The sequence below is a fragment of the Leptinotarsa decemlineata genome, unplaced genomic scaffold (assembly GCF_025532065.1).
Source record: "Leptinotarsa decemlineata unplaced genomic scaffold, Ldec_3_MD MMD2_tig00000576_RagTag_RagTag, whole genome shotgun sequence".
NCBI classification, from domain to species: Eukaryota; Metazoa; Arthropoda; class Insecta; order Coleoptera; family Chrysomelidae; genus Leptinotarsa; species Leptinotarsa decemlineata.
The window spans coordinates 395,443-467,531 of record NW_027412551.1 but is presented as its reverse complement, the minus strand read 5'-3'; the positions used below and the strand labels follow the sequence as shown (position 1 = coordinate 467,531).

The window sequence follows — 72,089 nt, the reverse complement described above, 5'->3', positions numbered from 1 at the left end:
GAACACAGTAACATCAATATCTCTACAAATATTTATTATTCTCTGCCGCATATCCAATATTGAAGCAGTTTCAGTTCCGTACACCTTTTGCTTCAAATAGCCCCATAAAAAAATCCAAAGGTATCAAATCTGGCGAGCGGGCTGGCCATTCTGTAGGACCTCGACCGGGAAAAGTGCTATTCAAATAGTTTCTCACTTGTCTGAAGTAATGTGGTGGTGCTCCATCTTGTACAATATCCATATCGAATTCATTAGGATTCGCTTCGACGATTTCAGTGATAAGAGGGTCAACAGTAGTTTCCAGCATATTTAAATACAGTTCCCCTGTTAAATTTTGATCAATAAATAAAGGTCCTACAATATGGTTTCCCAATATTCCTACCCAAAGGGTTAATTTTTTTCTGGATATTGGGTATGTGTTTCCCGGAAAACGTGAGGGTTGGTGTCACTCCAATAACGGCAATTTTGTCTGTGACCATTCGTCACTAAAACAAATATTGTGGAGATAGGTAGGATGCCTTGCGATGGTTTCCGTCATGATTTCGCAGAATTATGTTCTTCGATCAGGGTCAACTTCAGTTAATTCGTGTACCATTTTAATTTTGGTATGGATGATACATATTCCTCTTCAAAAGTATCCACAGAGTAGAAGGAGACACCTCACAAACATTCGCGACGGAATAAGTAGACTGTTCAGGATTTACTACCATCTCACTAATTATTTGCACTTGCTGTTCTTTCGGAATGGACGGATGACCTGAGGGCTTTTGTTATGTACGCTACCGGTCGTTGTGAATTTGGATACAAGTTCCCACAAATATTTTCTACAGACAGGACGATTCGGAAAACATTCATTGAAAATCCTTTTCGTCTCGTGAAAGTTACGCGTCGCACCGTAAATAAAAATCGCTTCAATTTTTTCTTCCAATGGATGAGAATTCTCCGTTTTAGAGATTGTTGACGTGGTACCTTTCTACTAGTAAAACCGAAAACTAAATGAGAATATTCTAACTGAACAATGATGTTCATTGTCGTACTGACATTTTTTGTCGTTTTTATAAACAAAAAATAACTTAACAAACCTTATCGGGTTGTTGGAAGATAAAGGAATATTTCTAGAAATATCGATATTAATGTGTTTGTCTTCAGGAAATTATTAAATGTTCCGCTATTTTGTGGTAAGTGAAGATATCGACTTCATATTCTAGGGTTGTGAAGTATTTGTCAGGAGCTTCAAAATGATGTGTCACAAGACCCCCTTTCCATTCGATTTTTTTCCCAGATGGCGCCCAGTCGCCATCTTGAAAGTTTCATCTGTCAATTTCACTTCAAAATAAAGTATTCATGCATTAATTTTATCATCCCAAATTTTAATTTTTTGAGTTGACCCATTCAAAATTTGATCATATCAGTGCACAGTGCGGCAAAGACAGGAGACATCAGTTTAGATAAAATACATACTTCACATCCATTGACAAATACTCTGGAAGTTTTATTGAAGAGAAAAACTAAATATTTGTATAACAGGCGGAAAAGTTTTTCTCAAGTAAATGAATTTCGCAGCCGAAATGTTCTAGTTATTCCTAAACACAATACATCAATTTTCATAAGACGCTTTTCAAATGATTTCACAAAACTATACATCGTGAATACAGACGATATACAATTATAATTTTCAAAAACCATTCAAAATTAGAAATAGCTGATGTTTTTGACAACATTACATTATGATTCTTTGTTTTCCGTGAGTTTTAGATACAGATAAACCTCTTGAGTATTTTCAAATGCATACATCTTCTTATTATACGAGAGTCGTCTAAAAAGTTTCCGACCTTGACATGCAAATAACAGCACTCGTAAATAAAACCTAGTGAACTTCGTTGTTCATCTGTTGACAGTTACTCACCAAAATGTCAGCCATTTTGAACGCGCAATTGTTATGTTATGGAACAGTCGTTTGAGTGAGTTGATGTAAGTTTTTTTATGAAAATGGAAGAAACCGAGTATCGTGCTCTCATTAAATATTCGTTTTTGAAAGGCAATACGCCTACACAAATCAAAGTTGAGTACCATAGCGGAATTTTTGTCAACTGAATTTGAACGTGACCGTAACAACTTGGGAGACGATGAACGTTGGGAACGTCCAGAAATTGCAACTTCCGACGAAAACATCACCAAATGGTGCTAGACGACCGCCGAATTAAAGTGAGAGGTATCAAAGGTTATAAGCATGACAAAAGAACATGTTTGTCTCATATTAAATCAACAGCTGTCCGCGCATTGGATGCCGCTTTTGCTCACGTTAGACCATAAACGTGTTGCAATGAACATTTCCAACGCTCTGTTAGCGCAGTTTAGGCGCAGTAATTCCGAGTGTTGGTGCCGATTAATTACTGTAGATGAAACTTGGATTCATCGTTATGCGTCAGAAACAAAAATTTTGTCCAAACAGTGGACTGCAAAGGAGGAACCAACTCCAAAAAAAGCAAAAACTGTTTTCTTTTGGCTGGGAAAGTGATGGCGACTATTTTTGGGATAGTCGTGGAGTTATTTCATTCGATTATCTTCACAAGGAGGATAGATACTACTCATCATTACTTGAAAAGCTGGAGGCAGAACTTGAGGATGAAACGGCTACATTTGCAAAAAAAGAAAATCCTGTTTCACCAAGACAACGCATCTTCTCATACCTCACCGGTTGACATGGCGAAAATCCACGAATTACGGTTTGAACTGCTTGACCATCCGCCTTACTCACCAGATCTAGCCCCAAGCGACTTAATTTTGTTTCCTGATCTCAAATGGCGCTGGGGGGGACAGAGATTTACGTCAAATAAAGAGGCAATCACCATCGTGATCAATTATTTTGTAGAATTCTATTTGGACGGTTTACAGAGATGGGACATCACTGGGAGAAGTGTGTAGAGTTAAAAGAAGGCTATGTTGAGAAATTAAAAAAATCTGAAATAATGTCTTGTATATTTGTAAAGTTCAGACCACCCAATTTGTTGTTGTTTTTCGAGGCTGATTTGTGAGACAGCTTCCACCTTTTCATAAAAATGTTCTCTCATATTCCATTTGATGAATGGAAATCATTCAATATTATCATTATTTCCTACCTATTGTCATGTTATATTTTTCAATGGTGTTTTCTGCGAAGTTCTTTGGGAGTAACTGTATAAAAACATCAAATTTGTTCTATGAATATTTATAGAAGTGTTCGGTTAAAGTCGCCAAAGTTGTGAAAAATTGTTTGAATTCATGAATATTTCATAAACCTGTACACATTTTGGATAATACATGAATTATGTGAAAATTCCTGAAATGTTAATATAACAAATATTGTTTGATAAAACAAATCATCTAAAAGAACAAATGTGTATTTGATAAAACGTAGTTTCTTTCACCACGCCCCTTCGTCGCTAAATAGAAAAACCATAAAATGTGTTTGAATCATACTTAGGTTATCTACGCTAAACCTGGGAGAAGCTGGCGACTTGTTTTTCCTGGCATATAAGAGCGGTGTCTACGTGAAACAAAAGATTTTTTCATCGGCACCTATGACTGAAAGAAAATTACCGTCAGATGCCATTTGGTTTATGAACCAATAATACCAATTCGCAATTCGCAAATGTAATAAATCACTTGATTCATAGAGTTCATCTAATTCAAAGTGCACGTGAAAAATTGCTCCCGTTAAAGTTAAAGTCCCTCTCAATCAGTAATGTCAAAATTGACTAGAGAAGTTTTAAGAAAATAACTGTTACAGTTACAAAATCAAATTTGAAATACACATCTCCCCAAACGCTCTAACACATTGAGATTTGGCAAATATATCTGTCATATTGATAACTGCGCTGCGATTCGACTATATAAAAAAACGATGGAGCAACGTTGAAGAAGAAACTCAGTAAGCCCATACAAACCTTTTATAAATTGAGCGAAATTAAAGACCGAAGAGATTTTCCAAAAAGAGGCGTTACTACAACTCCGCAAAACTGTTAGCCAGAAGGTAATGTTTCAAAGCTGACTCAACAACAGAGTTCAGTCCGATAGGCAGAGAATCTCCAGCTACAGTTCTTTATAAAGTGGTACTGTCACGATTCAGTACCGTACTGAACTCAGTGGAATTCCCTATGCCTTCACGATAACCATTTGAATTACCAGCGACCAGAGGAGAAACGTTGGAAGTCCGTTAACCCGGAATTCCAGAGATCTGGGTGTAAAATTTGATACAAAACTCACTTTCGACAATCACATCAATGAAATAACAACAAGAGCTTACAAAATGCCCACATTCATTACAATTGCTACATTCGAGAGATTGAATGTGTTCAAGAAAAGTTTTCAAGATGATGTCGTGCTTTCAAATTGGGTGTGACTGTGATTGATTATAATTAAATCCATATTGAAAAAAAACTTAATATACAATCTGAAAAAGGGGTTGGTTGGGTAACAGGATCAATTTTTTCTTTAAAAAAATTAATTGTATTATTGTCGACGTTTCGAATTTAATTAAATTTTTCTTCAGGGCTCTGTAACAATGAATTTTCATAAATATACCTTCCACAAAACTTATGCGATTATTATCGTTTCAATTTCACGAGAAATAATGAGTTCTTAATTACTCACAAAAAGTAGTTTTTTCGTGTTGATGATAATACTATTTTAAAAACCATCAGACATATTAGATACGTTTTTAAAAAATAAAAGTAAAAAACTTTGCAACAACTAATTTTCGAGACAACACCAACACAAAACGACATGAAACAAACGAATGGCTTTATCTGTGATTCTGATAAGGTGGTGTCTGTTTTTTAATTAATGGCAGAAAGAAAAATTATGAAAAAAGTGTAAATTATTCAGCTATTTTACGTATCAAATTGAAATATGCATTATTGAGGCCATCGACATACCTTCTAGTGTTAACACTAGCGCATTTGAGGATATGTATCATTTCGCTCAAAAGTCTTTTTGATAAATATGGTTGGACATCTAGAAAAGTTGGATGATCAAAATCAAAAATGTGCCCATATTCTTTTTCATGTTCAACGAGAGCTGTGGGGTTTTTTATATTCAGTTTCTTAGGGACTCTCATGTCTTCTGAAACTCGTGTTTTAAGATACCGACCGGTTTGACCAACACATCATTTGTGACAGCTTCCACAGTTCACTTTGTACACAATATTGGATTGTATTTCTTGTGGTGTTTTAGTTTTTTGTTTCGAGAAAAAATGCTTTCCAACTGTATTTTCATTAGAAAAAGCCACTTTTATTTTTTCGGTACTGAGTAGCATTCCAAGTTTATCAGATACATTTTCTACAAATGGAATTTTGTGTTAAATTATTTCTTCAATTATTTTTCTAGTAAGGTAATTCTCAATTAATTGGAGATTTTTATTATGGAATTCAGAATTGGAAATGGCAATTGCTCTTGATTTCAAATTCCTCATTATATTGATTTTACTTTGAAAATTATGTTTCGAAAAATAATCTCTCAGAAACAGTTGGTTTATGATACCAGTCTACCTTTAAAATTCGGTTTGCATTTAGTTAGTAAGGTTAGTATTTAAAAATGCTAACGAATTGTTCTGTTCCATTTCTAGAGTGAATTTTAGTTTTGGATGAAAACTATGAAAAGTGTCTAATTTTTCAGTTTGTTCATTTTTTGGCATGGAAGTAACAATATCGTCAACATATCTTTTGAAAAAAGGCAATGAAAATGACAACTTCTTAATGCATATATTTTGTAGTCCTGCCGTGACCAAGTCTGCACAAATGGGTGACATACAATTACCCATTTCCAACCCAAAGTTTGAAATGGTTTCCTATTTATTTCTAATTATACTAACCAATAGATCTATAGGAATGTTAGTAAAAAGAGATACCAGTCAAGATAAATTAAAATATAATTCTCAGGTATAATTTTATTTCTTATAAAATTAGAAAATTCGAAAGAATCTTTCATATAAAATTCATCTTTTTCGAAACCGTGTGTCAATATTTCGCTAATCCATTTCGAAAGCCTATAGACCGGAGAACCAACAAAACTAACGATAGGCCTAAAGGTATTCCATCCTCAAAAATACTTCTGAGCAAAATGATACATATCCTCAAATACGATAGAGTTAACACTAGAAGAGATGTCGATGGCCGCAATACTGTATATTTCAATTTGATACGTAAAATACCTGAATAATTTTCACTTTTTACACTCACTTTCGGTGAATAATTTAATTAAGAATTCATTATTTCTTGTGAAATTGAAACAATAATAATCGTATAAGTTTTGTGGAAGGTATATTTATGAAAATTCATTGTTACAGAGCCCTGAAGAAGAAATAAATATAAATATTACTGGATTTTTTTCCCAACACCAAATCGTTATTTTAACACCTCAACATGTGTTTCGATCACCAAGTGATCATCTTCAAAGAGGAAAATTAAAACTTTTGAACAACAGTTTGAAATTTGGCATCCCGCCTTCCGTGAAAGTTCTTGAGGATATCGTTGCTAGTGTTGAAAGTTCGATTCAAAATATGCCCGATTCCTCGAAGGGACTAGTTCGAGAAAAGGTCAAGAATCAAATCTCCAAGAACAAGATAACAGATAAACGGAAGCATTCAATAAACAACAATAAAAACCAAAAGAAACTTATCAAACGATTGAGAGAAAAGGACGTTTTTATTTGAAATCCGACAAAGGTAACAAAGTAGTGATTCTGGATAAATCGGACTACTACGAAAAGATCAATACTCTCATTACTAACGGACCGTATGCGAAATTGTCCAGGAACCCGTTACCAAAAATGATTGCCGAAGTAAAAGACGTCCTTAAGAAATGCGACAACATACTTTCAACTGAAAAGGAAATTACAAGTTTCCAACCCAACGGTATCGAAACTATATTGGCTCCCAAAAATCCACAAACCGGGAAAATCAATGCGCCCCATCGTGTCAGCTATTGAAGCTCCTACCTACCAAATAGCAAAGTGGCTCACTAAGGAATTTGAAACCTTGTCTATTGCGGAATCAAGTTTTAGTATAAAAAACTCTTTAGAGTTCATACAACATACAAAAAACGTGGTTCTGGAAGAAGGTGAGATTTTGGTTTCTTTTGATGTTAGTCCTAGCGTCCCAATTCCACAGACCTTGCAATACCTCAGGAAATTACTAGAGAAAAATAATTTCAATAATAACGAAATCGATGAATTCGTTTCTCTTACTAATTTGTGTAGGAAACAAAATCGGTTCCAGGTAGAAGGTTGCTTTTATGAACCCCTTGTCCCCCTGGCAGACCTGTTCATGAACAGATTCGGAATGGAAACCAAAGAAAAGTCGAAGTATTTTCCTAGGATTTGGCTAAGGAATCTGGATGATATTTTCGCGATATTCGATACCAAAAAATCGAATATTGACGACTTTGTTTCCATTTTAAATAATAGATGTCCGTCAATAAAATTCACGTATGAGTTAGAAAATAAGGGACAACTACCATTTCTTGACGTTTAGGTAATGAGGAGCCAATATGGAGGGTTAGAATACGATATATTTAGAAAAGAAACAAGCACGTACAGGTATATTCCTAACAGTTCACATCACTGTGGACAGCACAAACGTGCTGGGTTAAATTTTTTAGTGCATCGTCTTTTGACTTTTCCTCTAACACATATAGGTTCACAAAAGAAAGACGTACAATACAGGAAATAGCAGCCACTAACGGTCTCTCGAGCGGTATTGTAGATGACATAATAAGGAAAAAAAAGTTTAGGTTAAGAATGAATGAAATTTCTACTTTCAGAAAGGACAAAAACCAAGATAAATACATGTCAGTTCCATACCAGCAATATACGAGGAACTTTGGAAAGATTTTCAAGGAACTAGGTATGAAGGTGGTTTTTAAAACAAGTCATACACTACAGAGCCTTTTGGGAAGTCCAAAAGACAAAGTCGAGAATTCGGAAAAGTCTGGAATTTACGAAATTGAATGTAAGGACGGCGATGCAAAATATTATGGACAGACAAAAAGATCTATTAAAGTAAGATATAAGGAACACATAGCACACTTAAAATATGGAAGACCTGAAAAATCAGCAGTCGCCCACAATATTTTGCAACAAAACCATTCCATAGACTTCAGTTCATTAAGATTAGTTAGACAAGTTAACAACAACAGGCAACTAGATGCCTATGAGAGTGTAGAAATAAGTAAACACAATAATATTATGAATAACGATGACGGACCTATATCAAAGAGCATACTATATAGCTTGTTACCTGTATGGTTTACCTGTATGGGTCACTGCAAGGCAGTGAAACCCAGAGCGCAAGCATAACGTACATATGATTAACACCAGACAGCGCTGTTTCGATCCGTCACAAGTCGTTATCAGTGGTGCCAGGCTGTCCTTAAAAGAGAGCAACACAATCGTGGTTTACCTTAACACCACTGATGACACCTATCCCATTTCTAAACATGTTCAAAAAAGAACTGAAGAAATTTGTTTTCAATGTACAAATATGATATGTAGGTATTATGTGTTTGTTACCTGTAGCTAAAATTTTCTTTCTTGAGATATCATGTCTACCTTATTGATAAACTTTAAAATGTATTCATCTGTTTGTCGTATATTTTTAATCATTCCATTATGTAACAAATACCTTTCTATCGTACCTACTGTAATAGTCATAGAAACTCCAACTGTATGAGTATAATTATAGTTCATTTTCATTAATCATTTATTACTTTCAATCATAGATTCCACTATTTTATAGGTAGATAATTATATAATTTATCAATCTATATGTTATATTTAATATATAACAATGTTTTTGTAGAAATGTTTTTAGAAATATTTCATTGAACTTATATATTTCAAGTAATTTCTATATGTATCACATCCTTTTTTACTTTATACTTTCTAGCTTAATTGCAAAATAGGATATTCTATTTCAATAAAGATCTATTTATCTATCTACCTATGAGGCGGGTGGAAATAGCGCTGTCTGATGTTATTTCATACGTGTATTGTATTTGTACTATGGTTTTTATCTAGTTGCCTTGCAGTGAAAGACGGAGAACGAATCTCGTTAGCGGGCGATGTCAAAGCCTAGCTTTGCAACTGACAGCTTTAGGGAGCCTCATTTATTTTTTTTATCGACGATCGAGTTCTCTGTCGATCCCATAGATGGCGTCGCAAGAGGAGATGTCACCAACCTCACTTACTCAGGCAGTCGAGTCCAGCAAGGCATTTGTGGTTCAGCCTAGCATCACTGATGAGACCTATGACGTGTCGTTAGCTGGAAAGCGGAACCCTTACAGATATCAGACGATTTATTCATTATCTTATTATCAAATCACTTCCAGTAATAATAAAGAATATACGTTTTTGATGTGAAAGTCTAACATAAAACAGCTAGTGACAACCTATCTCGACCATTCATACCGAAAAAACTACTGGTGCCATATTCTAAGCATAAAGTGATTAATTGAAAGCAGTGATTTGATATTCAGGATGTTGAAATTTGGAGTTATTTTCTCTAGACGAGAGGTCAAGAATAGATTCCTACGTATGTCTTAAAAAGCTCCGCTTTCGAGCTATCAAGTATACGTCAATCATTAATTACATATTGTATTGTGTATGGCGATTTATTGACGATTGAATTTGCTAAAATTGCGTAGGTTTCGCAACTCTAGCATCTTGGAATGGTTTGTTAATAATAACATTTGATTGCTGACTTAACCACTTTTGCTTAAAATAAATAAGTTTACAGAAATAATATCTAGGAAATGAATTAAATAAAAACTGTTATATGGTATATTTATTTGAACCATCTAATGTATACTTATAACATGAAAAATATTGTTTTGCATGTGTTGTAATATTATCACCAGCATAAAATATTCTGGACAACTAATTTCCTGAAGTTAGAAAAAATATCAGTTATGATTACATTCTATTTCTAAGAGTGTGTGATTAATTTTACAAAATGTTACCAACTAGATTATGCAGCACACATTATAAATGAATTTCTTGTCATTATTACCTCTACCGTCTACTAAGAGCACTTTCAACGGACAGAATAAAACAGTGCATTATTTCTATTATCAACGAATGAGATACCAACCAAATAAATCGAAATATCATCATATATACGTCCATTAGTGAATTATAACATATATAATAACAAAAACAAATCATAATAATTCTTCACAAGACTATTTCCTAAGTATACTAACTTATTAAATCAATTTCCGCGAATTGACCAACATTTTCAGTAACATCTTCATGTTATATCAAAAAGCAAGAATGTTTGATTCTCTAATTTTATTTTTGATTTGCATTCTTTTCAGAACTCTGTAGAGAATGGCTCTCTAGTAATATCTTCAAGATAGTTTTATACATTACTTTTAGTAAATTACAAAAAATGATGTTTTGGAAACACTGAACATTTTATAGATATACTAGTACTATGTTGCTGTATCGCTGCTGTTCCAATGTTTTGACAGAATCAGAATCAACGAACTTAGGCGTGCGCAGCGTTATAGAACAGTGCTTTCAAAAAAGTGTTCTACAGCGCCATCTAGTGGCAAGTTACAGAAAAATTGATAGCCTAAAAAACCTTCTCTATGAAAAATTACTTATACATGTCAAGTTGATTGGTTGAGCGATGTAGAAGTTTGTCACTTACCAACCAACAAACATCCATTTTTATATATTAGATTCACTCTCACACAACATGGTTCTCAAAGATATCAATCAAATGAAATACCTAATATGGATGTTTTCCCGGGGTTTTGAAACTGATTCTGAACCCAATTAAAACAGATTCGCCCTCAATAGACATATTCACAAATTTGCTAGCAAACTATACTGTACCTCAAAATCCCTCTTCATTCTTTCTACATGTTTGATCTGACACAACTCAGTTCTTTGAAATGATTAATTTCGTTCAAATTGAATTGATGATTAAAGAACTGATAAAAACATCCAGATCTAGCAAATTTATAGGGATCTATTCAAATTCAAGCCTCTGCGTGGGGATCTATAAACAATAAGAGATGGGAGAGTCGGTAAAATAGTGAGAAAACTGCCTAATCACAAAATGTATATTTTTTGGAATCATAAACTTATATGAACACTCACATTTTATTTTCCATAAAGCCGGTGGAGAAAATTTTTGAGAAAAATCAAAATATCATGGAACATACTACTTCTTTCAGCCAAGTATAATAAATAATGCAATTCATTGAAGAGTTTTGATATTCTATATTTGTATTTACACGTTCCTGTTGAGTTTCCCACATTTTCTTTTCTGTTAGCCATTTTAAAAATTAATTCGTCAGTGTGAAGGAAAATAAAAATTAATACAAAAAACTAAAAAATAAAATTTATTCCCATAGTTGTACGCTTTTTAAAATATAATTTATATATCTAGATAGATGTGTTAAAACATTAAGTTGTAGTTTGATCCGATAGGGTTACTAATCGAGAATATCTGGTACCTTGAAGGCGAATCTGAAAAGCAATTTTCACTAATATTATAAATGGTTCATTTCTGCCATATTTGAGCATTACTGTGCAAACATTTGACATAGCCATACTTCCGGAAAAAAAACGGTGAACTGAAGGTGTTTTTGCAATATGTTATCTTTAACAGCAGCAACAAAAAATTAAAGGACCCCCAAAATTTAGAAGTCATCAAATAATAACTTTTCAGGAATTCCAAGAATATTCAAAAAAATTACAAATATTTTTAATATTTTGCGAAATAGAAGAGGCATTTTTTCATGTACTTGATTCATGAAATCATGTACCTCAAGTCCAGTTTGACAGCACATGGAAAAGAACAAAATAATAAATATCTTGTTTGATCTTAATTCATAAAATAAAATGAGCCATTATCTGATAAGTGGTAATTATTCATTAACAATTCATTCAATAATTTTTTTCAGATTTCATTTTCTGAAATGATGAATGAAGGATTATATTTTAGAAATATTGAAGAATCGTAAAAATATAGATTTCTGAAGATGAATATATAAAATTGATTAATTCAATTTTGATGGATCCTTAGCAAATTTTTTGAATTTTCTTTTCAGTTCACGTTCACTGAGCACCTCTCTCCAACAAATAATGACTTCAATTTCAACATCCATTAGACGAACAATTATTACGAATACAAAACGCTTTTTTATCTTAAAAAAATTTAATTATATTTATTGTAGCGATATTAAATTTAGTTTTTTTATCATATTTTTTGAGATGCATTTCAATGTATCCAAGGAAAAAAAATATCTTTCTAAACCTACCCTTTCATTAGTCTGCCAAATAAATCACACTACCAAATAGATTGAACATATATATGATAATTTTCAACTATACCAACTAAACTGTCTATTAAAATATTCTCTAACTAGCAATAAACCTCGGAAATATTTCTCTCAAAACCAGAAATGGCTAAAAAAAGATGAGTAATCAATCCTTTATCGGTTTAACAAATCCCAAGATATCTGTTTCAACCAACATTTATAATAAAATAATAAAAATCATTTGAAATATTGGAGTAATTCATGTACTTGATTAATCGATATCAATATCAATATCATGCCATCATGTGAGATTCCTTATATTCGAATGTGATATCATTATATATACAATATCCAAAGGACTATATTTTTAAAGTATCACTATCAAAAAACTATTTGAAAGAATCGTGATTTTAAAAGAAACAAAAGTACAATCTTTGGTAGCACTATCAACTATGATAGTTTACTTCTCAGTTAGCAATGCATCGAGAACTTGTTATAAAGAACGAAATGGTTGAACCATGTACAACAGCAAATTCAGATTTTTATACTTTCAAGAATTAGACTTGCATAGTTACCACTTTCGTCCAACAGACCAAATATAACAACTTCTCGAAGAATGTACAAACATTATATCACAAAAAACAAATAGGGCCTGAACAAAAGTGTTTACATATAACAAAAGATAGAAAACAATGTAATGTTTTATCAGCGCAAAAAATAAGCTTCTACAAAACACTTGAGCATCAACAAATTATCAAAACCACAAATAACCCTAATATCATTTTGCAGTGAAAAACATCAAGAAAAACCAACCACATTACATTAAAAACAACGCACAATAACTGTTCCACACATTTTAAATAAAAAAAAAACAATATGAAATATCGAAGATCACATTGAACAATTTTATCTTAAAAAACCTATACCCATATACTTTTCAAAGAAATTGTGATGTGTAATGTATGTTTGAAACTTCAGATGTGAATGAAAAAGCGTTAGGCGTCACACTTATTTTCAGCACTGATTATACACACTGCATTAATTTAGATATTTATGAGAAAAGCATCATGGCGTTAGAGAGTATGATAATTCAACTCAGTGCGTGCCTTGTAGAATTTGAAGGCCACAAATCCAATAGCTACCAATCCTAAGGCGAGAACTATTCCTCCTATGAAACTGGGGCCATCAAATCTGAAAATGGAAATAATTACATTATATACAACAGAACAAAGATAGCTCATCACTGAATATTTCTAAAAGATTGTTATTGAAATAAATACAAGAAATAATATGAGGTCTGTTCAAAAAATAAGGTGACTTTTTCTCAAAAAATATTTATCTATTCATCAATTTTTATTTTGTCCCATTCAAATTAGGCCCACTCAAATATAATACACTTGTGCCAGCGTTGTTCCAATCCTAGAAACAGTTCTGAAATGCACTTTCTGAGCTCTCTCATGGATTAGGTTTTTATCTCCTCAATTGTCATAAAACACAGTCCATTCATTGGTCTCTTCAAGAACAGGAAAAAGTCGCAGGGGACAAAATCTGGTGAATACGGTGGCTGAAGCATGATTACGGTGTTGTTCTTTACCAAAAAATTACGAACAAGCAATGACCAATGAGCAGGTGCATTATCGTGATGCAAAAGCCATCAATTGTTTTTCCACAATACCGGACGTTTTCCTCATATTACGTCTCGCAAGCAGCCGCATATCTTCAAGATAATACTTCTTATTGACCATGACAAAAACTCCTGATGCATTATGCCACGGTAATCGAAGCAAACAGTGAGCAAAACCTTGACATTTGATTGAACTTTTCGGTCTTGGCTCTCCTGGACTCTTCCATTGGGACTATTGAACTTTAGTTTCAATGTCATAAACATATACCCATGATTCGTCACCAGTTATGACCCTTTGCCCAACATTCTCAAGAAAATTGCATGGCATAAGCCAATCAATATGCGACATCTCCAGCAACTTCTTTAATAGTAATTCGATGATTCTTCATAATAATTTTCTCCACTCTCCCAACATTTTCAACCGTTGTTGACGTGCTGGAGCGTCCAGGGCGTGCAAAATCATTCAAATCTTCTCGACCTTCTTGAAAATCTTGTCCCACTTGTAAACATTTTTCTGACTCAAAGTACAATCACCGTATGCCAGATGCCATTTTCAACATTTCAAGTGTATTTGAGCACTTAATTCCATTTTTTACACAAATTCTGATGTAAATTCTTTGATCCATTTTTTTTCGATAGCAGAAATTCGCCGAACCCGCAAAACACTCCTAACTTTCATGCCTCTCACCAACAAACTTTATATACTAGTGTCTGGTGACATACTGACTCATTAGAAATTTTAAACTTTCAATCATGAATTAAATACATTTTTAGCATATCATCCATTTTATAATATACCGGATAACAACGAGTGGGAGTAAGTAAAGAAAGGCATTTGAAATTCTAAATGAAGTGGCAGATATTTCTAAGTATTGTTTCTTTCAAATCGATAACATGAAAAATTTCCATTTTTTTTTCATAAATCTCAGTACAGAGTAAATGTTGTAGCCGTCTAGAATTTTTCTTTTTGTAATGCATTTCTATTTATTTCTCCGAATAGACTTCATCCCAATAGGGAATATTTAAACTTGTTAGAATGGTTTCCTGCTCGCGATTTTTTTTATATTAGACTCATTTTGAATCTAATACAATATGAAAAAGTACTTTCAACTCTGAGAAACACAATTACAATTCAAAAGTCAGTGTGAGTCAGTTGTTGACTCAATTGCACCAGAAAGATCATACTTTTTGAAGTCAAATGGTATGACAACGAGGTTAAAATACATTGTGACAAAATATATTGTTTTTTACCACTTTTATTTGTAACTAACGTTACTGCAGTTTTGTCCTATATGGACATTCTCAAACTTATACAATAAACTGAGTTTATTTGTAACTTTCATGTAACTTTTATTTGTAACTAACGTTACTGCAGTTTCGTCCTATATGGACATTCTCAAACTTATACAATAAACTGAGTTTATTGTATAAGTTTGCATTGTAAGTTTGTATTGTATAAATTAACTGAGTTTATTGTATAAGTTTGAGAATGTCCATATAGGACGAAACCGCAGTAACGTTAGTTACAAATAAAAGTTGTAAAAAACATAGAAATTTTCATTTCTCTTTTCACTATGATCTCCTACCACGTAGTAACGGCTACATCCATCAATTTATTGAACTAAGAAATGTTTTCAAGTACACGAATCGCAATAAACTAAAACTCAAAACCTCCAAAACAAAATATATGATCAACTGGTTATAAGCTATCATTCATCAACAATCTCATCATAAGATTACAAATTGCAGGTGATGTAATAGAGTTCGTAAGTGAATTCAAATACTTAGGTTTCATGGTGGATAATCGTTTATCTCTTCATGCTCATATATAGAAAAATTACTAAAAATAATATATTTTTTCTCAAGAATTTCATCTCAGCTTTCGATGTACTCATAAATTACATTATATAATTGTATAATCCAACCCCATTTTGATTATTGTGCTAGTCTTTTACACTCATTTGACGAAAATAAGGTATCAGCTTTACAAAAGTTACGGAATCGTGGAATGAGAATTATTTTACAAGTGAATAGGTATTCTAGTATATCAAACATGTTAAGTACATTGCAGTGGCTGTCTGCTTCCCAGAGACTGTACTAGTTAGCAATGATATTCATTTTCAAACTAACACATAACTTGCTTCCAACTTATTTTGAAGAATTCTGTATATTTTAATCTCAAATCCATAACCACTTAACAAGAGGAAGTAGCTCCCAAAAATTCCACTTTCCTTGAACTAATTTGATTAGTACGATGAAGTCTTTATTTTATAAAGGTTTGAATGAGTATAACAAACTCCCACTTTCGTTGAAAGATTCAATAAATGTTTTCCAATTCAAAAAAAACTCATGAACTATATAAAATATCATCCTTGATTTTCTTTTTCTGTTTGGTAATATATTTATTATGTATATCCTCATGTTGAAACCATTTTGGAATCATTGAAAAATGGTTTTTTATTATTTTTTTTCTCTCTATCATATCATCATCTTTGTTATTTATGTCAATTATTTATATATTTTTAAAATAATGTATGTTTATTAGGATGTCCTAAAGAAATCAATAAATATTACATTATATTACAAACTAATCTATACAAACAATAGTTTGTATAGATTAGTTCCTAACTGAATATCAAAATGTTCACTTATACTTCCATTTATCTAGAAATAGTTAACTGATCTATTAATGTATATTCCTTCAAATGGGCCTTAACCTGTTGGATGTATTATAATAAATAAATAAATAAATGCATAGATGTATTATAATAAATGAATAAATAGCAGAACATAAAATTTTTTATACCAACGGTTACAAAAAAAAACATCCCATATTTCAGTTCTCTATGATGGTCTGAATTGATACAAACAACCCCCTGCTGATTAAAAGAATTCAGGAAGTTACTGAAAAGAATAGTATCTGGTTGGTAGGCTGTGGTCGAATGGAGCCTGAGTACCAAACATTGTGTCTGCTACTGCGGCAGAAATCATCAGAAGAATGTGCATTGACTGCAAGGACGAAGATTATATCTTGAAGCCTCAGAAACAACTGACTGGCGAACTACATGTTCACTCATATTTATAATTTCAGAGAGCGGTGGGGGGTGATGATAGGGATGGGTGGTGATGATAGGGGTGGGCGAGATGATAGGAGTGGGCGAGATGATAGGGGTGGTAGTGGGGCTAATGGTGGAGTGTCCATACAAATGCTCACTCCTGATTGGTCTGTACTTTTGCTGGATCGTTCTGATTGGACTGCACTGTTACTAAGTACTTCAGAAAGTCGCAATATAAATATATTAAAACAAAAGATATGCCTATTGGGTGACTGGGATTATTCGCAACAACTGAGGCATTACTGAGGCGGGAGACGCAGTCTGGATCATCTCAGGTAACCTGTAACTATCCAGACCGGAATGCCATAGTAGCATACTGAAGAGATTTCACTAAGTTGACTGATATTGAGATTATCGGATATTCGAAATTTCCATCTTAATGACCGCAGCAACCTTCCCATATAAGGGCATCTATAAGCTATACCTCTATTGAACGTCGGTAAATTGAAACCAGAATAATTCTATTCGATATCTGGGCTTGGTTCTTTGCCCGAGATTTTGATGTATGTTAAATCATTTATGTAAAGTAGGAATAGAATTGGTCCGAGGACGGAGCCCTGAGGAACCCCACAATTGACTTTTTCCATACCCGAGCATTCTGTAGTTTTGACCATTTGTTTTCTTTTTGATATGTATGATTGAATCCACTGGTAGGAAAGACCCCTGAAACCATAGTAGTGAAGTTTTTGCAGCAGAATTTTATGATCAACGCAATCAAATGCTTTAGACAGATCACAAAACACTGCCGCAACCCCTTCGCCACCATTGATTCCAGTGTAAATTTCAAAAAGTGTGTGAAAAATTGCATCAGTTGTATTTCTTTTATTTTGGAATCCAAATTGTGCAGTACTTATAACTTTGTGCTTTTCTAAAAAGTTAAGGAGTCTATTTTTCACTAATTTTTCTATTATTTTCGCAATAGTGGGAATGATGGCAATTGGACGGTAGTTGGCTGAAACTTCGGGGTCCCCTCCTTTAAATAATGGAATTATTACAGAGGTTTTAAGTTGGTGAGGAAATAGACCAATATGGAAAGATTTATTAATCAGGTGAATCAGAATTGATAATGTTTCATCAGGTAGACTTTCTATAATACGGATTGATATTTCATCAATACCGGATGTTTTCTTATTTTTAATATTTGAAATAGTTATTTTCAGTTCTTAGAGATCACTGTCATACAAAATGAAAGTTTCATTAATTTGATGATATTTTATATGAATAAAAGGATCTTCTATGGGATTTAGACTATTACTAAGCTGATTAGCAATTGTACAAAAGTAATTGTTTAAAATATCCGGGGAAATAGGTATTTCATTTATCTTGCACTGGTGACCCCTGAGGTCATTAATTATTTGCCAAGTTTCTTTACTTTTGTTTTCAGCTTGAATTATTTTATTTTTATAGTGGATTTCTTTAGCAAGTTTAATAGTGTGCCTGTAAATTGAACGATATTTCAAGAAATAATTGTGAAATTCATTGTCATTTGTAAATTTTCTCAAATAATGTAGACATCGTAAATTTATGGATGAAGTTTTTATGCCCTCAGTGAGCCATTTTTTTTTATGTTTCAACTTTTTCACGGGGAATGACTCATCAAAAGCGATTAAAAGATAATTATAGAACTCCGTAAATTGGTTTTGATCATCTAGAGATAGAATGTTGTTCCACTTTATATCAGAGCATAATAGATTGAACCTATTACAGTTTCTCTTGCTATATATTCTACCAAATTCAGTTCTTTTTTTATTATGACAAGAGTTTAATTTTAGTGAGCACAATATAGCCTCATGATCAGAGAGACCTGAGGGAATTACATTGCATGTTGCAGTGTCTGGGAAATTTGTACAAACATAGTCAATAGTGGTACAGGAATATTGTGAAACGCGTGTTGGTGAATTTAAGTGCATCATGAGATTAAATGAATTCAATAAATTGATTAAATGTTGTGTATGGGGTGCATTAGAATCAGCAAAGTTAATATTGAAATCTCCTGTTAAAATAATAAAGGATGAAATTGGCAATTTTTCAAGCATAAGCTCTAAATTATTGAAAAACAAATGCACATCTGAGGATGGTGCTCTATAAAGACATTCAAATATTTCAGTCTTACCTTCTTTCCGGTTCAGGCTTAACCGTGGTAGAAGCAGGTGGTTTAACAGTGGTAGTGGGTGAAGATGTTGGTGCTGTAGTTGATGCAGGCGTCGTGGGGGGAGTAATAGGACTGGTACTTGGAGCAACGGTGGTAGAGTTTGTAGGGATCGGTGTAGTTGCATTAGGTGTAGTGGGAGGTAGAGTACTTGTCGATGTGGGGATAGAAGAATGTGTTGTAGTCGGAGGGGATGGAGTAGTAATATTTGGTGGCAAGGTTGGTTCTGAAATGAAGCAAAAATACATTTAGTTCAAGTACTAGATGAATAATCAAATAGTTCAATCATATTATTCAGTTATTCATTTATTTAATCGCATCAAGCTCATTTCAAACTTTATTTGACAATACAGAATTTCAGACCTCTCTCTAATGAAAAATTAAATTGTAGATAGGTGGATTTTTAAATAAGTCACTAAATTTCAATGAACATGTAACATATTTCGAAAAAAATCCCTGAAAAATTATACGTTTATCAGGAATAGGAAAAACGACAAATGAAACAAAATTCAATATTTTTATATCCATCATAGAGCCTTATTTTAAATATTGTTCAACAATTTTGTTCTCAATAAATAAGATGCATATTTCTCACAGATTACAGTATAGTGCCCAGAGAGTTATTTAACAAAGATATTCATATATGAATTAATAATAATAACAATAATTGTCTTTATTCATAGACATAATATGAAAATGAAATACAAAAATTTAGAACAATAATTAAGGGTCAATGAAAAGGTGAAGTATCAGCCTAGGCTGCTTTTCAACTTAACCTAAGTATAAGTATATGCTTCCTGAATATCTCATAGATAAAATACAATTCTCAAGTAACAGCCACTCATATAATACGAGGTATTCAAGTGATATCTAATTAAAAAGATATAACACAAGTTTTGGGCAAACTTAATTATTCTCTGAAGTTCTGTAAGTAGCCAGTAGAAATAAAAAAGTGAAAATTTGGTAAAATTTAAAAAAAAGTGTAAACAATAACATTGGTTTTTAAGTTACACATTCATTAAAATATTTATTCTTGACATTTTTATCATATAGATTCAGGGTGGTATGTTATTTGATAGTTGTATTCAATAGCTTTAGAGCTGAATAAACTTATTATTATTATTTCAAGCCTTGAAGGTTGCGCTTTCGAGCCTCGTTTAACATCATCAAACAATAACCCCTCTCCCCACACTGTGAACTAAGTGATCATTGGGTCCAAGAATCATGTGACATCAGCAGATGCAATGCGTCAAAAATGACGCATTGCATCTGCACTGCAAGATTGAACGTAAGAGAGAAAATTGAAATTGTACGCCTTTCGGGAGATGACGTTAGAAGTGCTAGAGAGGTTTGTAGAGTATTTAATGAGATACATCCAGATCGTCCTCGTATTAGCTGCGGTACGGTAAATAAAATAAATAAAATATTCAATGAAACTGGTGCAGTATCAAAAATGATGTTAAAAAGTAATCCAGTACAAAGACGAAACAGTAATGACAGGAATGATCAAATCATTTTAGATTATTTCGGAAATAATCCTAATGCCAGTAACCACCAGGAATGCCACTTTAGATTTGAATATTCCACGAGAAACTATTCGGAGATGTCTTAAGGCGAAGAATATTAAACCTTTCAAGCCAAAATTTTTACACACACTTCAAGAAGGCGACGAAGCAAGACGCCTGGAATATTGTTTATGGGCCCAAGGGGAATATTTAAACAATAGAAATTTCCTAAAAAATATTTTATATACCGACGAAGCCACTTTCACTACAAATGGAGTAGTGTCATCACAGAATTGTCGCTATTGGTCAGCGGATAATCCTAACTGGGTAATAAACTGTAAAAGCCAGTATTCCCAAAAAATCGACGTCTGGCATGGGATATTGAACGAACGAATTATTGGTCCTTTCTTTTTTGAGGAAAACATTAATGCGCAGAGGTTTCTAGAATTTTTAAACACAGAGTTTTGGGATGCTATTCACGAGCTGCCAATCAATGAACGATCAAATTTAATTGTCCAGTTAGATGAGTGTTCAGTTTATTATGCCACAGCTGTGAGGCAATGGCTTAACGAACATTTTCCAAACCGATGGATAGGCCGTGGTAGTCCGTTTATAGAGTGGCCACCCAGATCTCCAGACCTCACAGTTTTGGACTTTTTTCTCTGGGGACTTCTCACACAAAAGGTTTACAAAAACCGCTCAAGAGATAGAAATGAACTTTGTGCAAGAATTCGACAGGTATGTGCAGATATTAGCCCTCAAGAACTAAGGAACGTAATCAGAAACATTCATAAGCGCTACGACACATGTATCGAAATACGTGGTGGATTAGTAGAGGCTACTAGAATATGAGTTAGAATTAATTGTTGCACTGAATCGAAACATTTCAATAATTAGTTATTAGTTACGTTTATTAAAATTTTTTGCTTCATTGTTAGTTGAATTGTGTGAATGTAATTCCGTTATTTTCATTAAAAATATTTACGCTATTTGTTTTTTTTTTTCATCTGGCGGCACTTTATTGTTGAAATCATAAAAAAAATGATATATTGTGACTATTAGCTGTGTGAGTTTTCGAATTTTTGAGTTCTCATAACTTCGTTAATAATGAATATTTTTTCATGAAATTTTGGTCACACCTATTTAGAGGCACTCTGAATTCAGTGGCGTAGTGATTTTTTCAATAAAAAAATCGCTAATAAAAAATCCCGATTTTCGACTAAGAAAAAATATGGTAGTATGCCCTGAAACTTTAATAAACATTTCAAATTTTGTCCCAAGGTAGACCTTTTAGTACTTGACATTTCAAAAAAAATTATTAAAATCGATTAACAACTTCAAAGTTTAGGGGGTTGTTTCCATTAAAAATGGGTCACACTGTATATTTAAGGTTATCAGTGAAAAGTACCTACATTGTTACTTTATGGATCCTTCGCAATTTCATAAAAAGTTGAAACATTTTTACCCTTATTATTGATGATCATGTTCATGGATTTGAAACGTTTTACTGAATACAACAAAATTCATTATGCATTCGCCGTTATAATTCTCATAATTTGTTGTAGTACATTGAATGATTTTACCCAATCAAATCTACATTCATAGTTTTTGTATTGATTTATATCAGAGCGATCAAACATATTTACTGCTATGTAATTATAATCTCTAGTTATTGGATCGATAGATAAGCCATCAATCTACAAAAAAAAATATAATATCTGAGATAATATCACATAAATTTGTGACAGAATTTTCGAGGTTAATTACAGAACACCAATTTCCTACTATTTCAATTCTGCTTCCCTTGGTTCTTACAACTTTATTTTATAATCTTGGCTTATTCAAATGTTTTTGTGATTATTTTAGAGTCTCTTGGTCTTCCTTACATAAATCATTCAAAATGGAAATATTTCTTCTCTCAAGTTTTTTTTTTAGTTTTGACAACTCAACAAAAAACTACTGAAAGATTACTTTAATAATTAGAAACGCACTAACGTTTCGAATTAACCAATAGTTTAAATCATGGGATCCGTCTATGGACTCATTAGTAAAATTGAGAACTCGTTTTCTTTTCTTTGTTTTTGACAAAAAAAGAATTTTACAATCACAGAGCTGTTTGTCAAGTTTTTTCAATTTGTGAATATTATTCACATCATTCACGGTGCATTCCGGTTAAAATGGGCCACCCTAAATAAGTCATTTGATATCAATACTGTAAAAAAATCGTGAAACACGTCCACTTCATTTTTCAGGGAACACATTTCTACGTAAAAATTATTCCTTGTCAGTCAAAACCCCCATAACACCCACATTTTTGACATTACAAAGATAAGCAATGTGACAAACATTTATAATTTTTAACGGTATATTACAACTACAAAAGTGAAACGAAACAGATAAATTTACTTTCTCATATGTTCAAAATGAGCACCTACAACACATACAATGTATGAACGCGCTCGTTTTCTGTCTTACATTTCGAAGAATATCAGGTGTTAGTAGCCTACACCTGGTAATTTCTTCCTATAAATTATCTACAGTAGTTGGTATCTACAGTAGTTGGCTGTGTACAGTTTATTTTTGACTTCAACCATCGCCACAGAAAAAAGTCTAGTCGAATCTAAAGTTCTAAATAGCTTCTTATTCCATTCCATCGACCCAATAGAGGATCTAATAGACCGAATGGAGGATCTAACTGGAAGGCATTGTTATTCTTCACCACTTAGGTTTGCTTAAAAAAAGAATGTATATGATGGATATAATAATGATTGAAAGAAATCATAGATATCTGTGATTTCGATTGATTTCAAGTATTCATCTTTTTTTCCAACCACATTCTTCAGGAGGTATAATTTGCATGTAAACTCTTCTTATATGTTATTGATCGTTGACATTTATATAATACTAGCTTTATCACGCGGCTTCGCTCACATTTATGCCATTAAATAAGTGTCCGTACAATAGAAATGAATCAATATGAGAACTATATTTTAATGCTTGGCTGGGTTTATCAATTTTTAAAAATTATTACATACCATGAAGTTTCGAAAATTTAAAATATGCTTTATTGAATTGCAACAACAAATGTTAAAATATATTTCACTGTAACAAAAATAAATATAAATATATATAAACAAATATAAATATACTTCACCACTTAGGTTTGCTTTAAAAAATAATGTATTTGATGGATATATTATATGTTTCTAAAACAGTTTTTAGAAATTTGCATCATTTCAATTGATTTCAAGATTCATCTTTTTTTCCAACCCCATTCTTCAGGAGATATAATTTGCATGTAAACTCTTCTTATATGTTATTGATCATTGACATTTATATAATACTAGCTTTATCACGCGGCTTCGCTCACATTTATGCCATTAAATAAGTGTCAATACAATAGAAATGAATCAATATGAGAACTATATTTTAATGCTTGGCTGGGTTTATCAATTTTTAAAAATTATTACATACGATGAAGTTTCGAAAATTTAAAATATGCTTTATTGAATTGCAACAACAAATGTCAAAATACATTTCACTGTAACAAAAATAAATATTTTTAACTTTTTTATCTTACATAAAAAATATTCATTTTGAATAAAAAGTAACTATCCTATGTTACTTCTAATACATCCAAGAACATGTGTACAAAATTTCATGATGATCGGTTGAGTAGTTTTCGCGTGAAACCCAAACAAACTTACATTCGCATTTATAATATTAGTAGGGATAGGAAGTTGAGAGTATTGCAATAAAAAATATTATTATTATTATTATTTTGCCTCATCATCTGTCGTATGTAACTAACTGATTTCTAGTGTCTTCAGAGATATACCAAATTGAAATTCAATCCTGTATGATAAATACAGCAGCTAGGAACTCGACAGCAGCTAGCAGACTTAGTAGGCATTTCAATAAGAGTGGTACATCATATATTACCTCAAAATTTGCACATGAGAAAGCTGTGTGCAAGATGGGTACCGCGTTTGCTCACACTCGAGCAAAAACAGTGTCGTGAAGATATTTCAATTGAATGTCTAGCGAGGAAGTTTCACAGCAACAAAGCAGAATTCTTGCGTCGTTTCATAACCATAGATGAAACATGAATCCATCACTTTACACTCGAGACAAAAGAACAATCAAAACAGTGGACTCAAAAAGGAGAACCGGCTTTAAAGAAGGCGAAGACCGTTTCATCTGCAGGCAAGGTCATGGCATTGGTTTTTGGGATGCGTGTGGGAAAATTTTCATTGACCATCTTAAAAAAGGTAAAACTGTCAACAGCAAGTATTATGCGATCTTATTGCAACGTTTGTGTAAAGAAATCAAGCAAAAACGACTGCAGCTGGCTAATAAAAAAGTGTTTTGTTTCATCGAGACAATGCACCAGCACACAAATCCATTATCGCAATGACCAAACTCAACGAATTAAAGTTTGAATTACTACCTCATGCACCCTATTCGCCAGATTTAGCCCCTCAAACTATTTTCTGTATCCAAACTTGAAAAAATGGCTAAGAATCAATGTCAGCAGTTAATGGCTATTTTGAGGAGCAAAAGGGTTCTTATTATAGAAACGGTATCAAACTTATTGAACGTCACTGGGAAAAGTGTATAGAGCTGCAAGGAAACTATATTGGAAAATGAATAAAAAATTTTCCAAAATTTTTGTTTTCTTTGTTAGGCCGGGTACTTCTAGAACCACCCTTATAGCTTGTGAGAATATGATTAGTACTTCTATCAAAAAGTACTTCTTCGTTTGGTTTTTCAACAATGAGTATCAACTGATCCACTTCCAAATAATTATTAAAAAATTTAATTTTTTCTTTTGTTGCAAAGAGCAAATGTAGTATCCCATCCGTGAGTGCATGAATGAAGAAGAGACTTTTTGTTGTAATAATAATAATATATTTCAGTAACATGGTTTTCGTCGAATAAACTCACAAGGCATTATTTTCAAGGGGTTTAAAAAATCATTTCTTTATCATCATCATCATAATATTAACCTTCTGTTAGAATTACATCATCTAGAGCCATAGTTGTTACGTAAAATCTAATGTATTGTTTTTAAACTAATCAATATTCAATGGTCAATATTAATAATGAAGATATTTTTCAAATGAGCCACACAAAAATGAATAGTCAGACACTACACTAACTGGTGTGGCATAGCGTGGTATTCCATGAACATGAAATGAATGAGTACTATTTTGATCATTTATAATTTGATTTCAAAACAAGATATATCAATAGACAGCTATTTCAGCTCGTTTGGGAATCATCAGTACCAGGCAGGCAGTCCTAGATTGAAGACAAATTGTGAAAAACCAAAACGAGTACTTGATAAAAATTGCTAAGTGAACTCAGAGAAGAACTAAATGAAACCACCTATTGGTGTGTCACCCAAGTTTGCTTCCCAAGTTGGTGGTTTAACCAATATTTAAAACCGACAACTGTGTTAGCTGAAATTTGGGAAGCTCTCGTAAAATACAATATATATACAACATTTTATCATGCATATTTTTCAAACAATATAAATAATTTTGTTCCTTAAGTTTTCTGATTTCAAATAATATAGAAAAACAAAAATTGGAAAAAACATCAAAATCGAAGCTACTTCTGAGGACTTCCAAAGAAAATAGTTCATTAATTTGACTGATAAGTGAAATCGACAGGCGCTACAAATACATTTTTGGGTATAACTATTGACGAAAAACTAAATTGGGAATGATTTTTTTATTTAGGTAATTATCAAGAAATTTTGTTGTGACCTGAACTTTGAGTTCATTATTTCACTAATTGTACTCGCTGTTTCTTTGCAGTGCTGTTGTAAATGAAATTCCATTTCTTTTCTCAACATTTAGAAACAAATTGTTCTTTGAAAACCAGTGACTTTCTTTGTCTAACAGATTACTTGTCTTTATAATTATAGTCTGGATTGCTGTAACTTGACACATTTGCATCATCAGTATAATCAGTGATTCGACAAAAATTACCGTCATTATTAGAATTTGTAAAATATCATTCATCAAAATAATGAGTAACATAGTAGCAGTCACTGTTCACCATGGAATGTGCTCTGTTTCTATTGTTTAAATACCATTTCTATATATCTTTTATTGGTTTGTCATGTATGTCTTACTCAGTTGTCAGTTGCCAAAGTATGAATACACTATCCATGATAATAATTATAGAATTTTCACAATAAATAAGACTGTTTTTACTTATCTTTCTCATATATAACTCCGTATTGAGAGAATCTGTGAAAGAAAATATTAAATGATTCGACTCTAGTTTACCTTTGATAATTATGGTTTGAGTTTTCTGTTGATATAACAGATAAATTTTCCCATCTAAGGAAAGTTTAATAAGAACAACCCTAAGTCACTTAGGGTTGTTCTCATTAAAAATAAAAGAGCTGAATCACTGCATTCATGATCAGCAAGATCTAGATATCCAAATGTCATTAATTTATCCATTGAGTTACTTATCTAAAAAAAAAGGGGCACAACAGTATAACTGATATTCAATTTCCAGAAGTCTCAAGGGATCTTGTAATAAATCTTTCAACAAAATGGATTAGTAAACTAGTCATCAAATGAAGTAGTTAATTTACCAGTGAACTATTAATTTTTAAAACTCATGGGATTAACCATACAGGATGTAACTGAATAAGTGTAAAACATTCAAGGAGGTGATTCCTCATCGAAAAAAATATAGTATCTTTCATATAAAGAAACTTCATTGGAGCATCCCTTGTTAAGATACAGTCCTTTAAAGGGGGCACATAAAATTTGTAGGTATAACAATTTTTTTCACAAGCACTGAAAAAGATACAATAATGAAATTAACCTGACGTTTTGTACTACCAAAAAGACACTTAGCCAGTAATTTATTAGGTTTACCCCATGGTTGTAAGGGGTGGAAAACGCAACCCTTAAAATTTATTTCCAGTGTAACTTTTTGTCTTATTATTTGTTTACCATTTGAAAATTTATTTCCGATAGACTGTTTCATTATAAACAAAAAATGTCTCTTGAGTTTTTTGCCCAAAATAAACCAGTTCGCAGCAAAAATTTATTTTACGAACAACTGCAGAGATACATTGTCATAAATGCGAACTGGATTTATTGTTATTTTGTAGTTAGTACCTGCATTAAACGATTAAAGGGTAATAAACAAAACTAATTTATTAATAACAAAACACACATGTAGAAATCATAGTAAATGTCTACCTTCAGACATTACGCATGCGTCTAGACGTCGGCGCATTGAGCCACATATTCGCTCAAATATTCCTGGAGTCTCTCTGATTGCCCTGCATGCATCGATGATGCGGTTTCTTAAGTCCTCTACATCGCGAACAGGAGTAAGATAAACCAAATGCTGTAAATGGCCCCAAATAGAGAAATCGAGATGATTGAGATCCGGGAATCTAGCGGGCCAGTTCTGTGGTCCTCCTCGACCTATCAATTGATTTCCATATGTTTCAGTTAAATGGTGACGTGCTAGTTGACTAAAATGGCCGGGAGCCCCATCATGCATAAAAAACATATCCCTTCTGACGCCCAAAGGAACTTCCTCCAGCAGTACTAAATGCACTTCTCTTAAAAATTGAACGTATGCCTCACCATTTAATCGAGGAGGTAGAAAATGAGGCCCCATTAAATCATCCCCAATAACTCCGAGCCACACGTTAAGAGAAAACCGTTCTTGATGGTTAGTTTCGACAATAGCGTGAGGGTTTTCATTAGCCCATATGTGGTAATTATGAAAATTGATAATCTTGTCCAGAGAAAAACTACATTCGTCTGTGAATTCTATCGTCTTAATAAAGTCACAATTTCTTCTAATCATTTCCAGCATCCAATTGCAAAATTCAAGACGGTTCGGAAAGTCTCGCGGTAACACTGCCTGTACTTGTTGCAGATGGCAAGGGTATAAGAGTTGTTCCTTTAAAATTCGAAATAAGATCAACATTTAGCTGGAAAGCAATCTTTTTAGTACTGGTAGTAGGTTGTTCTTCAATCAAATTAAGTACTGCTTTCTCAAGCTATGGTGTTCGTAATTTTTGATGGCGACCACAATCCTGCGTTCTTTTGTTGAATGAACCATATTCTCGTAATCGTTGATGAAGTCAAGCAAATATCCTATGTGAAAGATGCTGCCGTTGAGGATACATTTCATCAAATCTTCTAGAAGCTTCTAACCCATTCCCCTGTGACAGACCGTAAACGCAATGCATATCAGCCATTTCCTCATTTGTGTATGCCATTTTAAAAACAAGTGAATTATTAAAGTAACAAATTAAGAACAGAACAACAACACACAATTAGTCATAATTCAATTTCGAAAATTCACAAACTGACAGCGTCATATCAATTTAATTGTCACTATCGCTAATAGCGACCTACTAGATAGATTAGTTTCGTATTTTCGCATTTATGACGATGTATAAGTAGACGAGGTAGATATATTGAACATTTACTATGACTATGACATGTTGTGTGTTTTGTTATTAATAAATTAGTTTTGTTTATTACTCTTTAATCGTTTAATGCAGGTACTAACTACAAAATAACAATAAATCCAGTTCGCATTTATGACGATGTATCTCTGTAGTTGTTCGTAAAATAATTTTTTGCTGTGAACTGGTTTATTTTGGGCAAAAAATCCAAGAGACATTTTTTGTTTAGAATAAAACAGTCTATCGGAAATACATTTTTAAATGGTAAACAAATAATAATACAAAAAGTTACATTGGAAATACATTTTAGGGGTTAGGTTTTCCACCCCTTACAACCATGGGGTAAACCAAATAAATTTCTGGCTAAGTGTCTTTTTGGTAGTACAAAACGTCAGGTTAATTTCAATATTGTAACTTTTTTAGTGCTTGTGAAAAAAATTGTTATACAAATTTTATGTACCCCCTTCAAGGTGCTGTATCTTAACAAGGGATGCTCCAATCAAATTTCTTTATATGAAAGATCCTATCTTTTTTTCGATGAGAAATCACCTCCTCAAATGTTTTACACTTATTTAGTTACACCCTGTATAACTAATATTCTATTTCCAGAAATCCCAAGGAATTACTTGTGAATCATTATCTTTTTTATCACACTAACTTGTGAAGTAATTAATAAATAGGGGATTCCCACAATATTGGTCCATAGGTTATTCAGATTTTTTTCTACAAAATATTTCATTAGAGATCATCAAAGGAGGAAAATCCATTCTCCTTATTCATGTATAAAGGAGGTGACTGAAGTTATTCATTTCTATGAAAGACTAAAATGTATATTTCAACCAATCATGAGTAGATTCTTAAACTTGACTCCAACAAGGATATTTCCTGGTAGGCAAAAATGATTAAGTACAAGTTTTCATAAAAAATACTCACGTGGAGGAACTATTGTAACCACATCTATGACTGAAGGAATATCCGTATGGTTTTTGCCGTTGATATCAATATCATCTTGGATCTTTGACCCATCTAAAACACATACAAGAAATGATGTAAAATATATGATAAAATAACCTTAATAAAATATCTTTAAAAATACTCACTTTGTTGGGAGGAAAACGCACTAATTGAAACAATAAATGAAATTAACAGAGAGTACTTCATCTTAGCCTCTGGACTTTTTTGTTTGCCTCGGCAAAATATGACGCAGAAGAAAATAAACAGTCAGAACGTGTGAATGCTTGAATGAAAGCCCGACAGGGTCAAATCTAGATAGAAATAATATATTATTTCCCAAAAGTCTTAAAATCACAACTAGCAAAAATAGATCGAAAAAAAAAAGATAACTTCAATAGCAAAAGTTCAGGAACAGTTGAAAAAACAAGTAGAACAATGACAGTGACGCAGTTGACACAATCAGAGTTGCCAGCGGAATTACCTCAGAGGGAGTTCCGCTACTGTAGCGGAATTTACTCGATGGTAGCGGCGTAGCGGATTTAAACAGAAAGTAGCGAAATTTTCTACAAATAATCAATATTGAAATAAATATGGAAGGAGAAGAGGCAGTGAACAGCACTCGAAGCTGATAGCTGACAATTGAATTCACAGTAAATACGTTATAGTCTTAGTAGCTGAGGCCATATTTTTGGATATTTTCATAACTATCATGAACCATATACCCTCCAATATCTTGAAACTAAAAGTCTCGACTGTCTCAAGTATTATGAATTATATGGAACAAATTACACTGCAAATGGAAGATAGCTCATCTAATTGTAGCTCGAGCGAAAGAGCTATCGCAGTTGAAATTGACGGGAATGGGACATATTAAAAAAATACCAAAAGTTTCGAAAACAAACTTTTTCTCCACATAGGTTGTCTGATTCCAATTCGGAAGGATGGATTATATCTGTCGCGAATGATCGTTCAAGAGCTCAGTGTGACCATACGTACGTGAACAAATTGATATTTATTTTTACTTTTCAAAATCATCATTTTCAGCTAAGAAATATTTGGTCAAGACGACAGCTTTCAAAAATTACATGCTGCAATTTTAGAAAGTTAAGTAACATCTACTGAGTAGCGCAGTTGAAAATTAGCTTGATCCTGATTCCTGCCATTAGTTACAGTTTAGTTCTGTGGTATCAACGGTACACAAACTACAAACTGTATGTTCTGTGGTATTTAATTTTGGAGGGGGCGAATGCGCGAACTGATTTGTGTCAAATATACAAGCGTAACGGAATTTTGGTTCATGTGCAGCGTCTTTAAGTTCATCCATTTGGCAACACTAGACATAATACACGATGGGCTACTTCTTAATATAAGTTCCAAAAATAAACACTTCTTCACGGCTCTTACCAGAATTATTGAAAGCGGTAACATGAAAAATATATTATTGTTAGTTACTTTTGGAACAAGAAGATTGTATCACTCATCAGGTGAGTTGATGAGTTAGGGGCTGAACTATTTTCGACTGGAAAGCGTTTTCATGAGTCGTCGGAGTTTCGGTACTATCATAATAGTAATGGCGATTTTAGAACCATCAAACCACATGTTTGATTTACTTAATTACAGAATCGTGCCTCTCGTCATGTCAATTGTTACACTATTACTGTCAGCAGTGTCGGTATTTATGACACAATTGTGCAAAATAGGCACAATTCGGAAATGTGGACTCCAGTGTAAGCGTTTGATGAAATTATGCAAAAATTAGCACAATTTTGTTATTGAGGTTACATATGCTATGATTCATTCCAGGAAAAAATTAATGTGAAGGTTAAGGAGATGAAAACGAAAAATAATACTAAGGTCGTGTAGTTAATTGGATTTACGTAAATTTTTATGAGTTATTTTTTTTGTTCTGTGCTGAAAATTGAACTTCTGTTGACATTTCGAAATATTAAATCTTGACTTGAATGAAATGAATAAAAACACTTTTGTCTAAATTATTTAACGACTGGTTTCGGGTATGATCCCATTATCAAGTATAAATCTGAAATCTGAATTTGGAACATCGATTTTATAGAATTTCAGGTATGCTGCAAGGCCAAGTATTTGAGAGACAGGATGCCAACTTAAAATATCATCCTAAAAATTCTAGGGGTTGGTAAACTCATAAATTCAAGAGGGGAGACCTACATAAATCAAGTTGCTCGTTTAGGGGTATATGTTTCTGGTTTTTAATTGATTTGTTAATTTCCATGGCCTTCAACAGATTCATTTTTCTCCCTTTATTACATATTTGTAAGATTTTGAGGTTATCTTCATTTATCTTGTGGTTTGATTCTTGAAGATGTTCGTACATTGCCGATTTTCTGTCCAAACAGATGTGTTCACGCAGTCTTATTTCAAAATTTCTACCGGTTTGGCCTGTATATACTGCAGAGCATTCGCCAGAGCGAAGCTGGGACCAAAAATAATAATAATAAGAAGAAGAAATTTCCTAAATCAAAACACTGCTGTCAACTGTCAGTTAGCTGTGGGTTTGTCCTGAAGTTGAGTACGGAGGAAATTCCCTGAAATAAAAACAAAACTATTAATTTTTATTAACTTTTTTGGTTATTAGAAAAAATGTCATTATCTATGGATGAACAGGCAGTATTTGCAAAATTAGAAGCTCTCAAAGAGATAAGGTTAGTTATTTCAATGATAATCAGTTTTCAAATATAAAATAATCAATACTTTAAGATCAAAAACCATTCAACTTGAGAAACTCAAAACAAGATTAATTTTCGAAATAGAAGCTCAAGATCAAGAAGAAAAATGTTTGTCAGAATACAAACAAGAGATGGATCTGTTATTACAAGAGAAAATGTCCCATGTTGAAGAGCTTCGCCAGATTCACGCAGATATAAATGCGGTAATACTATTTTAATAAAAGGTTTGGTGTTTGATTTCCGTTGAAAGGTTTAGGTTTCGTTAACGTTTTAGGCTAGGTACTTCAGTTCCATCCTCAAGGTTCAAAATATCAGATTTTCAATCACTGTGTTGAGGACTTACATCTCCATGAGTATATAAACTATTATATTTAATTTGTTCAAATAGAAATACATTTCCATTCTCATTACTTTGAACTCCTATTGCCTAATATGATATAATATTATTTGAAATTTCTGAAAGAACAAATAAAATAGAAAATTTAAACAGAATAGCTGAAAATAAAAGTGAAGTAACTTGGCTTGAAATCTTTTAATTTTTATTTTATTTAATTTTAATTGTTCATTTTTTTTTTGCTTATTTTTATTTCATTGTATTTTTTTTCAGAGTTATAATTTTTATTTTTGATTTTCAGCTGTTCTATTTGAATTTTCAATTTCATTTGTGCTTTCAAAGATTTTAAATCATATTATATCAATATCTATCAATATATTAGACAATGGAAGTCCGAAGTAATGAAATTCATCATGAAACATTGTCAACCACCTTCAAACATTTCCATTGTCAATGTTCTCTGTGTAGAACGATAAAAGGGTGAACTACTCTGTTTTATGGAATATGGTTTGCCATGTGCCAAACGAAATAATTTCAATAAGAGTTTTGATGAGAGTTTATTTAAATTTAATTGTGTTTTATCGATTAATAAATAAAAATTTTTCATGAGAATTTGATATTGTTAAGTAGCACCATTCTCTATTGAATAATATTTATAGAATTTAGTTTGTTCTTTGCTTTACCTATATTGCAACTGCATCTAAGTATTATTCTATAATGAAAACATTTTCTTCATGGAAATATTTGTTTCTTCTGAGAACACTACTAAATATATTTTTTAGATGGAAGGAGTTATCAAGCAGGCAGATGAAAGCAGAACTAGATCTATGGGATCTGCAATTAGGCTTCATGAGGAATATCTACCTCTTAAGAATGAAATTGATCGCTTGAGAAGAGAGTGTTTAGGTCTTGATCGTCTACCTGAGTTACACGAAGAAGAAGGTTCTAGTGTTACCCCAGAGTATGTTATTAGCTTTGGGTTAGTTAGTAATAATATCCTCATTCCTAATTTATATATTAATAACTACCTGTTATTTACCTAATATTTACCTGGTTTCTACGTCTAATTATTATGTAAGAGAGTGAACAAGGGAAAGTTTGGAGTGGGACCTTCATCACTGTTTATAGATATCATTTAACATTGTTTCGTTTATAAATTTTCGAAAACACCAAGAAACATGTCATGTACCAGTCTCAAAAATTTTAAGCATTCACCACTTATTCTATGGCTGTTTTTGAGACATGTTGAGCACCACTAGACTTCTCTAGTGTATGAAACCAAATCTGTACAACATTTTTCGGCCAACATACTTTATATCGCAATCCTCACAGTTTATTTGGTAAATCCCAGACTTTTGCTTTTCCATTACCCTGACATTGTATTTCAGAAATATTCATTAAGACACTCTCTAAATTTTTGTTTTCTTATTAACTTATTGACTGTCGCCTATTTCCTTGATGACTACTTTTTGATGTCGCACCATTTTTTACTTGAGGAAATTGTGACCAGCCTATTGAACAAGAAAATGTAGCCGTGTTATGGTCACACTATGGACGTCTTCCTTGTTACTGTGTACCATTTTGTGAAAGAAATTTTTTACTTTTTAACGAGAGAAGTTAATAAATATTATTATTATTATTATTATTATTATTATTCTGATATACATCGTATTCTGAACCTGAAGGAAAGTCTGAGATTGATGAAATAAGCTGTGATGATTGTGATAAAAGGTATGTTTCTCAAACTAAGCGAACTTCGATAACGCAGTTTAAGGATCATGCTGCGTATGTTCAGTTTCGTATATCAGAGCAATGTAGTATCACTCAACTACCTTAGAGAACGGCCACAGAATAATAATAATAAAATAATATTTATTAGTCCCAAGAAGAACACAGTTTTTAGACACGTCAATACAATTTCTAAAATAGGTTTGAGTGAGTGAGGAATACTAGAAATTTTTGAGACTGGTTAATAATAGATTTATAGATGCCTTTGAAAGTTGAGAAATCGAAAAATGTGGAATGAAATTCATGAAAAGCGATAAAGGCCCCATTCCAAACAGTCTGTTGTTCACTCTCTTACATAATCTGCTGAAAAAAATCTGTTTTTTCGTTAACTAGCTGTCACACCCCTACGAACGACAACTCTTAAAAGTTGAAACTTGTGCGAGCTAAGGACTAACGAGGTCTTACCTTTCAATGTGCGATTCCTAACATGTTAATGAATAGAAATAGACACCAGGTAAGTATTAGTTTCATAAAGGGTAGTCTTTGAGATATAAATTAGAAATTAATAATAATATTTTTATCCCAAGTATACACCCAATAACAAAAAAAAAGGATAGTAACATAAGTTCACATGGAATAAAATACAAAATATTAAAAATAAATCCAAAGTAGAATTCTGATTCTGCTCACAAATAGTCGAAGTAGATTTCAGATTATCATTGTTTATATTTCAGAAGTACGGGCCACGGCTTACCAGACCAGAGTTTGTTATCTCTAATAGTACAATTTTCATTGAAAATCTTACATAAAGCTGATCACAGACCTGACTAATAAATTAGTTCAAGGAAATATGATATAAAACATAATTTTCTGTCATGAAACTAGCTTCGGTAGATAAAAATTAATTTGATGGTCATGGATAAGGACAATCTATTCTTCTGTTAATTATATTGTATACGATAGAGACAAGCAATCACGTCTCTGTTTCAGTGGATGGTAATCAAGAGTGTCTAAAAGATTGTTGATATATTTCCTGCTTAAGTCACTTGCGTTCTACACATCTATGCTGGCAATATTGTTTTGGTATTAAAGTGACTAAACTATTGTGGTGTACTCCAGTTTCCTCCTGATGAACATATTTTACAATATCCATGATAATAATTATATATTTTTCACAATAAAAGTTCTTTATGACGCGTTTCGCTACTCAGTAGCTCTATCAGTGGGACAGTCATTTTAATTTTCAGCAAACTCAACTTTTGATGTGACCACATCGAGAAATCTTTCGTTCTTTTCTGTGATATGGGCAAGGCTTCACTTCTTGAAGTATCAATTGTCAGTTAATACTAGGAGGATCAATTGTTATGTTATAAACCTATTGACTTTCTTTTCATCTTATATGGGTTAAAAAACTAAATCAAGGATGTACATTGTAACAGGAATAATTGATGGATGGTGTTAGTTGTAACACGGTCTTTAGTTTGTGCCAGTATATGAGGATAAATGTATTCCAGCTATGATATTTGAACTGGAGGTTGCAGTAACCTTGCATTTTCCTTGTGAAATATTTTTGAAAGGATTATGACCGATGCCGAAAATAGTGGTCCGTATATATTAAGGCTGACCAATGTATTAATATTCTTTATATTGTAGTGCCCTACAATTTCCTTCAAATGGAGTATGCTAAGTGTTGCTAGGAGATGTGTTTGTTTAGATGATTTTGTTTTAGAAAATATAATAAGGAATTAATAAAAACTTCAATCAAAAACGTATTTTAAAAGTAGACAAACTACAATTGGTAACCCCAAGAAGTGAATAGTTCTTACGCATTTGATAAAACCATGGTCAAGTTACTTCAAAACCTTTCGCGAGAGCAGATAGTTAACCTACTTCAATATTTCAATGTCAATCCTGGTGGAACTGTTCCTGACATGAAAATAATGCTGGAGGCTGAAATTCTCAAGGAGTATCCTGGAATAATAAATTCCCAAGACTTTGATTTCACAGAACTTCTTTGCAAAATTAGTAATCGGGAAAAATCTAAGGAATCTCAAGCAGAAGGTAGTGTTATTGAAAAGGTGAACAAGCTAGAGATTCTTTATAATAAGCTGATTGAAAATCTCGAAAATAATAATAGGAGAATGGAAGGCATAGAAAAACTTATTCAACAAATGAGTAGAGAGTCTACACCTATACTCAATCCAGCAGTTACTACGCCTTCAACTTCCACAGAAAAAGATCGTTGTTCTATCAGTCAAACTAGTCCAGACTACAGCATGGAGCCAGAAACTGAATTCAATCGTGCAAAATCTGTCACTTTACCATCCTTCTGGAAGATTGAACCCGAACTGTGGTTCAATACCGTAGAAACAATTTTTAACCTAAATAGCATACATTCCAATAAAATCAAATTTGGAAAGATACTGACAGTTTTAGATTGCAGTATTGTTAAAGAAAATTCAAATATTTTTTCAATACCGCACAAAAATTCCAAGATTCAAACTCTAACAATGAACTATGTTATTACCACAGACTCTTCAAAAATTCAGCTAGAAAATGTATCCAACCTTGTACTTTCGTCAAAATATCTTCGGAAAACCTATAGGCCAATCGTTAATGACGACTAGCGAAAATGGCCCGAATGAAAGTCATCTCATAATTTTCGATCCTGAGTCCAAGATAAAATATTTAATTGACACAGGTGCTGAAATATCATTAATACCAAAGTTAGATCACCATCTACCAGTCTTAAATAAAACACTATATGCTGCTAATGGATCTAAAATAAAAACTTATGGAGAAATACTACTGACATTAACGTTAGGATTGAAAAGACAATTCAACTGGAAGTTTATCATAGCAAATGTTGATAGAGCCATAATTGGAGCAGATTTTTTGAAGAATTTTGGATTAACAGTTAATTTATCAAATGGAAAATTGGTTGATACTAAAACAAATGTAATGAGCAATGGTGAAATATTACTTGTTGATGAATGTTTCAGTATTAAAACAATAAACACTAATTGCCCTTATCGCAGACTTTTAATTGATTTTCCTAATTTGACAAGTAAATGTCTAAATAAATCGAAAGAAAAAACAAATATTGTACATCAAATAATAACCAAAGGACAACCCACACACTTCAAAGTTCGCAGACCTAATCCCCAAAAACTGGATGCTGCTAAGAAAGAATTCAAATATTTGATGGAACAGGGAGTAGTTCGGCCTTCTAAAAGCCCATGGACCAGTCCTTTACACATGGTACGAAAATCAAATGGAGACTGGAGACCATGTGGGGATTACAGGTCATTGAATTCTAAAACTGTCCCAGATAGGTATCCCATACCAAATATCAAAGACTTCAACCTTTCATTTGGAGGACAAAAAGATATTTTCAAGAATTGACTTAGTCAAGGCCTTTCACCAAATTCCGATGGCTCCAGAGGATATCGAGAAAACTGCCATAATTACACCCTTTGGACTTTATGAATATCTCTTTATGCCGTTTGGGCTAAAAAATGCAGCGCAGATGTGCCAACGATATGTCCATCAAATAACACAAGTTTTTTATTTTTGCTTCTCCTATTTGGATGACTTCTCAATTGCTTCAGTGGATGAAAATGAGCACAAAACACATCTGAATCTTTTGTTTGAAAGATTACAAAATCATGGAATTACCATTAATGTGGATAAAAGTTAATTTGGCAAGGAAGCTATAGAGTTTTTAGGATACTTAGTCACAAAAGATGGAATAAAACCAACTGATAAAAAAATTCAAGGAATTATAGAATACAAAAAGCCAGAAGATATTAATGGACTGAGACGATTTCTAGGTATGGTCAATTTTTACCGAACATCTATACCCAAATCAGCTGAAATTCAAGCACCCCTTAATGAATTCCTGAAAGGAAATCCAAAGAAAAATGAAAAACTCTGTTGGACCATGTCACAAGAGAAAGCTTTCTTGAAAATGAAAGAGGCAGTAACTAACGCAGCTTTATTAGTTCACCCATCGATGACTAGTCCATTAGCCTAGATGTTTGATACTTCAAATGAATCCATTGGAGCAGCAGTTAATCAGTTCGAAGAAAATATTTGGAAACCTCTGGGATTCTTTTCTCAGAAACTCAAAAGTTCTCAGACCAAATACAGTACTTATGACCGGGAATTACTGGCTATTTACGAAGCTATCAAATATTTTCAATATATGTTAGAAGGTCGAGAATTTGTCATTTATACTGATCACAAACCAATCACTTTTGCTTTCGAAAAAGATAGCGAAACTTTCTCACCAAGACAAATTCGTTATTTAGATTATATAAGCCAGTTTTCAACAGATATTCGGTATATTTCTGGGAGTCAAAACATAGTAGCTGATGCCTTATCAAGGATTTCTACTATCAGTTTAGAGAACACAATCGATTATGGAATATGGGAAAAAGAACAAGCAAATGATGCCCAACTACAAGATTTGCTAGAAGGAAATACTTCATTAGTGCTGAAGAAAATGGAAATTCCTGGTACTAATTTCAACATAATTTGTGATATTTCAACCAATAATATCAGACCATATGTTCTTGAACCTTTCAGAAGAGAGATATTTGATAAAATTCACAATTTGTCACATCCAGGTATTAAAGCCTCACTGAGACTGATGAAGAATAAATTTGTTTGGCAAAATATGAACAAACAAATTAAAAAATGGGTTCAGTGTTGCATATCATGTCAGAAATCTAAGGTAACCAAACATATTGTGAGCCCAACCGGCTATTTTGCAATACCTGATGCCAGATTTGAACATGTAAATATTGATTTAGTTCGACCACTACCCCCATCTAATGGATTCTCTTACTGCCTCACCTGTATTGATAGATATTCAAGATGGGTTGAAGCTTTTCCAATTCGAGACATATTAGCAGATACAGTTGCCAAAGCATTTTATGACGGCTGGATCACTCGTTTTGGTATTCCTTCCAGAGTAACAACAGATCAAGGAAGACAATTTGAAAGTGCACTTTTCAAGGAGTTTTCGAAGATCATGGGTTTTCAACATATACATACTACACCTTACCATCCAAGTTCAAATGGAATGATAAAAAGTTTCACAGATCAATGAAATCTGCACTAAAATGCCACCGTATTGAAAAATGGTCCGAATATATCCCCACTGTGATATATGGTATTAGAGTTTCTCCAAAAGAAGTGTTACTTATTTTATTTGTATTTTTTTATATCAGTTAATTGTTCATCACTATGTATAAGTTGTTTGATAAATATCATAGGTTGTTTTGAGAATTAGACAGATGAGAAAAATAATAACTGTCAAGAAACGTCATTAAAGGAGAAATTGTTTGAATTCGTTTTTAATTTGATTAAGTATTTTACAAGAAGATTTAAATGGTTTAAGTAGTGCTGAAATATTGTATGGTTCTACGTTACGTGTTCCAGGAGATTTTGTGTTAACCAATGGAAAAGAAAAGAAATTATCGCATATAGAATTTTTGAAAACTTTACAAGAAACCATGAGAAACATAAAAATCAACAATCAGTCCAGTCATCATGAAGAGAAAAAAATGTTTGTACATAAGGAATTGCGAAACACCTCTCATGTTTTTCTAAGAACAGATTGTGTTAAAAAACCATTGCAAACTCCTTATTCTGGTCCATACAAGGTTTTAGAAAGAACCGAAAAATATTTTACACTTTCAGTGAATGGAAAAAGAAAGAGTATTTCGATAGATAGGTTGAAGCCAGCTTTTATAGAATCATCAAATGAAAATTTACCTGAAAATGCAAAATTTCCAAATACACCAAATGGAATTCTCAAGAAGAAATCAGAAAATCAAAATGAAAATCCAGAAAAATCAAATTATGTAACCCGCTTTGGAAGAAGAGTTCATTTTCGCGTTTAATATTTTTTTTAAGGGGGGTGTAATGTAGTGCCCTACAATTTCCTTCAAATGGAGTATGCTAGGTGTTGCTAGGAGATGTGTTTGTTTAGATGATTTTGTTTTAGAAAATATAATAAGGAATTAATAACAACTTCAATCAAAAACGTTTTTTAAAAGTAGTTTACAAACTACAATATTATTTTTTTGATGAATTCGAATCTTTTATAGTACCTTTCGGAGATAAAGACCTATATTATTATTATTATTAAAAATTAATTCCAAAAACTTATTAATTATGATGCTGTAACTCTTGAGAAAAACAATTCTAGCTTATATTGTGTTTATTTAAAAAACAATATGATAATGATTGCCAGTTTTTACTTATTCCATTTGATAATGATGAATGTTTAATTGTCATAAGCAAACACTTGAAAAAGCCTTTAGCTTGAACATTATACATAACTTGAAATTATAAAAAAGAATCGTTGAAATGGATCTGTCAGCTGGTTTTCTGAATTGCTTGTCGATCACATTAGTAGATGTCAACTTCATTGGTTAGTAGCTGAAAATTTACCATCTTCATGGAAGATAGGTTTCTTAACTAAAGTACAGGTGGGGATGGGTAATTTTAGGGTGAAGGTTCTATTTCTAATGGTAGTAGTAGTATGTACTAAGCAATCTCAAGAATAGTTGCATACTTTTATTAGGATCTAGAATTGATTTCGAATTGGGGTGAAAGTAACCAGGTTAAAAAATTAATGTCTCTGAACTAAATATAAAAATGTCAGTACAGACAACTCCGCTTTCTGCTTGAATAAGTTTGTTGGGGGTTAAATTGGACACCAATATGTCTTGGCACAATCATGTCGCTGGAATTGCGAAGGCTGCTTCTCAAAAGCTTGGAACACTGTTCTAAACCAGAAAACTGTACACACCTCAGCAAATTTTGATGCTTTGTAAAGCTCAGATCAGACCTTTTTTGGAGAATTGTTCTCATGCGCCCCTAAGCATACCCTCAAGATGCTGGATTCCATCCAGAAGAGCCATCCGCCTGATCGGAGACGCAAACATCACTTGCAACCTTGATAGTCTGGAACATCAAAGAAAGGTTAGTGAGTTGTCTGTCTTCTATAGATACTTTCACGGGAAGTGTTCAAGTGACTTAGCACATTTGATTCCACCAAGAACGTTACATATAAATATGCGACGCACTGTGACTGCTCATCGTTTTGAGGTTCAACTCAGTACACCTTGAACTCTTTCATTTGGAGAACTCCGGTTATGTGGAATAAACTTCCTGAGAACGTTTTTCCAAATGGATTTAATTTCCAGAGATTCAAATCCAATGTGAATTGCTACATTCGCACAGGCACCGCTCTTAGAGCGCCTTAGGAGTTTTCCTGTAGTGCGTGTGTTTTGTCCTTGAAAAAAATCAAACAAGCATTTGATATTGTTTTTTTGAAACATTCACCGATAATAAATTAGCATTACAACAATTTTTCAAGTCAGTTGATATCATTTCATAATTATCAGTAGTTATTTATGTAGCTCAACTGAGATTTTTGTGTTTTCCTTTTTTTAGTTCCAATTCATGCTAATTTTCAGGAAATTCTCACAACTTTATAATTCAACCAAGTCTCAAACTTCATCATTTAACAAATCAGCAGACTGGAATAGGCCAATTGCTCCAAATGACAACACAATAAGCTCCCTGGCTCCGCCGCTGCCTCCAACATTTCTACCACCACCAAATCCATTGAGGCTAGTGACAAACAAACAAGATTCGAGTCGGCCAGGTTCATTGTCATCCTCTCCCCACGGTGGACCACCAACACCTACTTTCAGGTCGGATCTTAGTCTAAGGTGCCCCGATTTTTAACCTATTATTTTGTGATAGTTTTCATAAGAATACGAATAATTTGAAAGTATGTGCCTTTTCAACAGAGTATTCTAGTTTCATGCATGCCGATAAATGAAAACAAAATATCATGATTGTTGTTTGTAAAAAACATATTTGATAGAAAAATTATTTTTATTATTCAATTAAAACTATTTAACTGTTCGATTTCAATTATTACTAGAATAAAAGAGTACATTTCTCTTTTAGGAATGAATACAACAAAATAATTTTTTCGCTCCTCTCAATGAGTATATGAAAAATGAAATGAAAAAATAATAATTCTAAGTTCTTCTCTCTAAGAAATTCATAAGACAGTCAAATTCAAGACAAAAGTGCAACAGGAAGCAGTTTCGTCACAGATTAGGCCATCTCATCAATATGCTTAAAATAAGAATGACCATTTTAGATTCAATTTACATTGAAAAATCACTTTTTCATTCACCAGAGCTGCAACATTATTCTTGACGTGAACTTAACCAACCCCCTTGACGTTGTCAAAAGATGTTAGATCTCTTCTTAGTTCTCATGCCTTAATTTCTCATTTTCAGACTTTTTTTTATGAAAAATTTACATCAACCTTCACAGTTAGGGGAATACAATGTCATTTTACATTTTCATTAATATTTAGAAATGAAAATCATTTTTCTGATATTTTCCAGTATAAGGATAGTCGTAAGGTTCCTGGACATATTAGTGGAATCCCTTTTATGTTAGTATAACGAGACAGTCAATCTATTATTTCGTCATATTCATACAAGAACTGTATGAAAAAAATAATATAATTATTCTTAAAAATAATAGCACAAAATAATATACATAGAGAAAGCTCATGTGTGATGTAAAAACATAAAATGACAATTAAGTTCAAGCTATTCATAAATATATTAAGAACAACACAACAACAACAAATAAGTACTGAAGACTAAATACATACTTTGATAATGAATTCTTCAAAGAATATGAGAAATCTAGTAAAAAGTTTAATCCATAATCATTTGTTCTCTTTATATTCTTGAAATTGATCTAAAAATTCATAATTTGTGTGGTATGAAATTTCTTGGAAGATAGTTATATCCTCTCTTGTTTGTGTATAACTGAATTTATGTTGCTCTGAATTTATGGACAGCAAACTATTATAACACACAGTAGTTTGTGGAGGAATGTTGAATTATTCTGAATATATCTGCTTTCAAGTGAGCTTATGTGAAAAAATGTAATTATTTTTTTTTATTTCTCTATAGACAATAAATACAAAGAAAAGTAAACAAAATAAAAAGTATACAAAAACTTCAAGTGGTTAAAAATTAATCGAGACAATACAAACCTCTATCCACAAAGAATTGTTTTAGTTTGAACTTAAAGGTGCTACCGAGATTCAACTTTTGAGAAAGTCAGGCAATTCTAGATGGAACTTTATACAAAATAATAATTCTGTAGGCTGGTAAGTGTGATTCTCTACTGAGACAAGTATTATAATAATCAACAGCATTGTTCGAGATGAAAAGATTTTTGTTTCTGAATACAAAGACACACATTTTGAAAATATGTAAGCTTCACTTTTTCGTTGATAACGTATGATTTTCCTTTGAGCTACAAAAACTTCACAATATCTCTTGGCACAATCATGTCGCTGGAATTGCAAAGGCTGCTTCTCAAAAGCTTGGAACACTGTTCCGAACTAGAAAACTGTACAGACCTCGTCAACTTTTGATGCTTTATAAAGCTCAGATTGGACGTTCTTTGGAGTATTGTTCTCATGTATGGAGCTTGGCCCCTAAGCATACCCTGAGCACACCCAAATGGCCTAAGCCGAAAAACAGAGGTTGCATCTTTTGATAAAACCAGCTTATCTTCAGCCTTTCCCGTTTCAGTAAATGTTCACACATATTTTTTGTATCATTCTAGGAATAAAGACCTATTATTATTATTATTAGAAAAGAGCCATCCGCCTGATTGGAGACACGAACATCACTTGCAACCTTGAGACTCTGTAACAACGAAAAGGTTGGAGATTTATCTCTCTTTTAAAGATACTTTCACGGGAGGTGTTCAAGCTTGACACATTTGATTCCAGCAAAAGCGGTACATATCAGAAATACGCGACGAACTGTGGCTGCTCATTATTTTTAGGTTCAACTCAGTATACCTCCAACTTTCACTATTATAATCGTCTTTACTTTTTTTAACAGAATTTTGCAGTTTTCTCTATCAAAAATTCCAAATATTCCTGTGAATATCTGATTCAATTTCATTAGGGATGTTTTAGAGTACTAACTGAATAAAAAAAAGTAATTTCCATGTTATTCAGGGTTAATTTCCTTGAAAGTAGTTGTTTCTCTGGGACCTTTTCAACCAGCTTGCATCTGAAAGATACTTTTGTTCGCGATCTATGTATATCGAAGTGGGATTTAAGTGTGGATTGGTATATCTAACGTCATATTGAACCTACAAGCTTCTGTTGAAATATCAGAGAGTTTTGAACAGCAGAGAATATCTGCAACATGGATGTTGGTAAATTAAATTGAGGTAACAGTTTTTCAAGAGATGGCGAAAAATTTATATGGAAACTATATATCTACTATAATTCCAAAATAGTAGGCACTAAATTTTCAGAAATGAATGACGTTTTTGCCTTAATTTGTCACTTACAATGGCGTACATAAATTATTCTAAACAGACAAAGAAAAATGATGAAATATATAGAATCACAACTTTGACAACATTGTTTTCGTTTTAATGCAATACTATTTTTGAGAATTGTACCACAATTTTCTTTTCTGTTCCATAGCCGATTTTTCGAATTGATTTTCAATTGAACTATTTGAGTCACATTGTAATAAAGCCACAGGTGATATTTTTTTGAAATTTAAGAAGCTCATTCATTATCTTGATCAGAATAGCAGCATGTTCCCAAATATATTATTAATGCAAACTCCAGGTTGGATAATATTTGCTGAACTGAGCTCATTATCGACACGAGTTTTGAAAAACTGGTATCTCAAAATTGTACAATATATTATTATCTACAAGTGTTGAATTAAACTGGCCCCTTTTGTTGTAATTTTACTGAATTTTTACTACTTTCACAGACAACAGCCACCTCCTATGAAGTCTTGCTTGAGTTGTCATCAACAGATTCATCGCAATGCTCCTATCTGCCCTCTGTGTAAAGCGAAATCTAGATCTCGTAACCCCAAGAAGCCGAAGAAGAAGGATCATTGAATTATTTTGGAGTGTTGAGAAAAAGTCATCTCTATTTGTCATGTAATGTGGATTTTTTAAGTAATTGGAATAATTACGTTCAAGTGTGTAAACCTAACTTGATAAGTAGAATTTTGAACGTCTCGCGTAAAACGAATATATTGAAAACACTTTTCACACACCAGAACAAAAATGCTCTCTTGACGCGCGTTTCGCTAACCAAGTAAAAATCATCAGATGATGTTGAGAGGCGGCAAAAGTGTTTTCAATAGTGTAAACCTAGTCTGACTTTTGTTGAATCAAATCAAGAGAGAGTTGACAGGTTAATTAATATCCATGAATGATACAATTTAGTTTATCAACTCCCATTTTTCGTGAATAATAAGAAACACCAATAATAACTTGACTTTTAAAGGTTTCATTTGAATTGGCATTCTCAGGAACTACTGTGAAGAAATATGAGATGATATGGTTCTTGGATGTTTTCACCTATATGTGCTAACATAATTCTGAAATTATTTAATATTGGATTTATATTGGAATAGCGGATTAAGTGTTCAACTAAACCTTTGGTAATAACAAATCTATTGTGTTATTTATCTTTACACTACTTACCATTTTCCTGTTTCTTTTAACAATTTTTGTTATTCCCTTAAGTTCCTGTTCATCATATACCAACCAAATATGAAAATTTTCTAATTATGAGTTCCTTATTGAAAAGAAAAATCCATGGAGATATCTAACTCTGCAATGGCTTGAAAAAAGGGCAAAGTTTTCAAGGATTCCATTAAGATGTTCAGAAAAGCCATGGAAATCTGGTAGAAATATCAAAATTCCTATATAAATGTAACCGAATTTACTAACCTCAAAATAAAGATCTAAATAACCAAAGTGATGAGTTTATTATTGTTTATTTACCATTTCATGATAATTAAAAGATATTAGCAGAGAAGTATACTGTGAAAAACGGTAATAAAGAAAGAATAATAGAAATTCTACCCGTGAAACAAATCAAAGGTTGAAAGTAACCACTTAAACAATCTACTGTTCTCGCTGGTACTGATAGATACATTGCTGAAAATTTGTCAAAATACTAGCTAGCGCTTGGTTCGATGGTCAGGCCCAATTGACTGTCTTTTTATACTTTGTCCATTTAAGCAACAAAGTGCTTGAAAACATTGTCATGCATAGTGCACGTGACTTTCCAGACAAGGCTGCTTGTACTAAGAAACGACCGATTTTTTTTTCAATATGCGGCTGGGTATAGGATTTTTTTTATGTGGAGTTTAGGGACACAAATTACGAGTTTCATCAACCGTATCAGTACTGACATTTTAAACTTCAAAATACCGTACATGTACACACCACAAGCGTTAAAACATAACTGACTACTACGACACTGTAACAATGAATTCCGCCCAGTCGATTGCAGGTAAATCTGATTGGCCAGCGTAAGAAGGCTTATTTGTATTTGTCAGGTTGTAAAGGAAAGCTGAAAGATACAAAGCAAGTAATATTGTAAAAATTAGTTATTGAGTATATTTTCTATTATAACATTATTATAGAACAAAAGTAATTTTTTGTGGAGAAAATTTTGTTTTTTATCGACCTTCTTTGGGTATTTTCACCTTCCACAATCTGATGCAATATTGAGGTAAGATAAATTTGATACAAATGTATATCAAAAGAAAACACATACTAATAGATATCTCTACTACACATCAAATCATCACACGAGTGGTAAAAAAGGGGATAATAAATTGTTTGGTATCTTCCTCTATTTTTCAGCAGTTTTCCTTTTACGAAGGACAACCCTCAGAAACTTTATTCGAGATAAGGGTTGACGAGGTTTTACTGTTTAACGTGAGATTCCTAGGGTCCTAAGAATAGCATTTAATTTTATTTTTTGTAGCTGTTTGTAATGTAAGTGAATAGAGAAGAAATTGCTTTTACGATATTATTATTACTAACTTATGCCTTAGTTAACAAGTCATCATATTTTTATAAACAACGATCTGAATTCCTGAATTTGTTTTTCAAGCATTTGAAAAGATTAAGTTTCAAACGTTTTTCTAAGTCGAGACACATCCATATCAGAACAAAGTTACAACATTCAATAGTGTTACATAGACACTTGAATATGTCACTTTTGAAAAGCTATTTTCAATAAGAACTGATTTTTATGAAAAAAATCAGTTACAATGAAAATAGTCACTTCATTTTTTCAAAAATGACAGAAACAAGCAAAGATTCAAGTCTATCCATCATGTCAACGCAGGCCTGCAATTTTAAGGTAGCAATTCTAGCAATGCATTCGTAGTTTAGACTAACAATACTGATGAAACCTAAGGCAGGTCAAAATTATGGGATCACAAATGTTTTCGGGCTCTTGTTTCAGCTAGTTGCCCTGTAGTGAAAATTGCAGTGAAAGAAAAAGACTAATGTCGTTCGGTAGTCAGGCAAAGTTTCACTTTGCAACGGACCGCATTGACAAAAACCTAACTAAATTTGTCATTTTATTTTTGAAGAATGTAATCTGTTTTTGACATCAATTCAATCTTTCATGTGAAAGCTAAGTATCAGCTTAGTGGAAATACTCATCTGGAAGGCCAATGAACAGAAAGAACAGGTTCAACTTTTTTATTCAAATATAAATCACAAATACAATTGAAAGCTATTCTGTTTTTAATAAAAATTTTCATCACTTAATTTGAGAAAAATAAATAACCTAAAATATTAAATACAAAGAGTTCGATTTCCTATACAAGCTTAGGTGCTTGTAGTAAAAATATCTACAACATTGGGGTGATCAAGGTAAATTTTATAGAACACAAGCAGCATGATACATCAAAAGACAAATGTGTAACTGCTTCTTCAAAAATCAAGCTAGAATCATGTTACATTCCAAAACTATCGGCCATCTTTTAATACATTCAGCAATCCAAATCTGCTACCTGGAAGTTGAATTCTACTCTTTGAGTACTAGTCACAGAGAATGTTTTTTGCAGTGTATCGAATGTCATCAACTGGGTATTTAGTTTGAAAATCAATAAATATCATCAGTCAACTAGCTTTTAAAGGTCCAAGTCACAGTACAAAACATCTCTGAATTCACACTGAAATAACAAAGTGGCCTAACTGAATATCAAAGTTTTCAAATATGTGTCAGTCATGCAGCCCAAGTTTCAACAAATGTTTCTTGTAAACGAACTGATAACTGCGGAGAGAATATATATAAACTTAACTCTCTGACAAGGAATACAAAAAATATTGGTTATTATGACTGCTACATTTATATTTGTACTTAGTTGTCTCCCCTTAAGTGTTTCAGTCAGGAGCCTGTCGTTGCAATGACACTTAATATGAAATATTTGAGTTGATTACTTATCGAAACCTCATTAGGTGTGATTTTATACAAATAATACATTATATTATTCTGATACATAATGGATGGTATAATCAAGTGAAAATTTTATTCCTTTTGGTAAGACTGTATTATATTTACTCTTTTCATATTTCTTTTTGATTAATTTTAATCATTAGGAATTCCAAATTAGGTGACCAAGACGACAACTGTAGGACACACAACTGTTTTATTTATAAGAATATGGGCAATCAACAAATGCTTGTTGATTGCCCATACTCATTTACTAATGCATAGTGATTATATGAAGAAACTATTGTTAAAAAACAATATATTGGGGAAAACGTACTTTTCTGTTTTCTTTTACAACTTCTACTTTCATGTAGTGTGGATTTCGACAAGGACATTGCAGATGCTATTACCACAGTAGAACACTATACTGTGCTATTACTTGACCAGTCGACTCTGATTCATTTGTGAATCTTTAAAAATGTTGCCGCTGATTGAGAATCCTGCTGACTGAAGTATGTGTTATTCGTTTTTTGAGAGATAAAGGCTGAAGCAGCTGAAACTCATCGCCCAAATCTGTGGAGTTTATGGTGAAAACATGAGTGATGGAATTGGAACATAAATGGGTTAGGGCCTTTAGAGAAGGCCGTACAAACATTCACGATGAGAAATAAAGTGGTCGACCTCCTGTCATTTGGCTGGGAACATTTGGACCACCTCTAAAGTCTTAGTCTAGCGCCGAGTGTACAAAATTTCTTCCTGCATTTGAAGGCGCATCTGTCTAGGCAGCTCAACAATGATGACAACAAAGTCAAAACAAGCGTGCTGCAGTAGTTATTGAATTAGGCGGTAATCTTTATTGAGGATGGCTTACAAAAGTTGGTCATACGATACCATAAATGCCCTAATGATAATGGGGATGTTAGAAGATAGAGTGAAGCTGGAGCTTTCACACGAATAAATGTTTTTAGAAGAATGTTTCCTTACTGTTTTTTTATTTCGAAACGGTACTTACTATAAAAACTAGTTTATCATTGAATTTGTGTTGAAAGTTGTAAGAAAAATGATTCAGCATCTTCAATAATATCATTGCTGAATCCTGAAAAAACACGAATATTCTATGTAAAAATGAAAACTGAAAATCAGAAATGTTAAAAAATCAACAATCTATGTGTGCCATGAGACGCCTTTTTGAATTTGACACATATCTGGAATGCCTAATTGGGAAGAGCCTAAGTTGTAAAGTTTCACTAAAATGTAAGTTTTTTATAATCTTCTTTATTCTCGAGAAACATTACATGTTTATGATAGAGAATCATACATGTGTTTCTGCTCAAAGGAGCATCCGGAAAATGTTTCGGACAGAGGGTAAAATAAGGTCAGTTCGCAGAATCAGATGGGGCCACCAGTCACAGAAGGAATATTATTTGATTTGAAATGATGACCATCTTATATGGAAAAAATCAAATAATCATACTTTTGGAGATATACACTATTCAATTGCTATTCGAAAAAAGTAATTTTTCTATTGTTCAATCAACATTCTATACCTTATACTGACATGCAATAGTGTGCAGGTGAATAAATTTTTATCGTCCCATGACTGTACGCAAAAAAAATTAAAAGAAAAGTACATTATTCTCCAAATATTTGTCAAACTGTCAAAATACAATAAAAACAAAACTAATTGTGTTCGAAATAACTATGAATATTTGCACTATAAAAAAGGCAAAAAACCCTTGTTCATGGAAATTATTACTTCTGTGCTCATACTATTTCGATGAATATTTTGAAACAGGAAATAACAATGGTAAACACTTCGGACGAGGAAAAAGAGTTTCCAATACAAAAAGCTTTGAGAAAAGAATGTTTGGATGACGAAATTCTAACTAAGAATCATCAAATTCTACACACAAAAATTTCTTTGCTTCCTGTTCAATAGGCTGTTCACTTTAGAGTCATTAAAAAAAATTATCTACGTGAAGAACACACCGAATCCAAATGTTTGTTTCATGGAATCCCAATAGTAGCGCTGCCAATTGCCTTTGGTAACTTCCAATTCGGCACTAGGTACACCTGTCTGTTCCAAAGTAACTTCAGTATGATCGTTCTAAAACAAAATGAAATTTTATAAACATCACAAATGAGTTGCTAAATAGGGATCTTGAGAAAACTGTAAGAGTTGCAGAGGTTAATGAAGGCAAATTGGGTATTTTGGAGCCCATTATCATGATGTTACACGTTTACTCTTAGATATATAAGAAAATTGAAAGATTTGAAATATTTTCGTACATTTATATGGTTTAATTGAACAGATTTCCACTTTGTCATTAGAGCTTTTATAAAAGGTGTTTTTCCTTGGGCTTCACTTAGAGTTTTCAAATGCAAATCTGTATTTTCAATAACATTTTTTAAAAACTTTTAGAAGCATATCAAGCCATCATCATTGAAGGTTGAATATTGTGAAAATTCAAAAAATACATGCTAAAGGACCTTGTTCACTATAATAATATAGAATTATTGGAGTAAATGCACTCTTCCATGAGTTAATATAAGGTTCGTTCCAACCTTGAGTCACAAACAGATTTCCAACTGTTTGTAAATCGTTGTCAACGCGCATGTCTGGTAAATATTGGTTTCTGATTAATTTGAAATTTCTGATTGGAACAGCTGATAGTTCAACTGAAGTTTGGCATGGAATTTCAACATAACCTTTAAAAATAATTTGGGAAAGAAAGTTTTTGGCTTTTTACTACTCCATCTTAATACAAAAAAAGGGGATGAGGGAATCTTCCAAAGAAAGGAAGGAAGTAATCAATTTGAAAATAAGTAACTCTATACATGGATGTGTAGATCATGCAAAGAAGTAACTTTCAGACACAAACTGAAAGAATGTCCTCCTGAAACAGCTACTTTCATATAAACATTGAATTACACGAAAGAAAAAATTTTTTTTTCGAAACAAATACTTCTATATGAACACTGAATTATACAGAAGATACTTTTCTCTACTCAGTTTGTATTTCAAACATTCCACAACGAATGTCACTCCTAAAAATATAACCCCTTCAATTCTTTAAAAATAAATCTAATCAAGTGTATTTCTGGAGAGTAAAAGAAGGTTGCAGTATTTTATATCTCTATTCTATTTACTTATCAACATGGAACTGGGAGGTCACCGCAATAATTAATTTGTGTAATTAAAGATGTTCATATTATAGGTTCACTTAAAGAATTCCCAATTTTTTCTGCGCCAGCAAATACATAATTTATTTTATAACAATTTTTGCAGGTTATGTTGTTTGTAAGTTGCATGAACATAAAACAGAAACAGTAATACGGAATACGCATGCGTCAGATTGATGGTTAGAAGATAATCCTCAAACCATTCTGATAGATTTCGAACAGGTTTGAATCTTGGATGGAACAGAAAACTAATAGTTTACTAATGGTCGGAAACTCACGTTGGAACGCAATCACATTACTGCGCAGAATCCTGACTGTCAGAAACGGTTTCTGACGCTGGTTGGAACGAACCTATAAAGGTGAGACGGTATCTGGTTAGGTAAGCTTGGGCGATTCATTCTACATATTTAATCGATTGCTATGTGGAACAGTGGTTCGAGCCCTACGGCTGGAAAAAGGATTTGCACTGCTTAACATCCACACCGTGCTGGGAATCGCACGTTAAAAGGTAAGATCTCGTTAATCCTCAGTTCACACACACTGTTGGTTCCTAGCTGGGTGACAGTGGGTTGATGGAAAAAACATATTTTAATGTGATTACATTGAATCATGAGAATGTGAAAATCATTGTCTTTTTAATTTGCCATCACTATAGTTTCAGTTGATCAAAATCTAGTACTTACATAATAACAGTCATAACTTCATTATACAGAGCGTTTCTGACTGCTAATATTTCTGGAGATCATTTTGGGTTAATTTTGAGGAAAAAAAACGTGGTGAAAGTTTCAACTGTTGAAAAGTATTTTTAATAACATTTTATATGATCCTAGATATTTCTCTAATTATGCATTTCATATGCATTGGAGGGGTTGTGAACTCATTCATTTTAAAAAGTGATATGCCACTAATTTTCCTCAAGTAAAAGTTATTTTTGAAATAACCATTTCTTTTTTAACAAATTTGGTCTTTTGATTTTTTTGTTCAAAGTACAGTTTCACATAAAAAATAACAGTTACAGTTTTCTACCTAGCCTAGTTATCATGTGTTTGAGTATTCGAAGTGAAAATATCAAATATGATCAATTAAACAAGTTATGAATTTGCAGATATGCAAATATAAAATATTCTCTTAAATGAATATTTTCTGTAACTTAGACATGAACTGTTTTTCGTGAGATGTGAAAAACTTTTGTCAAGAGAAAAAAGTCAACAGATTAATTTTGATCCAAATAGTGCTTTTGAAAAAATTTTTACTTCAAGAAAAAGCAGAGTATCGTTTTTCTCTTTTTAACAGATTCTGTACAAATCCTGCAATGAGCCACCAGCAAAAATAAAAAATTATGAAAATAGAAAAAAAAATGATACCTTTTCCAAGGCATTTAGAAGGAGATGAGCAATTGCAATTTGCATGAATACCCATAGAACAATTTTAGGTATTTCTTAGAAACTCAAAATATTTATAATTCAAATATGTGTTGACATAAAAAATGAAAACTATAGATTTCTGAGTATATAAAATGTACACCTGAACCAAGTTTTGACAAAATCTGAGACAGTAGGGTTTTATTGGTGTGATAATTGACATGGAATGATCCACTTTTAATTTTCAAGTAATTGATTAAATATTTTTTTAATGATTTTTCGCTATATTTTATCGAGATTGTCAAAACAGTTTAAACTTCATTTTTATGTGCCAAAGACTCTCAAACAATACATTCATTATGGTGTTCTCTTTCCATAAGTCACCAAATTTTGATTGTATTAAAGATCAATGAAACTTACCTTCTGATCTATCTCAATAGTTACTGTTGAAAAGTGTCCTTCAGGCCATTGCTTATACCTCCACTGCTGAATAATCTTCTTTGCAGGCAATAACTCTTCAAATTTTCCATAAATATTACCTCCAAACAACTCAAATTTACCCCCTTTCACAGGATCCAATTTAACATGACCTCTTGTGAATGCGGTAACCATTTCAATTCTAGTAAGAGCATCATAAAACTCCTGTGCAGTACACTGAAATTTGTGCGACTCTTTTATGGTCCTAGTATCAATTTTCAGACCTATCCTTTGATTTTCATTATTAACAACTGGTTCCATATTGATTTTTTTGTTAAATCCACTAGTTAGATTTTTAACAGAGTCTGGTTTGATCTGGTCTTTTTTAGGTAAAATCATACCTTTTGAAAATTCTTCTTTGAGTCCAGAAATATACTTAGACAATTGAGAACGAACAAAATCCTTTCCTACCTTTAGCATAATTTCTTTGAGTTTTGTACCTTCATCATCTTCATCTTTCACGGAAATTTGAATCTGAAAATAAAGAAGATGTTGACAAAAATTACTGCAAAATCATTGTCATTAATTTCGGGTGGAGTTTCCTTGTGATGTTTTTCTGAACATATCAAATCTCATAAGCTTTGAAGAAATAGTGGTTGAAAGGTCGAGGGTCAAGTTACATTTTTTCTAATTCTCAAAAACTACTTAAAAAACTCGAATCTTTGTCAAATATCATTTCATACAATTTCTTTGATTAAGTAGTCAGCAACAACGGGTGGGCCAAACTTCATGTCCCAGTCTATATCTTTGCCATTTGAAAAAATTGAGATTTTGGCGCAGAACCAATTCAAATAGGGATGAAATTTCCTAAATTTTTCACATTATAAACTATCTTTTCAAAATTCACCCCTTTGGAAACACCCTTAACTTTTATTTTCCAAATGGCACCCCATGATTTTTGTCACTGATTGCAATTCAGAATCCATTGATATACCATAAAAAATAACTGCAACGAACAGAAGAATGTGAATGTGAAATATTGGGGTAGATAATTTTCCATTGAATTAAAATATGTTTCACTGGTTCAATTACCCATTCTATACATTTATGCCTCATATACTTTGGAAGTTTTTCTGTTGAAACTAGTGTAAATTTTCTGCAGACCAGTAATGGAATTGTGTCGGTTTACCACCCCATGTTGTGAAAGCAGGATGCATCATTCCAAAAAATTTTACCTTGAAAAAACGGTTCATCATTCAAGATAATTTGCATTTGAGCACTGATAGTTGATTTTCGCATATAATCACTTTCTCACAGTTCCTGGTGCAAAATAATTCTGAATGGGTGGAACTGATCCTTTAATATTCAACAAATAGTGGTTCTACTTATGTCGAGTTCTGTAGCAATAGCTCTTGAGAAAATATAACGAATAATATTGTAGTAGGTTAAAACGTTCCTAACATTTTCCCACTTTGGGCGGCCCCGTCATGTTGTGAATTATTGCAGTAAGAAGGAAAAGTATCTATCTGCAATTTTGCTTAAATTCTTTTACCAATACAAACATTTAACAACCATTTACCTCAACAGCCTCTATTCACTCAAGAAAAGTATCAAAATTATTTGTGTTTCGCTTCAAGCGGTGGGTTGAATAATGGTAAGAATTGTTTCATTCCACTTTATAGGTGGATCAAAGTTGTTGAGTTGAACATGGTCAATGTAATTCTCACAAGATATTTATATGACACCCCTTGAATTATTTATTCCAATTTGAGCTCTCGTTTTCACATAAAATGTGAGGCATGGTATACCAGTGTATTTAGAATTGCAACCCTTTTTTCAGAAAGTGACAAAAATAATGGGGTGTCATTTGGAAAACAAAAGTAAGGGGTGTTTCCAAAGGGGGAAGTTTTGGAAGGGTAGTCTGTGATGTGAAAAATTGAAGAAATTTGATCCCCATTTGAATTGGTTGTGAGCACAAATCTCTATATATTCAAATAAGTAAGTTATAAAGTGGAACATAAAATTTGGCTCACCCCGTATATAAATGGGGTCTAGAGATCATTACATTTTAAAAATTTGAATGAGGTATCTATTAACTTTTTAGATGATTGAAAAAAATTGAAACTGACATGATATTGAAAAATTTTATGTATTGTTATTAATTTCAGGGACCAAACATATTATGGAAAAATAAATTTCAGAAGGGCAACACTTCTTTCATGAAAGGAAACTTGAACTCACCTAAAACTGAATTGTAGTACCTACACACTTTTGTGTAACAAAGATTTCATGGGAAAGAAAGTTTTTCCCTGAAGCAGATTCAAGTCATGATTCGAAAGAATGATAATAGGTTTTGGTTATTGAGAATATAAAATAAATGATACAAGTTTTGCCTTGAGCCAGTGGGCAAGTGCAGCCCTGTTTTAGTTGAATCCTTAGGTCTAATATTCAGGTATTTGGAATTAGGCATGACAGGGACATTTCTTGGAATATACACATCTGCAATTTCATGAAAATTGAATGCTGCTGTATTACAAAGGAATTATGTGAGCTACTTATTTACTTACTAGCTCGAAATGATATTATCACTTCACTAGAGTATTTGTTATTTGTTGACAACAGAGAGTCAAAAAATGAAAATGGTTGCGCCAAATATCGAAAATTTCAAAAGTACAAGTTTGTTTATTTCCATAAATATGACTTGTCAATTCACCCTTTTATTCAAGTAAAACACAACACAAGCTACAAACATGGAGGAACCAATTATGGAAGGCACGCGACAAAAAAGTGGCATTCCTTATCTTTTCAATAGCCATATAAATCACATTCATTTCTAGTTTACTCTTATAAAACTACCAACACAAACAAAGATGAAATTTCTTGTGGAAAAATGTAATTCAGTTTTGATAAACAATTATGTCCTTTGCAGAAAAACATACAATTTTGAAGAAATGGAAGTATGGAAGTGAATAAATGGTCACAGTACAGGAATGTGAATAGGTTACTGAAAATAATATCACAATCATCCAGTAGAACTTAAGAATATCCTGTCAACTGTTTTTTATGTTTTTCAATTTTGAATTTGAGGGGTTACTTACATCCAACTCTGAAACCTCATTTTCTTCAGACAAATTGGGCACTTGGATTTTACCAGTAATATCTCGTCCTGTACCGTCCCTGAGTTTTCCACTCCAGTTGAGAATTATATCCCACTCATAAAAAAATATTAATTTTCCTTTTCTATTGTTTGCAGATGCTTCACCTTCCATTTTTTCAACTTCATTTATTGTAATATCTGCGTCATCTGCTTTTATTTTGACATCTCTAAACAGTTCCTTAATGCGGTCTTGAGACCAAGAACTAGCATTTTTCTCGGTCCAATGCCAGTTGTTGACGTTCGTAGCATCTGGGCGCTCCTCTACAATCCATCTTGGATCACCTTCTCCCCATTTGGCCATATTGCTAATAAAATATTCGAATTAAGAAGTTGTTACTGAGATATGAATATTACATAGACACTTTTAAAAGGATAAAATACACGTGTATTAACTAAAGAATGTATCTTTGAACCTTCAATTAAAAAATTCAAATATAAAAGTACCTGTAAGTTTAATAAATTCTCCTAATAGTGTTGCACAGAAAATGAACAAATCGTATATTCTTCCTCGTGAAATTGTGACTTTATATACTCCAGAAAATTCTAGAACTTAACCTAAAGAAATCTCTCTGATTCTAGTCAATTTGTCAATTTTGAACTATTCCAAATCAAACTGACATTGACAGATGGCATCAAGATTGTCTAGAGACAACAATAAAAATTCTTCAAAAATCTCAAGGCATCACCTAATATAGAGTAAAATACTTGGAATTATTTCAAAGGCGTTTTACTTTTACAATAAGAATGAATAAGGTTCACAATAATCACCAACTTTCACTAATGGAAACTCGAGATTTTTTCCATCAATACCAAATGATATTGATTTTATAGCTAGCGATCAGAACTTATATACGTTGAAAGGATTACTATGTTGTGTATATTTGCTTTTTTTTCAATAGACCATAACTTCATTCGAGTTGACGTCTGATTGTACGGACGATGTTTGTTACGTCATTGACTTAGTATTCCATGAACCTTAATACACCTTCAAATAAGGTTCTTATCCGACTATTGTCAAGGTATTTTGATAGCCTCATTTCAGGATGTAAGCTAATATTATTGAGGTTAGGAGGAAAATTTGAATTGCGAACCATCACTGGATCCAAATATTAATTTTTCCATATGATATTTCTTTCATATAATTCTTCCATATATTTTTTAGAAAATGTTTTTGACGTTCTAAGTCAATTACTCATGATTTGTATGGGTGGATTTAACTTCTTTGCGACCTTTTATCTATCTTTTAGGCAGAAAATTGTATATTTTTCTCCTAATTAGGAAAATCAGGTTGAAATTTGTTGAACGATGTTGTGACTTGAAAGCTGTGGTGGCAGAATTGGAATAGATAGTGTATTTGATGTTATGTGAAATAAAACACATGTTAATGAAAATGCCTTATTTTGCAGTCGAAAGAATATTGGAGACGCCCGTATAAAATGAGAGTTCAACATAGTTTGTTGAAGAAATGTTTACAAAAGGGAAAAAAATATATTTGTTCGAATATATTCATCCTAATTTATTTCTGTAGTCTACTAAGACTATAGTGAGGTTTGTATATCCAATTTCAAAGACGGACTCTTAAAGAATGGACGTAGGTACAATATTTTCACATAGTATTGCTAAAAGTTTTTTTGAAATTCAATATGAACTCTTTATACGTTTACTGGGGGCCTACCATAAAAGATATAGGTAGATGAAAAAAAGTGATAATAATATAGGTGATAATAATATAGGCCCTCCAATATCGCTTATGAAAGTTGACCAAATTCATAACTCACTTTAGAGGTCAATCTCAAATGAACAGATTCATTTGAGTGTACTCAAATGAACTCAGAGTGAACCTCATAAAAAATTTGTGATGTAGCGAAAAATTTGATATTTTAAAAAATTTGTCTCTTGATAACAAAGTGCGAGTGTGGTAGAAATTCAATTAACTTTATATCACGCTCATATTTCTAAGGAAATTAGTAGAGTAATGGTAGAGCTCTAAACTTGTATAACAAAAGTCGTGAGTTCAATTTTTACCGACTACACCTTCTTACTTTTCAATACACTCAACTTCCAAATTATTTTAAATTGAATAAGATAACAAAACTAATTGTTTATAGTATATAGTATGTGTGAAATTGGCCGACTTTTTATACTGTGAGATTTTCACTGAACAGTTTACAAAACCCCAACAGTATGATTTTATAGATACTATTGATATTACTCAAATGCAGGGTAGCCATCACGAATGAATCTGAATTTGAAATATTCACAATGAAACATAGGAAAAGTATAATATTCTCTACTTACGAGAAATGACCATTATTCGCTAGAATGATTTGAAACACTCGCCTTCGAGTGTCTTAAATCATTCGACTCACGTTGACAAACTCAATTCTCGCGATTAATGACATTAACCAATCGTTGAATAATACACTATTTCTAATGACTATTGAAAAAAGTCTCAATTATGTGATCGAATCTATTTGACTGTGTAGTCAAAATGTATACCTATAATTCTTCACTTATGAAATTTATTAAAATAAGATTGCACCCTTGCAGGAAATGTTCTGCAGCGGCGGGTTGTTGGACTATCTCTGTCAGGTGACGTGTCACCCGTAATAAGGCCACACTTTGACTACTGTGCCACACTGATGTATCTATTCAAACAAAATCTAATGGGAAAGTTGCAAAAACTACAAAATCGAGGTATGAGAATCATTTTGAGATGCAACCAGTATACCCCTATTGAATCTATGTTGAATACTCTACAGTGGCAGCCGGTACATAAAAGACTGTATTATTTGAGCATGATTTTTATTTTCAAAATTACGAGTGGGATACAACCAGCCTATCTTAGCAGATATTTAGTTCGAAATAGTGACATTCATTCATATAACACAAGAACATGTACCTAATACATTTTATAGATCCCGAACAAACTATAAAAGTGGAATGAATTCATTGTTCTTAAAAGGTCTAGACAGTTTCAATAAGTTACCTGATGAAATAAAATATGTATTCAAAAAGTTATTATTAGAATATATCAAATTGTAATACATTACGCTGTGTAAAATTATATACGTATATAAATTATTCACATATGCATAACTATATATTGTATATTAGGATTCCTAAAATAAAGTCTACTACTACAAGATGATATTCATTTATAGTTATTGATTGTAATATTTGAACAATTGGTCAAATTATTTGCAGGGATATAATTAATATCAGAAATAATGTTTTGGTGACTTGTCGAAACATTTGAATTATATCTACATTGATTCGTTTGGTTGAATTGAAGATGATATTTTGTTGGCCGTATTGGTTTTAATTTTGACGGATTCGTCTATGTAGCCTTCTGCTACGGCGGTGGACTTTCATCCACCGTGTTTTTTGAGAGCAGTAATATTCCCGCCTGCGTCAACTAATATTTTTGTAGAATATCTGCGGAAACTGAGACCAGAATATTGTTCTGGATTCGGTAATTTGAGGAAAACAGCGATATCCTTTCCCATTTTTGTGAATTGGTTCATCCCAATTCTCTGAGTTATATATTTACCATTTTGGTAATTCAAAAAGAATGTGTCAATGGTTACATGACTTGGTCGAAGACTTACAGAATGTAATGGAATTACTATGTTAAACATTCACTTAATATCTTTTGTTGCTAGGTATTTATCAAATACTTTAGTCAAATACTTTAGTCAAAAAATTATTGAAATCTTCGCTAGAAAAAGTTTTCGCTTTTTTAGTCTGCCAGACTTCTGATTTTCGTTTTAATGATGCTCGTAATTTTTTATAATCTCTCAAATTTATACATTTATGTAAGGTGATCGTACTTCTAAGCATTGAATAATAAGTTGTTGAAGTGTTGAAGATTTATATTTTGCGAATAATTCAGTAAAGTATACTAACAAATTCGACTCAGAAAATGAAGTGGTTTTCTCTCCCTTTTGCCAGTTCGAAAATGATCCATAACCCATATTATATACTTTCTTTGACTTTTTCGGCGGAAAATTTAGTGAGGCAACTTCAGCAGATTCACTAATTTCTGATGGTTTTGAAGAAAATTCATTTCCATTATCTTCATCTCGTTTAAGTTCGTTTTTCAACACAATACAACAAAAAAATCAAAACACTGAGAAATCTACGCACACAAACAATAAGGTTGAGAGGTGCGAGTCAAATTTGTTCTGTTTTAAAAGCTATTTCGATTTATATAATGTTTCGAAAAACATGGCATGTTAAAAATACATATGACACGCACATTCAAAGTCGCTGACGGGTCCTCCACCACGGGTCCCGGGTTCGAATCTGGTCTAGGAAAATTAACTTTTTATTGTTCTTATGTATAGGTACAGGACTGAATTGGAAATATTTGGTAGTATACACGATACAATTTTACAAACCGTTTGGTTTTAGCAAAACAATATAATATTATAGTTAAATCAAGTAAGCATCTGACAGCAGTGATTAATGACTCATAAATCACTGACGTGAGGGTAGTATTAAGGTCGAGCAAACAGACATATAATGGGTACATTATCCAATAGTTGTGGATGAATAATTTTAATAATTGTCGAAATGTCTCCATGACAGCTTGAAAAGTAGGTACCTATAGTATTTATTGGCATCACAATTGATTCGTATTAGTGTAATATCTAGAATATATCGTGCGATGTAACAACGTAGCACTGAAGTGTTCTTACATCTCAGCATTTCGCTTAGCATATATCATCATGATATAATAAAGTGAAATAATAAGCTGATGCATTGAATATATCACTACAATAATAATTGTAGTGACCCTTCTTGATCTGTAGGTTAAGGAGGTTGCGTTAATGGCCATGGTACGATTGCGCACGGCTGGTGTAAACCTCGAAGTAGGAATGGGAATTGAGGCTTGGCCTGTGGCGGAAAGCGCTTACTGCGCAACCTCTGCTGCAGGCAACAAGCGATGCAATTGAACCCAGGTTTGTGTTTAATAAACTCTACAAAATACAAATTGAGCAGAACATAGAGTCAGATGATACAAATGCAATACGGATTTATACAGACGACTCAAAAACCAAAAAAGGCTCAGGGTATAGAGTGTACTCCAGATCACTAAGCCTAAGAATTAAGTGGGGAATGGGAAGAAATACCAGCGTCCAACAGAACTGGCTGGTATCTCAATCGCCAAAAAAAATGTACCAAGAAAGGAATTTCTGGCAAAAACATAACAATCTGCACTGACAGCAGACAAGCCCTATTAGCCTTGAACAGACAACGTATAACCTCAGGACTAGTACTAGAGTGTCACCAAGATTTAGCCAAAGCCTCGATAGATAATAAATTTACCCTGAGGTGGGTTAAAGGACACGACAGGAGTAAAGGTAATCGCATTGCCGACTCTTTAGCGAAGGAAGCAGCTGGAGTAGGAGTTTTAGGATACAGTGGTACCTACGGCTTGATGACTTCGACAATTGCGGAATTAGTCAAATGTTACACCCATGCTAAATCCTTAAAGAGATGGGACGAAACCAAGGGATGTAATCTTGCTAGGATCACATTGGGTGACCCTGGGAAGCTGGCGCCTAAGAAATATCTGGCAATGACCAGGAAAAATCTACGCCTAACAGTAGAATTTCTGACTGGCCACTGTCAACTAAGGAAACACCTTCATAATATGGGGCTAGTGAACACACCTCTATGCAGGATGTGTGAACAGGAAGATGAGACTCTCAGGCATGTCCTGTGCGAGTGCCCGGAGTTATCGTCAATAAAAGAGTGTGTATTCGGCGAGTCTTGGCCTACACCTACCGATATAGAGGAGATGTCTCCCAGAGACCTGTCCACCTTCCTGGAAAGGACAGAATGGACGATGACCTAGGAGGACAACTCCTCGGGAGAATGTACAATGGGTCACATGTGGCCTAAGTACTGTGAGCTAACACTCACCCTTTCTACTCTACAGATAGATACAGAACAATTGTAGTGAATTATGGCGAAGGAACTGGTTTTCACTGTCAAATTTCAATAAGAGGTTGAAAGAGCTGCGCCTTCGTCAAATAGTAGAAATAGTATGACAAACAATTTGAAAAATGCTTATCTGAATAAGGAAACAACATCATTATACTATAACCGTGATTGTTTACGAAACAGAAAACAATGGGGTCAAGCGCTATTGTGTTGTGGAACTCTTGTTGAAACGTAAAATCCTCGCTTGACTTGCTCCCAGGACTCAATTCTTATTACTCCCATAGGACTCAATCTTGTTTCCCCATGGGAAACACGATTTGATATTCTACACAGAGAAAATCGTTCATGTTTAGAATCCATGGGAGAAATGTACATTTGCCTATATCCATGTAATTTGAAATATTTTTATGGCTTTTATCACAGTACGAATATTATTATGGTTATCAGTGGTATTTTCTTATTTCGTTTCCTGTATTTGTATTTGGTTCCGGGAAAATTTTGTATAGAATCTGGATACCTCTCACTGATTCTTCATAATCAAAATTTAGCTTTCATGTAGTTTCTGGAATTTTTCAGTTTGAATAATAATTGGTTGAATTTTTTGATCTAGAACTAAGATGGATCCTCTGGAAATGCATAATAACAAGCAATTCATCACACAAGTGTTCAGATTGTCAAAGCAGTTAGTCCGGGTTCTTTCAGAAAAACTGGACGTAGATAATACTACTCTAAAGTATCTACCATTCCTGACAAGATAATGGCCTGTGAGTAATTCACGGATTATTTCATTGTCAAAAAAGGTGTTGAAAGTGGAATGTATGATCAGAGAAATGAAATAAAAATGTTTGATGTATTGAAAGTATTGAGAAAACTGAGATGATATAATACTGTGAATTATTTAAAAAAGGGGTAGTTCAGGAAAATGCGGAAAAATAAACAATGGATATATTATTCAGAAATACATATAACAACGCTATTCATGAAAGAGGTAAATTATGAGCTGAAATGGAAATAATTTGATGAATGAGTTGAACAATGAGTGGTATGTCAATAACGGTTTTGCTTGTTTTCTCGTGAACTCAGTACTATCAATAATAATAATAATTTAATAATAATGTTTATTCAACAACATAGGTAATAAACATAGGTACTTACAGAAGCAAGTGACTGCTTGTACGTGAGAGAAAATCTACTTGGCAATTACAATGTAGGGGTGCTGCGATATTGTTCTTTTCATAATCTAGAAATTATTCATTATAGGTCAGCCATGCTGAATTTTTCAAATTCGAGAAGTTAGGTTAGGTTAGGTGTATTATTTTCACTATCGGTACTTGTGTCAGAATCGGAAAATTGTAGTTTTTTATTATTAATTACATTTTATTGTTCACTAGATCACTAAAGATTATCCTTTTTGTACTGAGAATCCGATTTTTCAAAGCATGTTTAAATGAATTTTTATTACTTATCAATTTCAATTGTGGAGGTAAGTTGTTTTATAATTTGGGGCATAGATACAACAAACTTCTCTGTCATATATTTTCGTCACATTTTGGGATTTTCACCATTTTACTTTCACCACGAGTGGCGTGATTATGTTCTATAGGTTTGAGTTTAAATAATGATCGGTGAATACTCAGAATTATTCTTTGGCATTATAACTGTCTTATGTCGAGTATTTTGCTAAATAAAAAAAGTTCATCACAGGGAAAGGTGATTTTTTTATTCTGGATGATTCTCAAAACCCATTTTTGTATGTGAGAAACCACTATCGACATGGTTGGAAAAAAACACGGCACCCGAAAAAACGCGGGCCCGAGAGATTGGATGGGAATTAGTCAGTCAACTCGAGCGAGCCAGGCGAGAGCAATGTTATTCATTTAATAATAATAATAATACATTTATTATTTACCAATACATAAAGTAATACAAAATAAATTGATGGATGTAGCCGTTACTACGTGGTAGGAGATCATGATGAAGAGAGAAATTAAAATTTCTATGTTTTTTACCACTTTTATTTGTAACTAACGTTACTGCAGTTTCGTCCTATATGGACATTCTCAAACTTGCACAATAAACTAACAATGATTTATTACATTCGCTAATATATACCATTCAGGTACTCAATTAAGTACCTATATTCGCTATATTATAAGAAAAAGATCGTTTGAATACTTCTTTTTTATGCTTGGGTATAGTTAGCATGTTCCTCCGTCGCAAGTTCAAATGATGCACGTCAGTCCTAAATCCAATTTTTTGATATAAGTATTCGCAAGTTCAAATGATGCACGTCAGTCCTAAATCCAATTTTTTGATATAAGTATTGGGGGATTTCATTTTTCAAAATTTTGTAAAAAAAGCATACCATATGATGATTTCGACGGTTGAACATACTTAGCCACCCAGCATCCTTTAATTTATGTAAAATACGGATAGGACGCCGTATTCCATATATCATTCTCATACAAGAATTTTGAACCTTTGGTACTCCTCTTATATCAGAAGTATCGATACAAGGTATAAACTACGTCACAATGATTGAAATGGGAGAGAACCATACTATCACACAACTTGATTTTATCAATTTGTAGTTCAGAAATGACTGTGAATAAGTTTCAATGACATATACGCTTTTTTTAATTTATGGGTAATATGGTGTTTGAATTATTATCCATAATCAGTCTTTATATTCTTTGCTGAGGTCACTTCCTGATCAGTGCCAAAAAAGAGTGCAACAGATTTAGTTGAGTTGATTTTTAATGAATGACTATTTGTGAGAGTCAGTAATTGATTTAGGTCAGAATTGATGACGTCCGTAGCTTCCGCTAGATCACAAAATTTGAAAGAAAGATATAGCTGTGTGTCATCTGCATAAAAATGGTATTTACAGTTTGTCAGGTGTAGAGAGAAGTTGCTAGTGTAAATGGTGTATAATAATGATCCCAAAATACTTCCCTGTGGAACGCCCTGACATATGTCCACAGAATCTGAAATATGATCATCTAATTTCATCTGTTGCGACCTACTAGATAGATAAGACCCAATGTAAATGTAAAATAGAGAGAAGAATTATCATGTCTTAAGGTATTAAATGCCTTGGAGTAATCAAGTAGAACAAGAGCACACATTTCATTTTTATCAATTGACCTCAATATATCATCAACAATAGCACACAGTGCTGATGAACAACTGTAGCCAGACCTGAATCCACTTTGATATAGGGGAAGTATATTATTACCTTCGATGTGTGTTCTCATTTGCAGTTCAAGAATATTTTCTAATACTTTCGATAGGGTTGGCAGCACGCTTATACTTCGTAGGTGACTGTATTCCCTTGGGTTACTGATTTTTGCTAATGGAAGTACATAAGAACGCTTCCAAGCTTTAGGAAAGTAACAATAATTCGAACATTCATTCACAACATGAGTGATGTATATAATTATATATGGACAACAGAGCAGAATCATGTTAATATTTATATTGTCAGTTCCGAAAGACTTAGATTTCATATCATTAATTATTGTGGAAACCTGATCCGCAGTTGTTTGAGAAAAATGCAGAAAACTGCTCATTCAGAATATTGACATCTCTAAGAGTATCAGGTAATTCAATGTTTCCTTTTAATAACACCCAATTTATTGAATATCTGCCATTGTTGTTTGCTATGAGAATTCTGAAGTGTGTACTCTAAATATGCCTTTTTTCTCTTCTGATGGAGGAAGAAGTGAAATTTCTCAACTGTCTGTAATATTAAAGATGAGCAAGTTGTCTACTCCTCCTATACCTTTTGAGGGCTTTGTCACGCATTCTTTGCATCAATCTAATATTATCAGTAATCCATGAGGTATAATTTCTGTAGTGCATGCTTATCAGCCAATAACAATATATTATCATTGATGAAGTTAATTTTATCATCATTTTATTGAATGTAGTAAATATCATCCCAAGGAATATTTTCAAGGTCACTTTGAAAACTGTTCAGATTGATGTCGTTGAAATTTCTATAAGTATATTTTTTCAAAAAACGTGGCTTCATATTTAACTGCAATGAGCAAGAAATAACGAAGTGATCAGCTATGTCAGCATCGCTCACGTCAGCACTCACAATTTCAAAATTAGTAAACAGTAAATCTATAAGAGAGACACTATTTTCAGAAACCCGGGTGGGGCCATCAATTCTCTGTATCAAATTAGCCGTGTCGGTAATTGCTCGTAGGTCACTTAGCTCAGAATTCGAATCTAAAAAATTTATATTGAAATCGCCAGTACATATTATTTTGTCATGATCTGTGAATATATTAATAAGAGTATCCTCGAACTTATTTAGGAAACACGTATTATCCTAGTTGGGTGGTCTATATACTATACCTAGAGCATACTTTACTCCTTCTATTTTTACCTCAAGCCATAACTGTTCTGAAAACTCCAGAGTATCTTTCAGAATAACCGTGGTATTTAATCCATCTCTTATATATACAGCAGTCCCCCCACCCCTTCTGACCAGCCGATCATTTCTCACTAGTTTATATCCTTAGTTGTTCAATTCCAGATTGGAAAACGGGTGGTGGTTTATTCGTTAAGTTATATTGTGTATTGATGCATCTTTGGGTAAAATATATTTTTATGATTATTATATCGGCTTTTCTTATATGTTAAACAATAACTTTTTCTAGGTGACAGTCAAGAATACTTCCCCAACCCAGGATACCATAAGATAAGTGAGACTGAATTAATGGAAAGTGAACTGTTTTCAAGTGACGAATATCCAGAAAGTTCGCTTAATACCTAAGTCTACCAATCAGTCCCGTAATTTCTTTTGTCACAGAATTAACATGAAGGTCTCACCGCAAATGTCTGTTCATAATAATGCCAAGATACTTAACGAACTCGGTTTCTTTTATTTGAGTATTTTCATCAATTTTTAGATTTCCTAGTTGAGGCAAATTATGTTTATATGGAATGAATGTCATATAGTAGTTTCATCAATGTTCAGTGTGAGTTTGTTGTCTTGAAGCCATTTTGTAATTGTCCCAAAATCTGTCTCTGCCTTATGTTGTAAATCTTCCCAGTTATCTGCAGTACAAATGATTGCTGTATCATCAGCAAAATCGAGAACTGTTCCTTTCGATTTGAGAAGCAGTAGGCTGTTCAGGTATAACGTGAACACTAACGGGCCTAATACCGTGCCTTGTGGTACACCAAAGGTAACGGTTCTGATTTCACTTGTGCAATTATTCACAGTCACCCGTTGTTGTCGATTCGTTAAGTAACTCTTAAGAAGATCATGAACCTTTCCTCTGATACAGTATGCGTATAATTTTTTCAATAATATACTATGACAAACGGTGTCAAATGCTTTCAAGAGGTCTATATATAGGCATAACTTTGGAATGTTTTTGTCAATTGCATCATAAATAAGTGTTGTTAATAAATGAATAGCGTGTTCTGTTGATAGCCCTGCTCTAAAACCATATTGACGATTAGAAATGATATTATGTGGGTTCAAGAACTTCCCAATTCTACTTTTCAACATTATTTCGATTACCTTGGCTAACGATTAAATCAATGATATAGGCCTGTAATTATTTATATCTGTTTTATCACCTGATTTATGCAATGGTTTGATGAAACCAAAATTAAACGCAATACGGCGAAAAATTACCAAGAACGTAACAATTACAAATAAAACAATACTAAGCAAAAAATTATAAACCGCAAAAAACGCACAAATTTAAATAAAAAAATGTTTTATCTTAATTTTCGAAGGATGAATCTTCGCTAAGGTCTGAACTGATGTACTGAACTGGTTCAGTGCCACTATTTTCTTGAAAGTTCATTATCATGTCGGATACCATGAAATCTAATGTTGGTTCCTTCTCCACGAAAAACTGTTCAAAACTTTGAGCATGCTCACATCGTTTTTTCCACTCAGTTTCAGAAAATGTACTGAAAAATTCATCGCATAATCTTTCCACGGTCTTTAAGCTAAAAATCTACATTTTTGTGCAACATATTGCTTTAAAGACGCTCACACTAATTCTATAAGATTTAAGTCAGGATGGTATGAAGGGAGCCTTAGAACGGTATGCCCATGGGCGCTCATAATTTCATCAATTTTATACATTTCACATCGCGGTGTATGAATTTCAATTAGATTATACAAATCAATTTTCAACATATCTTCTGTAAAAGTTATATTTCGTTGCCTCAGCCATTCCATCATTTCGATCTTTCTATTACATAAGAAGGAGACTTATTTACATGCAAATTGTGATAGGGAGCATTGTCTATCACTAAGACACTCTTTGGTGGTAAACTAGGAATAAGCATCTCCTGTAGCCATTTCATATTATTCGTGAAGTTCATCTCGTTATAATAATCACCTGACTTCGTATTTGATCAAAATTTCAAATAAGCAAGTTTTTGGCTTTCTACTACTCCATCTGATACAAAAAAAAGGGATGAGAGAATCTTCCAACGAAAGGAAGGAAGTAATCGATTTTAAAATAAGTAACTCTTTACATGGATGTGTGGATCATACAAAGAAGTAACTTTCAGACACAAACTGAAAGTCCTCCTGAAACAGCTACTTTCATGTAAACATTGAATTACACGAAAGAAAAATAAAATTTTTTCGAAACAAATACTTCTATATGAACACTGAATTATACAGAAGATACTTTTCTCTACTCAGTTTGTATTTCAAACATTTGTTGTGGAATAAGAATCAGATATCATTCACATGAGTTCTACTTTGAATGAATGGTAATAAATTGCACTCACATGGAACACTGTCACCCTCACTGGTATATACCGATGTTTCGCCTTAAGACACTTGCCCTAAGGCTCTTTAGTACCAAATTGGATAACATTATAGAAAATACACACACTTCATTCATGAATTACGATTTTTTAATGTCACGGAATAAGCTTGATCTGCTTATGTCATTGATGACATCGTAATGGCATTCATTCACCTATTTGATTTAATCTCAGCCAAGTGTATATCAGTGAGGGTGACAGTGTTTCGTGTGAGTGCAATTTATTACCATTCATTCAAAGTAGAACTCATGTGAATAATATCTGATTCTTATTCCACAACAAATGTTTGAAATACAAACTGAGTAGAGAAAAGTATCTTCTGTATAATTCAGTGATCATATAGAAGTATTTGTTTTGAAAGAATTTTTTTTCTTTAGTGTAATTCAATGTTTATATGAAAGTAGCTGTTTCAGGAAGGTTATTTCTTCCAGTTTGTGTCTGAAGGCTACTTCTTTGTATGATCTACACATCCATGTATAGAGTTACTTATTTTCAAATTGATTACTTCCTTCCTTTCATTGGAAGATGGAGTAGTAGAAAGCCAAAAACCATTATCACTGTCCGCATTCACTATTATTAGTCTTTGCCCTTTTGATACTGGTTTATGTAAACCTTCACTAGTGTTGTCATTCCAGGTTTTTATGTGGGTATGCGAGGAAAGAATATAGGTTTCGTCCATAAAAATTATGGGTTGCTTTTCTTCCCGAATTTTTTTCATACTTCGCAAAAAATTTGTTCTTAACTGAACAATATCTGGCTTTCCCATTAATAATTTTCGGCTATTTTCGTTTTTCTCCAACGAATTCCCATGTCATGCATAACTTTTCTCAAGCTTTCGTAGGAACCAGCACAGTTATTTTCGGATTTAAATTTATGATGTATGCGCCGAAGAGTTGGAACCTTTTTATCGACAAAATAATGATTAATAATGAATCTTCAAAACAATTCTTCATCAAAACCATCTAAGTTAGTTTCAGCTGCGGCTTTCTTTCTTTTTATATTTGGTGTCAAAAATCAGCGGCTTCTCCATTCTCAATCGACTTCATTTTCTTTGAAATTTTTTGTATACTTCTTGAATTTACGCCTAATTTTTGCTCGGAGTGTACACTTGATTAACTCGCGATGCTCACTTCATAACAGACAAATTCGACTGACTGGGCTGTGGGCGTTTCGACTCCTGTGTTCTGCGAACAGCTAAGGCGGTTTCAAATTAAGATTTTGAAACTTTTGCCTATTCTTGACAAACTGTACTACTACTATTCTTACGCCTAAACTGCACCAATAGGGCGTTGGAAATGTTCATTCGAACACGTTTTTGGTCTAACATGAGCCTACTCGGCACTCAACGCGCATACAGCTTTCTCATGCCTGAATGTTGATTTGATGTGTGAGAAATACGTTCTTTTGACATGTTTATAACATCTGCTATTTTTCTCACTTAAATTCGGTGGTGGTTTATCATCATTGGGTGAACTTTGACGATGTTTTCGTCGGTAGTTGCAGTTTCTGGACATCCCGAACGTTCATCGTCTCCCAAACTCTTACGGCCACGTTCAAATTCAGCTGCCTGAAATTTCACTGTGGTAAATGATGGTGCGAAGTCCTTATACATAGAATCCACCTCATATTTGATTTGCGCAGGCGTAGTTCCTTTATAAACAAATATTTAATGACATCTCGATACTCGAATTTGTCCATTTTCATAAAAACACCCACATCAACTCACTCAAACGACTGCTACATAACAACTGTGCGTCCAAAATGGCTGAGACTTTGATGAGTAACTGTCAACAGATGAACAACGAAATTCACTGGCTGCTATATTCATGTAGAGGTCGGTGACTTTTCAGACCGCCCTCGTAACTTCTACTACCCCTGTGAAGCCCATTGAGACCATTGCTAGTCTATAAAAAAACTTACAAAGAAGAAATAA

General features: G+C 32.9%; 3 protein-coding genes across 7 annotated transcripts; 1 reads left to right on the top strand and 2 right to left on the bottom strand.

Moving 5' to 3' along the window:
* Positions 1 to 11,377: 11,377 nt before the first annotated feature.
* Positions 11,378 to 30,581, bottom strand: LOC111503389 (uncharacterized). The gene is made up of 5 exons (XM_074174266.1): positions 30,276 to 30,581; positions 30,109 to 30,201; positions 19,165 to 19,426; positions 13,418 to 13,502; positions 11,378 to 11,517 (listed from the first exon to the last, which is right to left on the bottom strand). Exons 1-5 carry the CDS (start codon positions 30,334 to 30,336, stop codon positions 11,455 to 11,457), a joined length of 564 nt encoding a protein of 187 aa, XP_074030367.1. The 5' UTR covers positions 30,337 to 30,581; the 3' UTR covers positions 11,378 to 11,454.
* A 2,051-nt stretch (positions 30,582 to 32,632) lies between these two features.
* LOC111503388 (zinc finger C4H2 domain-containing protein) lies at positions 32,633 to 50,758 on the top strand. Of its 5 annotated transcripts, none has more exons than XM_023157683.2 (5): positions 32,633 to 32,807; positions 32,863 to 33,034; positions 33,948 to 34,144; positions 42,390 to 42,629; positions 45,774 to 50,758. In XM_023157683.2, exons 1-5 carry the CDS (start codon positions 32,746 to 32,748, stop codon positions 45,904 to 45,906), a joined length of 804 nt encoding a protein of 267 aa, XP_023013451.2. In that variant the 5' UTR covers positions 32,633 to 32,745; the 3' UTR covers positions 45,907 to 50,758. The 5 variants fall into 4 exon arrangements, 3 of the variants coding, with proteins under 3 accessions (XP_023013451.2, XP_023013449.2, XP_023013450.2); XM_023157681.2 differs by having other exon boundaries at positions 32,635 to 32,807; positions 42,390 to 42,647; XM_023157682.2 differs by having other exon boundaries at positions 32,636 to 32,807; positions 33,948 to 34,126; positions 42,390 to 42,647.
* Positions 50,759 to 51,069: 311 nt separating this feature from the next.
* Positions 51,070 to 57,986, bottom strand: LOC111503387 (activator of 90 kDa heat shock protein ATPase homolog 1). Its single transcript, XM_023157679.2, has 4 exons — positions 57,824 to 57,986; positions 57,321 to 57,684; positions 54,226 to 54,756; positions 51,070 to 51,368 (listed from the first exon to the last, which is right to left on the bottom strand). The coding sequence occupies exons 2-4, from the start codon at positions 57,678 to 57,680 to the stop codon at positions 51,234 to 51,236; spliced, it is 1,026 nt and encodes a 341-aa protein (XP_023013447.2). The 5' UTR covers positions 57,681 to 57,684; positions 57,824 to 57,986; the 3' UTR covers positions 51,070 to 51,233.
* Between the last annotated feature and the right edge of the window lie 14,103 nt (positions 57,987 to 72,089).

Bases quoted from the DNA above. Each gene is read 5' to 3' on its own strand.
- LOC111503387 (XM_023157679.2), bottom strand. From the start codon at position 57,680: ATGGCCAAATGGGGAGAAGGTGATCCAAGATGGATTGTAGAGGAGCGC. The intron at 54,757-57,320 runs GTAAGTAACCCC...CTTTATTTTCAG, and splicing joins ATGAGGTTTCAGAGTTGGAT to ATTCAAATTTCCGTGAAAGA. The intron at 51,369-54,225 runs GTAAGTTTCATT...ATTTTGTTTTAG, and splicing joins CTATTGAGATAGATCAGAAG to AACGATCATACTGAAGTTAC.
- LOC111503389 (XM_074174266.1), bottom strand. From the start codon at position 30,336: ATGAAGTACTCTCTGTTAATTTCATTTATTGTTTCAATTAGTGCGTTT. The intron at 30,202-30,275 runs GTGAGTATTTTT...TATGTGTTTTAG, and splicing joins TGCGTTTTCCTCCCAACAAA to ATGGGTCAAAGATCCAAGAT. The intron at 13,503-19,164 runs GTAAGACTGAAA...TTCCATTTTCAG, and splicing joins AAGCCTGAACCGGAAAGAAG to ATTTGATGGCCCCAGTTTCA.
- LOC111503388 (XM_023157681.2), top strand. From the start codon at position 32,746: ATGTCATTATCTATGGATGAACAGGCAGTATTTGCAAAATTAGAAGCT. The intron at 33,035-33,947 runs GTAATACTATTT...TATATTTTTTAG, and splicing joins TTCACGCAGATATAAATGCG to ATGGAAGGAGTTATCAAGCA. The intron at 42,648-45,773 runs GTGCCCCGATTT...CTACTTTCACAG, and splicing joins AGGTCGGATCTTAGTCTAAG to ACAACAGCCACCTCCTATGA.